This window comes from Borostomias antarcticus (genome assembly GCF_949987555.1).
Source record: "Borostomias antarcticus genome assembly, chromosome: 5".
Classification (NCBI taxonomy): Eukaryota; Metazoa; Chordata; class Actinopteri; order Stomiiformes; family Stomiidae; genus Borostomias; species Borostomias antarcticus.
Window position 1 is genome coordinate 24,745,473 of NC_140238.1, and position 70,905 is coordinate 24,816,377.

General features: G+C 46.2%; 4 protein-coding genes and 1 long non-coding RNA gene across 6 annotated transcripts; 3 read left to right on the top strand and 2 right to left on the bottom strand.

The window, feature by feature from the left end:
* Window positions 1-5,769: 5,769 nt before the first annotated feature.
* tlcd4b (TLC domain containing 4b) lies at window positions 5,770-26,124 on the top strand. The gene is made up of 7 exons (XM_084437703.1): window positions 5,770-6,038; window positions 11,483-11,632; window positions 14,381-14,470; window positions 20,153-20,211; window positions 22,802-22,896; window positions 23,542-23,615; window positions 24,346-26,124. The coding sequence occupies exons 2-7, from the start codon at window positions 11,490-11,492 to the stop codon at window positions 24,683-24,685; spliced, it is 801 nt and encodes a 266-aa protein (XP_084293829.1). The 5' UTR covers window positions 5,770-6,038; window positions 11,483-11,489; the 3' UTR covers window positions 24,686-26,124.
* On the bottom strand, window positions 25,899-27,903 carry LOC311308694. Its single transcript, XR_014630437.1, has 3 exons — window positions 26,118-27,903; window positions 26,019-26,051; window positions 25,899-25,985 (listed from the first exon to the last, which is right to left on the bottom strand). It is a non-coding gene; the product is annotated as an uncharacterized lncRNA (long non-coding RNA).
* Window positions 27,904-34,427: 6,524 nt separating this feature from the next.
* cnn1b (calponin 1, basic, smooth muscle, b) lies at window positions 34,428-46,256 on the top strand (the record flags this gene model as incomplete). Its single annotated transcript, XM_084438786.1, has 7 exons — window positions 34,428-34,487; window positions 38,128-38,249; window positions 39,378-39,444; window positions 44,120-44,257; window positions 44,602-44,718; window positions 45,363-45,509; window positions 46,008-46,256. The coding sequence occupies 7 exons, from the start codon at window positions 34,428-34,430 to the stop codon at window positions 46,254-46,256; spliced, it is 900 nt and encodes a 299-aa protein (XP_084294912.1).
* Window positions 46,257-49,207: 2,951 nt separating this feature from the next.
* elof1 (elongation factor 1) lies at window positions 49,208-52,315 on the bottom strand. The gene is made up of 4 exons (XM_084438317.1): window positions 52,276-52,315; window positions 51,132-51,264; window positions 50,322-50,392; window positions 49,208-49,761 (listed from the first exon to the last, which is right to left on the bottom strand). Exons 2-4 carry the CDS (start codon window positions 51,245-51,247, stop codon window positions 49,697-49,699), a joined length of 252 nt encoding a protein of 83 aa, XP_084294443.1. The 5' UTR covers window positions 51,248-51,264; window positions 52,276-52,315; the 3' UTR covers window positions 49,208-49,696.
* Window positions 52,316-55,638: 3,323 nt separating this feature from the next.
* tmem205 (transmembrane protein 205) lies at window positions 55,639-60,997 on the top strand. 2 transcript variants are annotated; one of them, XM_084437844.1, is made up of 4 exons: window positions 55,639-55,751; window positions 56,211-56,318; window positions 56,560-56,723; window positions 59,674-60,997. In XM_084437844.1, exons 2-4 carry the CDS (start codon window positions 56,219-56,221, stop codon window positions 59,974-59,976), a joined length of 567 nt encoding a protein of 188 aa, XP_084293970.1. In that variant the 5' UTR covers window positions 55,639-55,751; window positions 56,211-56,218; the 3' UTR covers window positions 59,977-60,997. The 2 variants fall into 2 exon arrangements, with proteins under 2 accessions (XP_084293970.1, XP_084293971.1); XM_084437845.1 differs by having other exon boundaries at window positions 55,688-55,751; window positions 56,187-56,318.
* The last annotated feature ends 9,908 nt before the right edge of the window (window positions 60,998-70,905 follow it).

The window sequence follows — 70,905 nt, forward strand, 5'->3', positions numbered from 1 at the left end:
TGCGTATTGTTTGCCTTGTCCATGGCCGTGTGCGAATATCCAAGGTATGCGATAGGTCATTTCGAGCAAATACCTCCCCTTTTACCATGAATGCGCTCATAGCTAGATTGGACCAGCTGGGTAGACTTAACGAGTTGATAGCCACCGTCGTAGTACCGTCTATCTGTGATTGCGGTTGTCCGGTTTACTCAAGCGAACTAGCGAAATGTTATCCTGGATATGTTGAACGAGCTTCGTAGTGCGGGGCCCAGGACTGGTAGGACGGATGTCTGATAAATTAAGATACTGTAGGTCTTGTTGCCTGGACACATCAGTTCCAATGCTTCCAATGCTAATCCAGCACAATAAGAGCGGGATAGCCAGTTAGCTCATGAGCTCACAACAACTAGCAGCAGCTTCCATAACATTAATGGCAGCGGTCCGTGGCTCAAGCAATTACACTGATGATTCCTGTAACGTTAGCTATTTTGCTGCAATTGGTTCAACTTCTGTTTCTGGACAAAGGTAAGGGATAAACCCAGACAACACAAGGCTAGCGGACCTACAGCGGGTCCTCGATGGACGAGCTGGCGGACCTCCAGCGGATTTGCCGTTAATAAATGGAGCGTGTCATAATCAGTAATCCTGGCTCTAGAAAACAACATAAACTTAGATTTGCTAGGATTAAGGACTAGTTTCAGATTGGTGAGAGCTTCTTGCAGCACATTAAAAGAAAGCTGCAGGTTCTCAATGGCTTCCTGCACAATATCCACAATACAATAGACAACTCTATCATCAGCATATAGATGAGCATGACAGCCAGTTAGTGCAGAGACAATATATAGATGGTGAAAACGATAGGACCCAACATTGAGCCTTGGGGCATAACTTTAACTAGAGACAAGAAATTAGATCGAGTGTTACCCAATTTCACACACTGACACCTTGACAACAGATAGTCCTGAAACCAATGACAAGCACATCTACTGTATCTAAACTAATACTAGATAGTCTATTTAAAAGCAGGTAGTGATCGACTGTATCAAATGCTTTTGAAATATCTACAAAGAGGGCAGCACAATGTTTCCTGTTGTCTAATGCCGAAATTGTGTCATTAGTAGTAACAAGAATTACAAGAGTAACAACAGCAGAAATGGTGCTGTGATTAGCTCTGAATCCAGATAGGTGAGTACTTAAAACTGAGTGACTTGAAAGAAAATATTTCAATTGGTTATTTACCAAGGTCTCCAGAACGTTAGCTAAGCATGGTAATCTGGAGATAGGACGATAGTTATCCATCTTATCCCTATCATCCCCTTTATGCAACGGGACCACCTGGGCAGATTTCCAAACCTGAGGAGCTATACCTGACGCAATGGAGAGTGCATGACAACGGCTCACTAATGACTGGGGCTGCCAGTTTTATAAAAAATGAATCTAGATTGTCCTCACCAGTAGAACACTTAGGGTCTATGGGTTGCAAGATTCCTAATGTTTCACTAGGTATAAAAGGCTGAAAGGAGAAATGAGACACAGTCCAAAGGGGGAATGCAACCAGAATCAGTATCCAAGGGAGCCAGTATACAGCCTATCAAATAAGTGCCCAGCCTCAGCGAAGTGCTTATTAAAGGCAAAACAAATATAATTTGGATCAGAGATTACTGTACATGATCTACATGAATAGACAAGGGCAGTGAACTATAGGGTTTGTTTTTAGATAGTTAAGTTCACAGCACTTCAGAACTGTGCAGTACTGTACTGAACTATCTTTAATCCTAGTCTGTTTATAAGGGGCATTTTTATCTACAAAGTGATTGAATGTTTTTACAAAAGAGTCAAGGGCGACTTGCATGTCATCAGACTCAACTGAGCAACTAAACTTACAGTCAATAATGTCATCCAAAAAGGCTTGAGCATTAAAGGATTTAAGATTTCTCCTCAAAACAATACGTGGCCATGTTTTCACCAATTGTGTAGTTCTAACGTAAGCCGTAAGACAATGGTCACTTATACCCAATTCAAAATACCACAAGCAGAAATTCTGTCACATCTGTTAGATAAGATTAAATCAATAAGAGTAGATTTAGCATAGTTTTTAGGATTCGGCCCCTAGTCTCAGTGACCAACTGAGAAAGGCCCAGATTACCACTCACTTCCTTCAGGTAACCAGAAGCAACACTCACTCCTCCAGTCCAGATTAAAATCACACATGACTATCATCTCTGAATTTGAATACAAGGAGAGTATATCAGAGATTCTGTCAATAGCGCTGACCTCTGACCTCAGCCTTGGGAGGCCTGTAGACACCAATCATTAACAATGAACTACTAAGCCCCAGTTCAACCTTCAATACAAGCAGTTCAAAACACTTTGGAATAGTAATGGCATTTATGACAGACACAGACAGGCAAGATTTTACATAAATAGCAACCCCACCACCCCTGCCAACTCTATCGATTCTATATAAATTATATTGCTGCAGAGCTACAGAGGAGTCACTATCACATTTTTTTTTAGCCAGGACTCAGACAATACCAGGACATCAGGGTTACCCTAAGAGACTATAATTTTCAGATGATCTAATTTATGTTGTTGAAGGAGACTTCTTATGTTTAGATGAATCAGCCAAAGCCCTTTCCTTAAAGGCAGTTGGATTGTTTAGACAGGCCGGGGCGACTTCTAAATCAGATGGGACAGAGCCTGGAATGACAGGGGCCAGGGTCAAGGGGCATAGGTGTCTCACAGTGCGATTCACCGGAGGACTAGGCCTAATAGATATGTCAGCTCAATTTAAGAGGCGGACAGGGATTCTAACCGTGATTCTAGTGGGTATGTGCTGAGGACTTGCTGTCACATGGAGAGTGCTATAGCCTAGATACACCTGCTATAACCTGTTATAGCCTAGATACACCTGCTGTAACCTGCTATAGCCTAGATAGACCTGCTATAATCTGTTATCGCCTAGTCATCCCCGTAATGAACAGTAATTACATGATCTATTCTTGCTAGCAAGCCCCTCTCGATAATAATAATAATAATAATAATAATATTACAAGTTTATTTGTATAGCACCTTTCATACAGATAAATGCAGCTCAAAGTGCTAAGAATAGACATAAAATGAACAAAAAGCAGGAACAATAAGACACCTGTTAAAGCTAAAGTGAAGAGATACGTTTTTAGCTTTCTTTTAAAAGTATTTAGCAAGCTGGCTTCTCTGATATCTGTACAGTAGGTATTGTGTTCCTTAGCTTTGGACCATAATTCACAAAGGCTGCATTCCCGATCTTCTTCCGACTGTTACTGGGAACTTATAGTGAACCAGCAGTGGATGATGCAATGTTCTTGAAGGCACGTAGTGGACAAGGGAGTTAGCAATGTAGCTTGGTCCTTGCCCGTTGAGGGCTTTGTGTATAAGGAGGAGGACCTTAAAATCGACTCTAAATGTTACTGGAAGCCAATGCAGACCAGCTGGACTGGACTAATGTGCTCTCTCCTCTTGGTTCTGGTTAACATTTGGGCTGCAGAGTTTTGAATGAGCTGAAGTCTTTCAGTGTTTTTGGGGGGAGGCCATTGAAGGTGCATTATACGAATTGATTTGGCTTTAAAAAAAAAAAAAACTGAATCAATTTTTCAGCATCTGATTTGAAGCTTAGAGTTTAGAACTGAATCTAGGATAACACCAAGACTTGTACTGTAACCTCAGGTTTAATCCAGGATGTCAGTTTCCCCAGATAGATTGATTAATTGCTAAATTAAAGGCCAAAACGTATCAATCAGTATATGGCTGCCAGGATCAAACATATTGTAAGGCCATTCTGTAAATTCATTTCAATAAGACCATTTTCTGGTGTCATCTTTTTAATTACGTAGCCTGGTCAAGTAGACTGACTGATATGATGTGGGTCAAAATTGAAAGAGTGACAGGTCATAGCAGCAAATGAAAGACATTAGTCCAGGTTAGATGGGCGGGGCAGATCTATGGGTGGGAACGCTTACTCGCAAAAGTCGTTTACTGATTGGTGTCACCAGAATCCGGCCCTGCCAATGAATTGCCAGGATTTAAACACCAGATTTTTGCATGAAGTGTCCCAGACCCATAGAGAGATCTGCTGCATGCAGTAGCGTAGTTAGCGTAGCTTACATAGTGTATCAACAAAAGAACTCTCATGGGTCTGGCATTCAGGCTAATAGCATGCTAGTCTAGTAGTATGTACTGTACCAGGCCAATAGATGCTAGTCTAGTAGTATGCACTATACCAGGCCAATAGCATGCTAGTCTAGTAGCATGCACTTTACCAGGCCAATAGATGCTAGTCTAGTAGTATGTACTGTACCAGACTTATAGCATGCTAGTCTACTACTATACCAGGCCTATAGCATGCTAGTTAAGTAGTACTGTGTGTACTATACCAGGCCTATAGCATGCTAGCCTAGTAGTATGTACTGTACCAGGCGAATAGATGCTAGTCTAGTAGTATGCCCTATACCAGGCCTATAGCATGTTAGTAGTATGTACTGCACCAGCATGCTAGTCTGGTAGTATGTACTGTACCGCCTCCTTCTCCTGCAAAATACCTGAATTCCCCTGAATGCGACTAGACCACTGTAATTGTTTATAATACAACATGATCAATAAAATTAGTGTTTTTGATTGTACTGTAGTTAACTGATTGCTTTTCCATTTGTAAAAAAAAAAAAAAAAAGAAAGAAAGAAAAAAAAGTGTTTATGTTATGTGCAGATTATGTTATATATTGATTAGGTTTTGTATTGATTATGTTATGTATTGATTAGGCAATGTATTATATTAATATTATGTTATGTACTGTATCTCCATTATTTGAGGGGCTTGTCTCCCTCTTAGTGTTACTGTTTACAGGGAGAAAGGGCTATTTAATCTGATCACATTAGAAGTAGATTTTTGGCTAATCTAAGAGGCTCTGATTGTTGGTGATAGGATTAGTCTCACTGGTGTCGTCTGTCTCTTCATACCGTCTCCATGTTCCCCTTTCTCTCACTTCCATACACACGTACACTCTCTCTCTCTCTCTCTCTCTCTCTCTCTCTCTCTCTCTCATTACATTGATGATTATCACTCTCTCACCCTCTCTCTCTCTCTCTCTCGATCTCTCTCTCTCATTACATTAATCAATACCTAATTCTAGAATTGGGAGTTCAGACGCTGAGTTTCCCATAGAGGCTGCTGTATGGCGTGTCTGTTATAGAACCAAATAAAGATCTGAATCTGACAGACGAGAGCACCTTGAGTCAGTGCTGAGAATGATGAATCAGTAATACTGACAATGAATGAAGGATATCTGTCACATGTTGTGTCATGGAGCAACCAACATCTCTTGACAGCTTTAAAATAAATATTTAAAGTCATGATGATGTCTGTGTAAGTATGCACATATTATTTCCTTCAGTATGTTGTCAAGCTTCTATATCTGGGTATTTCTCATTATTGATAGATATTTAGATCTGTGTATTTCTCATTATTGATAGATATCTATATCTGTCTGTATGTATTGCTAGATATCTATATCTGTGTATTTATTGATAGATATCTATATCTGTGTATTTATTTATAGATATCTATATCTGTGTATGTATTGATCGATATCTATATCTGTGTATATATTTATAGATATCTGTGTATTTCTCACATGGATGTATTTTCTCATCTCCGTGGCCTTTGTTCTGCGTGGGCGTGGCCAGCGGAGGGGTGTGTTCTGGCTGCGTGTGTGCGTGCTGGCGTCACAGGTCACTCCGAGCTGTCAATGCCAACATAAAAAGGGTCGCTGGCTAAAACTTTCATTCTAAATCAAATCTGGTAACGTATGTCGATGGGGAAATGAAGTTAAGATGAAGAATTAACGGGTGAATGTAGTGGTTATGCAGGTTGGGCATTGCTTTCCCTGTTTTTCCCGGACGCACACAGCCAGCTAGTGGCTACGGCTACTGCTAAGCTACACCGACCTGCTGAGTTAAGAAAGTGCAGAAGACGGCAGCTAAACAGAAGCTCATCTACACACACAGACCTATGCAACTGATATCAGGTAGCTGGTTCCTTCTTTTCTCCTACTTATCCTATCCATCTATCGTATCGTTTCCCGCGACATGACATGTTGTGGACACAGCAATGGGCTTTATTAATCTTGTGACCGCAATACGACCCTTTGGTTACACTGTAGCAGTCAAGTTACTAACGTTAGCATAGCTTTTCTTTTTAGCCAACGAGAAGAAAGTTCTCCCACAATTATGTAACGTCAGGCGTACATTAAGTGCTAGGTCGGCCTTTGGTTTAGCTAGCTGTACATGCTCCTTCGCCGTCTGGCTAAACTGGAATCGCACGTCAGTAATGTTGATATATTTCACACGCTGTTCTCGTGCTCAACATTAGTGCGCTTCTGTACGCGCCGCCCTGGAGAGACATGCATGATCACTAGTCTCTCCTAGAAGACATGATCACTAGCCTCTCCTCCTATAAGACATGATCACTAGTCTCTCCTAGAAGACATGATCACTAGTCTCTCCGCCTAGAAAACATGATCACTCGTCTCCCCCCTAGAAGTCTAGAAGATTACTAGTCTCTCCTAGAAGACTTGATCACTAGTCTCTCCTAGAAGACATGATCACTAGTCTCTCCTAGAAGACATGATCACTAGTCTCTCCTCCTAGAAGACTTGATGTATTTGAGGAGAGACTAGTGATCAAGTCTTCTAAGAGGAGAGACTATTGATAATATCTTCTTGGAGGAGTGACTAGTGATCATGTCTTCTAGGAGGAGAGGCTAGTGTCTCTCCTCCTAGAAGTCTCTCTCTATTGTCCATGTTGCAAGTTAGCTATCTAGATCAAGCTATCTGTAACACGTTTTAATAGATGTATGCCCTGGGCAATTGACCTGCTATTAGCTCATAAAATGTGCTGCACTGTTAAAGCTTTTTGCAGGCTAGCTTGATTGTACAGTGTCAGTTGAACAGAGTAAATGTCTGCTTTTCATGTTTGCAGCTTATTCCAGTGAGCAAGCCACCAGCTGGCAGTCAGTCTTCTCTAGTTTGACGTTGTATCCACAAGCAAACCACCAGACAGCATGATCAGACTGCAGCAGACGCGTGTTCCCTCCTCTGGAGCTGGTCACCTGCCCCGGTCTGGCTGGTGGGTTGGAGGGCACAGTCCGCCCAGGCTGTTTAGATTTCCGCTGGAACGGGGGATATTGAACCACTATTATTTATGTCGGTCAAGTGTTTGGGTCATACGTTTGCTGACAGCAGCATTAAGTGCAGAGGAACAAGGTCAGGCCGCGGATGATCGGCAGCCTGTTGGAGCCGTCAAGAACCACACAAGTCTCTCTTCCCCTCTCTCTCTGTCTCTCTATCTCTGTCTGTCTCTCTCTCTCTCTCTCTCTCTCTCTCTCTCCAGCCTGTCAAGTTTCCTCTCTGTCTGTCTGGAACTGTCAAGAATTGCACAGAAGCCTCTCTTCCTCTCCCTCTGTCTCTGGTAGGGTTAGGGTCTGTTTCTGTCTCTGGTTAGGGTCTCTCTCTGTCTCTGTCTCTGGTTAGGGTCTCTCTCTGTCTCTGGTAGGGTTAGGGTCTCTCTGTCTCTGTCACTGGTTAGGTTTCTCTCTCTGTCTCTGTCACTGGTTAGGGTCTCTCTCTCTGTCTCTGTCACTGGTTAGGGTCTCTCTCTGTCTCTGTCGCTGGTTAAGGTCTCTCTCTGTCTCTGGCTAGGGTCTCTCTCTCCCTCTGTCTCTGGTAGGGTTAGGGTCTGTCTCTGGTTAGGGTCTGTCTCTGGTAGGGTTAGAGTCTCTCTCTGTCTCTGTCTCTCTGGCTAGGGTTAGGGTCTAGTAGTAGCTGGTCTCTGTCTGTCTGTCTCTGGTAGACAGCTTCAGCACTACTAGGCACTAGGAAGGCACACCAGACCAGCTTGCCAGGTGAGTGAGGAATGTGGATGAATTATTCAGCAGCATGCAGCAGAGATCAGCCAGCTCAAGGAATGTGCACTACAACCAGAAACAATGTCAGCCTCTCTCTCTCTCTCTCTCGCTCTCTCTCTCTCTCTCTCTCTCTCTCTCTCTCTTTCTCTCTTTCTGCTGTCGTCTTGTATCGTGACTAGCTATCAGAATGACACGTGGAGTTCCTTATTGCTCATGATGTCCAGGCTGGTTCCAGGAAGAGATAAGGTATTAGTGGGACAGCTATGGTTTCTGTCAGCCCCCATGATACAGTGGTGACCAGCACTTGTCTAGTATTGGCTTGAGTCTTTATTGGAATGATTTTTTATAATAATAATAATTATTATTATTATTGTTGTTGTTGTTGTTATTGTTATTATTATTAGTAGTATTATTATTACCTCCACCCCAGCGACAGCGCAGGGTGCGGAGGTGTCGTGTGTATGTGTGAGTGCGTGTGTTTGTCTGTTAGCATGATTACGCAAAAAACTACAGGACCATTTTTCACGAAACTCGGTGGAAGGGTGTAGCATGGGTCCAAGAACCCATAACATTTTGGATCAGAAGCACGGGTCGGGTCCACAGGCTGCCCAAACACTGCCGGCCGTTGACCTCCATTCATTCTTTTGAACCAGGATTACGCAAAAACTACCAAACCAATTTTTAGGAAACTCTGTGAAGGGGTGTGTCATGAGCCACCTTAGAACCCATTCAATTTGGGAACAGATCCGAATCATGGGCCGGATCCACAAATTAAAACAAAACTTAGAACAAAGCCAGCTACCCATGTGAGGGTGCTAGAGAGAGGGTTTGGACTGGGGTGTGCGGGGGGAAAACCCAGAGTGCACCGCACTGCCCCACACCGGCTGTGACCCGAGGGGGACACCACAGAGCCGGCCAAATACAGGGACACATTCACCTCCTGTCATTTTTACCTCTGCCCCAGTGAATCAAGAGCCTAGGCTAAACACGGCCTGGACGGCCATTCACCGCCATTTATTTTTTTGGAGTAGGATTACACAAAAACTACCAGGCTGCTTTTCATGAAACTCGGTGGAGGGGTGTAGCATGGGCCAATTTAGAACCCATTCAATTTTCGTGTGCACAGAGCCACGAAATGCATTCAGGGGTGGAGGTTTGTACTCTCTGAGCACCATTTCTAGTTGTTATTGTTGTTGTTATTATTATTATTATTATTATTATTATGCATAGTCAACATTAGGACTATCTTCTGCCTGTGAAGTCCCTGTACACAGAGCAGACTTAAGGCTAGTGTGTGCAGGTGTGTGAGGTGTCTGTGTGAGGACACCTGGTCTTCCTGTCACGGCCGGCGTTTCCTCTGTCCCACACAGCCTCCGGGCTTCCTTCCGCACGGTTGTTTCATGGTATAAATAGATCCTACTTTACATGCCTGCAGTGTCAGGTGGGCCTGTGTGGCCCCTGACGGAACCAATTCAAGAAAACAAATAACATAAACAATGAAATACAAAAGAAACTAACTCATAAACCGTTTGAAAAGGGGATGGAAGAAGCTAAAAATAAATTTCCAACCCCCCAACCAGCACAAATACACTATCTGAACAAAGAAAATCAAACAGTCAAACTCTCTGAATCCCCCCCCCCCCCCCTCCTCCCCGATCATCTCATCAGCAAGCATCACGTTCATCCTCCTCCCCATTATACTGTAGATAGAAGCTCCTTTTCTGAACTTCCTTTTAAACTGATTTACATTTTTACTTTACATTTTAGTTTACCAAACTGTTACCAGAAACATAAATGCATGTGCCTTTAAGAGTGGTTCTGACACTTTGTCGTTGTAGTTTGTGTTTTCCTCTTAGATTATACTTGTTGCAACCCTCTCTCTCACAAAACATATTGTGTATGTTGCATGGAAGACAATTATTTATTGCTTTGTACATAATTTGTACTGTTATAAATTTAGCCAGGTCCCACAATTTCAATGCGTGTGAATATGAATAGTTTATTAGTGTGTTCATTATACTTCACACTGTTTACAATCCTGATGGCTCTTTTTTGAAGTTGAGGAGTAAGTTGGTTCTACAGCTATGACCCAGTACCCAGTCGTTTGGGACACAGTCATAGTCTCCAATTTGGATAAACTGATGCCTGCTTCCTAAATAACTTCTTAGCCAATTCAGTGCAGTTCCTCTAATATCTATCCATCTTAGTTAACAATATGTTGTGATCAATGGTGTCAAAACCTTTTTTTAGGTCAATGAAAATTCCCACTGCAAACTTTTTATTTATACAATTTGTAATTTCTTCAATTAGATCAATTGGTGCCAAAGAAGTTGATCTATTTCTTCTAAATCCATATTGACTGTCTGCCTACCATAACGTCTATCCAGCTACCTGTCCTCTTGGCTGAAACCAGCAAGCAAACCGTTTCTTGACGTATGCCCACAATCATAGGCTAGCCTAACTGTCAGAGACTTGTTTGTTCCAGGATAAGTGGTTTTGAATTGCGTTGCTTCATCTGAGAAACACTTTTTTCCGTGGAACGTACAGTATGCTTGCATCCTGGTACCAGATTAAACCTTAATAGGCCTAGTGATGCAGAGAGGCCCGCATGCTTGGGGTTTTGCAGTGCCTGTGTACTGCTGTTCTTTAAGAACCCGTGGGGGCTGAGATGTAGGCTCACACCAGGACTACTTGCTGACCTCTGACCTCGGTCAACCAGCAGCAGCTCTTACTATAGGAGAGCCTTCAATAAGAGCCGTCACAAGGGGGACACACCCCTCTAGGGAATCACATTCCTTGGAAAGAACGCTAGGCGAGTGGGAGGCTGAAGGCAGCACCAGCAGGGCCTCAGCCTGGTCACTACCTGGACATCCAGCTTACTGGTGGTGCTGCTGCTAGTAGAGTAAACACACACACACACACACACTGATACGAGTGTGTCTGGCTGGGAGACATGACCAGACCAGTCATCTGGCTCCTCAAGGCTTTCCAATGGATGCTGCAGGTCAATGACCCCTCTTGACGCACACACACACACAAACACACGTGGCATTTCTCTCTTGTTCCTCTTTGTGTTTATTTGCGTCTCTGTTTCCTGGTGGCATGTCGTTCATTCACACCACACTCTCAGCCCGGCAGCGTCTTGATTCATCAACCCAATCCTCTTTTCTAGCAATACTGAGCCACTGTTTTCTTTTGCAGGATTTTTTAAATCCGCCATTGCAACATATTCACCACAATGAAGCATTTTACTGTTTTCAACGGTTTACTACTGTATGCTGCCCTTCAACCCAAGCTCTCCTTTTCAATCAGACTCCATCACCCTCCTCCTCCTCTTCCTCCCGCCTCCTTCTCCCTCCTCCTCCTCCTTCACCTCCTCCTGTCGTCCTCTGCCACTCTATTTTCTCCTCTTTCTTCTGTCTGTCCTCCCCTTCTTCTGTTCCCTGCACCTGCCCTTCCTACCCCCCCCCCTTCCCAATGTGCTCACCTAACCTAACCATGACCTCACCCTGACCCCACCAGTTTGGGGCTTCTGTGTGTATGTTTCATCCTCCGTGTCTTTCCCAGGTGTGTGATGGAGAGAGAGTTGAGTGTGGTGGCGGGGAGCTTCGTGGGGTTCCAGCTGCTGTTCTCCGTGGCCAGCCCCCTGCTCTCCGCCGTCATCACCCCCGGCTACGCACGCCTGCCCCCCACCAAGCACACCGAGTGGAACTCCAGGTACAGTACCCACACTGACAAACAAAATAACAAACACTTCTCCAGGTACAGTGCCCACAGTCCATCCATCCATCTTCATCCGCTTATCCGGGGTCGGGTCGCAGAGGCAGCAGCTCCAGCAGGGGGCCCCAGACATCCCTTTCCCTAGCAGCATCAATCCGCTCTGCCTGGGGAATCTTTAGCCGCTTACAGGCCAGTGCGGAGATGTAGTCCCGCCACCTAGTCCTGGGTCTACCCCGCGGCCTCCTCCCAGCCGGACATGCCTGGAACACCTCCCTAGGGAGGCGCCCAGGAGGCATCCTCACTAGATGCCCGAACCACCTCAACTGGCTCCTTTTGACGCAAAGGAGCAGCGGCTCTACTCCGAGTCTCTCCCAGATGACTGAACCCGATCTCTCAGGGAGACCCCAGCCACCCTCCGGAGAAAACTAATTTTGGCCGCTTGTATCCGTGATCTCGTTCTTTCGGTCATGACCCATCCTTCATGACCATAGGTGAGGATGGGGACGAAGATAGACCGGTAGATCGAGAGCTTTGCCTTTTGGCTCAGCTCTCTTTTCATCACAACAGCGCGGTAAAGCGACTGCAGAACCGCACCAGCTGCTCCAATTCTCCGGCCAAACTCCCTCTCCATGGTACCCTCACTCGTGAACAAGACCCCCAGATACTTGAACTCCTTCACTTGGGGTAAGGACTCATTTCCTACTCGGAGCGGACAGGCCACCGGTTTCCTGCTGAGAACCATGGCCTCAGATTTAGAAGTGCTGGAGGTCGCAGGCAGATGATGCCATCAGGACCACATCATCTGCAAATAGCAGCAACGCGATCCCCAGCTCACCGAACTGCAAAACCACCTCCCCACGGCTACGCCTCGATATCCTGTCCATGAAAATCACAAACAGGATTGGTGACACAGCGCAGCCCTGGCGGAGGCCAACCCACACCAGAAAGGAAGACTACTTACTCCCGAGGACCCGGACACAGCTCTCGCTCTGGGTGTACAGGAATTGGATGGCCCTAAGTAGGGACCACCTCACCCCATACTCCCGCATAACCCTCCACAAGACCTCTCGAGGGACCCGGTCGTAAGCCTTCTCCAAGTCCACAAAACACATGTAGACAGATTGGGCAAACTCCCAAGCCCCTTCCAAGATCCTCGCGAGTGAAGAGCTGGTCGGTGGTTCCACGACCAGGACGAAATCCGCATTGTTCCTCTTCGATCTGAGGTTTGACTATCGGCCGGACCCTCCTTTCCAGCACCTTGGATTACACTTTCCCTGGGAGGCTGAGTAATGTGATGCCTCTATAATTGGCACACACCCTCTGGTCCCCTTTTTTGAATATTGAGACCACCACCCCAGTCTGCCACTCCTTTGGCACTGACCCAGACTTCCACGCAATGTTAAAGAGGCTTGTCAACCAAGACAGCCCCTCAACACCCAGTGCCTTCAGCATTTCTGGATGGATCTCATCAGTCCCTGGGGCTTTGCCACTGTGGAGTTGTTTGACTACCTCAGTGACCTCCTCCAAGGAAATTGACGACCCCCCATCATCTTCCAGCTCTGCCTCGATCGTAGAGGGTGGATTAGTCGTGTTCAGGAGTTCTTCAAAGTGCTCCTTCCAACGCTCAACAACCTCCTCAGTTGAGGTTTTGTTATTCTGTCATCAGGGTTTTTTTTACCTGTACCCCAGGTAGGGGTACGCTACCACTTGCCCAAGGTGGACCCCCAGACTAGTGGAGGGAAGGAGGCATCTTACTTCTCCATTCTAGTTTTGCAATGAAAACTAGCCACTGCCCGAAGTACAGTGCCCACAGTAACAAACAAAAATAAACCAACAAACACTACTCTAGGTACAGTACCCTCAGTAGTAAACAATACAACAAACCAACAAACACTACTCCAGGTACAGTACCCACACTGACAAACAAAGCAACAGTCAAACAAACAGATATACAGCACTACACCAGGTACAGTACCCCACAGACAAACAAACAGACAGACAGGCAGGCAGCACCCAGTGGCCTGTAACTTGGCCTGTAATATACTATAACATGACTATGAATAAACAAGTGCAAGAACAAAACAGGACAGTGCAAAATACAATAACGAAGTGGCAAATACAATACTATACCTAATACAATACTATGCAATACCTTATACAATACATAATACAATACTACAATACAATATACAGTACAATCTATAAAAAGTCCAAACTAGTCAGTGTCAGTGGGCCTCTCGTGCCTTGTCACTCATGTTCTCTATAGCTGTGATTTCAGAGTGGAGCTGTTCAGAGGGGTTAGTTTAAAGGCTGACTCATTGTTGTGTAATCTGTAATCTCCCAACCTATCAGGGAGCCCTGGCCTCTTATCTGTGCCCCCAAGTCATCTCTCTACTAGGAGTGGTCTTTACCTGGTGGGCTACAATAGCCCTTTGTCCTGGGGTAGCCTGAGTCAGAGGTGTGTGTGTGCACGTGTGCATGTGTGTGCGCGCGCACGCTCATCTCTTGGATGTACCCTGGTATAGCCAGTCAAAGGCCAACACTGATAATCGGCCAGGGGACTGAGGTTTGACTGAGAGTTTTGTAAGTGAGTTCTCCCGGTGTGTGGTTGGAATGAGAGATTGTTGTTGTTGTTGTAGTAGTTATTATTATTGTCTCAAGAGTGTAAAACACTATAATGTTAATGTGTTTCTGACCAAGGCAAGCCCAGCTTCATTGTGTTTTGCATTTGTGTGTGTATCCCAGGTTGGTGTCAACTGTCCATGCCCTCATAGTGGGGCTCTTCTGCCTCTACATCCTGTGCTTTGATGATGCCGTCAATGCAGACCCTGTCTGGTAAGAGAACTGACGTCTGTCTGTCTGTCTGTCTGTCTGTCTGTCTGTCTGTCTGTCTGTCTCTGCCTGACTGACTGACTGACTGACCCCGGGCTCACACGCTTGCGTTTGATGCGTGTCCGTCAACGTATGGCGGAAGGCGTGTCTGCCGCACGCAACAACAACGAATCACATTGTCCGAAACTGCGCTCGCAACAGCCGAGTAGATTCTCCGAACCTGCTAGCGCGCACTATTTTGAAAACCCACCCGGCTTTTCGTTTAGTGCTGTCATGGATGCTAATCTGGTCGAACGTGTGGCGATCGTCTATGCATTGTGGTTGAGGCAACGTGAACGTGGTGCCTGCAGGTATTGGGTACATCCTATCCTGCAAACAAACAGCGATTGTCCTCCATCTTGGTATCGAAAAATGTGAAAATCCCGCCTTGCGATGACGTCTTTCTCCGTCAAGACATCTGATTGGTCGGCAGCTCCGGCAACGCATCTGAAAGTTGAAAATGTTTCAACTTTCGATGCTAGCAACGCAGGCAACGCAACGCACCGGGACAACAACGGAACCAGAATGCCATTCGGCTGCAGCCATTGAAAGTGAATGGCATCCGTCAATGTTGACGCATCAAACGCAAGCGTGTGAGCCCGGGGTGACTGACTGACTGACTGACTGACTGACTGACTGACTGACTGACTGACTGGCTGGCTGGCTGGCTGGCTGACTGGCTGACTGACTGACTGACTGACTGACTGACTGACTGACTGACTGACTGACTGACTGACTGACTGACTGACTGACTGACTGACTGACTGACTGACTGACTGACTGACGAGCCTAGCTTGGGAGGGAGGAGGGGATTTATACACCAGGGGAATGATGCTGTCAGACTCCATCAGAGAGAGGGAGAGGGAGAGAGAGAGAAGTAGTGGACGTGTCTCATCTCTCAGTGAAGTCTCCAGAGACCTGTTGTTTCTGTGGATTTGCCCTTTCATTACTGTCTTTTATGTTCTCTCTCCCTCTCTCTCTTTCTGCATCTCTCTCTCTCTGCATCTCTCTCTCTCTCTTACTCTCGCTCGCTCTTACTGCCGACTCTGTGATTACCATCATTGAATCCTGAAAGAGAGAAATGGTAATTCCCCTCCCTCCCCATCTCCTTGCCTCCCTCTCTCTCTCTCCCTCCCTTCTCCCTCTCTCTATCCCTCTCTCTTCCTCTATCTCTCTTTCTCCTCCCTCCCTCCCTTCTACCTCTCTCTACCCCCCCCCCCCTTCTCGTTCTCTCCATCTGTCCCTCTGTCTCTCTTCCTCTCCAGCTCTGGTCAGACAGACCAGGGTCCTGCCAACAAGGCTCCCTTTCATACTAAACAACAGTGGCCCAGTCTCCCCCTCCCCTCCATGTGATACCCCCCCGAACAGCACCCTGCATCCCTGGCTGTCCCATCAAGCCCCCCCTCCACTCTTATTGTCTGCCTGTCACCCAGGCAGCTTCGCTGATGGAGGGAGAAAAGAGAGAAAGAGAAGGAGTGAAGGGGGGTGGAGGGGAACCCCACCCCTCCTCTGCTCAGTCTCTAGTGTCTTCACACACATCCTCTCTCCCTCTCCACACACACCCCTCGTCTCCCTCTTGTCGTTGGATAGGTTTATCCTGTGTAGTTCTGCAAACGACCCCTTTGTGAGTCAGTCAGTGTAGCGTTGCTGCTTACTACTCCTCTAACCCTGTCCTCCTCTTCTAACCCTCTCCTCCTCCTCTAGCCCTCTCCTCCTCCTCCTCCTCCTCTAGCCCTCTCCTCCAGCCCTCTCCTCCTCCTCATTCTCTCCTCCGTCTCTCCACAGTAGTCTGCTCGCTGCAGCATTGTAGCTTAGCTTAGCACCAGTACAGTAATCTCTTACAGTAGCTTCAGCATTGTAGCTTTAGCTTATTTTTGCACCAGTAATCTGCTAGTTGCAGCATTGTAGCTTAGCTTACAGTTAGCACCAGTAGCTAGCTGGTTCCTCTCTTGGCGTTGGTTCCTCTGGTGGTGTGAGAGTAAGTACTCCCATCAGTCTGACTGTGTCTGTGTGTGTGTGCGTGTGTAAGAGTAAGTCCTCCCGTCTGATTGCTCACGCTGTCCAGCCTGACAACTACGCCAGCGCTGTTGTCATCCTAATCCAATCACTCTAAAGCGTAACCCCCCCCCCACACACACACACACACCTTGTCTGTATTGTGTCCCCCGATTGGTTAATCTGAATTTAAGAAAGGTGCAATGTTTATACAGCATTTAACCAGGTTATTTCACGCATTTCCCGTATAGCGTGAGTGGTTGTTATGGTTACTTGATTTTTCAGCGCCCATTTATTCCCACTCATCAACTGTTTTTCCGTTCATTACAGGTCACGAAAATTCAGAAATTTGACATTTAACAGAGCGGGAACCCTGTTTCTGTCCACGAATATCAGAGCTTGAAGTCCTGGCTGCAGCGAGAGCTTCTCGGAACTCAGATTAGATTACCTCTTATCTAGTGTATAGGTGACCTCTGACCTAGTGTATTGGTCCAGAAGGTTCTGGGTCTGAGGGGTGGGGTGATGGACAGAAAGATAAAGGTGTTCTCTGGAAAGTGGAAAATGGATCACACTGCCTGGCGGGATTATCAGAAATCAACCTTTGGACTGTCTCCTTCCAACGCTGGCACTTTGAGTTTTCATTAACCTATTATCTTCCTTTGAATCACACGAGCTCATCTCCAAGGTCATGCTGTCCTGCACTTGTCCTGTAGATTTCCTGCAGTTGTCCTGCTAGTTGAACTGCAGTTGCACTGTAGTTGTCCTGTAGTTCTAGTAGTACTGTCAGGTGTTGTGCTGTAGTTGTACTGTAGTTGTCCTGGGCGGGGGGGGTTGAGTGTGTGTGGTGGGGGGGGTTAGGGTTATATGTGTGTGCGTGTGTGCGCGTGTGCGTGTGCGTGTGCGTGTGTGTGTGTGTGTGTGTGTGTGTGTGTGTGTGTGTGTGGGGGGGGGGGGGGGGTTGGTCCAGTGTTCTGTTACTCACAAGAGCCATGACCTATCCCCCGGCTCTACCACACAATACCCTGGAGTGGAACCAGTATCACATACAGTATCACTTTACCACACACACACACATTATTGTGAATGGCTGTGTTTAGCAGATGATGTTTACTTGTCTAGGCGGTCAGCATGCGTTCAGGCGCTAGTAGACCATGCCTTTAACAAACAGCCCTTGGTCACAGCTAGAGCACACCAAGCAACTCAGCCATCAAAGCTATGTACACACACACACACACACAATCAAACAGCCATGAAGAAAGTTACATACAGTATAAATTGTATGTGCTTACATATGTGTGCACCTCCTGTCATGGACATTCACAAACACACACACACCACACCATCATCATCGGCGGTCACTCGTCTTCGAGTATGACTGTCCTCCCTCCTGGTCCTTGTGGGTCTTTAGATGGGCGTAGAGGCCAATCCTGGATCTGATTATTCTTGTGCAATGTGGGCAGGGGAAAGTGGTGGTAATAGTGGGGCTGTTGGGCTGGGCTTGCTTGGTGGAAGCTTTTCTTCTGCAGCCCAGTGAAGGTCTTCATTGTACAGTGTAGTTCCCCCACGGACAAGGTTCCTCCAGGCCACCCTGTTTTTGGCTTTGTCTTTGTCTTCCAAGGTCTTAAGGTCTATGTGGGACTTCTTAAGGTTTGTTTTGATGTTGTCTTTGTACCTCCTCTTTTGGCCTCCTGGAGCACGCTTTCCTTTAACAAGCTGGGAGTAGAGGACTTGTTTTGGGAGGCGAGAGTCAGGCAAACGGATCACTTGGCCAGTCCATCTGAGCTGGTGTTGGGCGATGATGGCAGTGATGGTGGGGATGCAGGCCTCCTCCAGGACACTGGTGTTTGTTCGCCGATCGTCCCAGGTTATCCTGAGGATTCTCCGGAGGTGCCTCTGATGAAAAGCCTCAAGTGCTTTCAAGTGCCTGCTGTATGTGGTCCAAGCTTCTGACCCATACAGAGTGGAGTCAGAGTGGGGTCAGAGAGTGGGGAGCAGTACCGCTTCATAGACCAGGATTTTGGTGTTGGTCTGGAGGTCGCGGTTCTCAAAGACCCTTTTTTTGAGTCTTGCGTAAGCCCCACTGGCACAGCTGAGGCGATGGTGTGCCTCTTCATCAATGGTGGCTCTTGATGACAGGAGGCTGCCAAGATAAGAGAAGTGGTCCACATTTTTCAATCTGGTATCTTCGATGGAAATGTTTGGGGGAGTGCTACTGTTTGGTGGCGGCTGGTGGAGGGTCTTTCTTATATTGATGGCCAGACCAAGCTGTTTGTATGCTTTTGCAAAAACAGTCAAGGTGCACTGTAGATCCTCTTCTGAGAGGGCTACAAGGGCATTGTCGTCTGCATACTGTAGCTCTGTGATGGATACGGTGGTGGTTCGGCCTTTAGCCCTGAAACGGTTGATATTAAAGAGTTGCCCGTCGGTTCTGTACATAACTCATGACTCCCTGTGGCAGCCGTGTCCTTGTGAGATGGAGGATGGCAGCATTGAAGATGGAAAACAGTGATGGGGCAATGACACATCCCTGCTAAACTCCTGTGTCGACCCGAAAAGGTTCTGTTTCATCTCCAGAGCCAGTCAGTACAGTAGCAGACATGTTGTCATGCAGCAATCTCAGCACTCTGATGTACTTTTCAGGGCAGCCAATTTTTTCCAGGACAAGCCAGAGGGCCTGACGGTTGACTGAGTCAAAGGCTCACACACACACACACACACACACACACACACACACACAGACAGGACACATAGGACAAAGGGGAGCACTCTCCTTCTGTCAACATCCAGTAATGTTTGATGCCTTCCTACCACAGGGTTGAGTTAAGGTGAGGTCACACTCACACTTGCGCAAAATTAATATTTACCTCCCAATCATTTCCATTCTGTGCAAGGGAAGAGGCGAATAACACATTCGCTTCTGGGTTGAGTTAGGGTTGTGTTCTGATCCAGTCTGAGGAACAAAGGGTTGTGTTAGGGTTGTGTTCTGATCCAGTCTGAGGAACACAGGGTTGAGTTAGGATTGTGTTCTGATCCAGTCTGAGGAACAAAGGGTTGTGTTAGGGTTGTGTTCTGATCCAGTCTGAGGAACACAGGGTTGAGTTAGGGTTGTGTTCTGATCCAGTCTGAGGAACACAGGGTTGTGTTCTGATCCAGTCTGAGGAATAAAGTGTTGAATTAGGGTTGTGTTCTGATCTGATCCAGTCTGAGGAACCCATGGTTGAGTTAGGGTTGTGTTCTGATCCAGTATGAGGAACATAGGGTTGAGCTAAGGTTGTGTTCTAATCCAGTCTGAGGAACACAGGGTTGAGATAGGGCTTTGTTCTGGAAAAAACAGGAATCACCATGACTATTGTCCAGTTTGTAATAATGTTGCACAATACTGCAAATACAGTAACATATGTGTTAGCTTCTTAGATTTAATGCTTAAGAGTTCTGGGGAAACGATTAAGAAGCTTTTGTTTTCTTTGTATAGCCCTTAATGTCAAGTGCGTGTGTGTGCGCGCGCGTGTGTGTGTGTGTGCATGTTTGTGCATGTGCGGTGTGTATGTGTGTGTGGTGTGTGATGTGTGTGTGGTGTGTGTGTGTGTGGTGTGTGTGTGTGTGTGTACGTGTACATGTGTGTTAACAGTGTGTTTTGATTCTGTTCCACAGGGGAGACCCCAGTCTGGTGAAGCTAAATGTGGCTATTACCTGTGGTTACTTACTATATGGTAAGACCTCCATGTCTAACCCAAACCCTAGGACCTCCATGTCAAACCCTAACCCTAGGACCTCCATGTCAAACCCTAACCCTAAGACCTCCATGTCAAACCCTAACCCTAACCCCTCCATGTCAAACCCTAACCCTAACCCTAAGACCTCCATGTCTAACCCAAACCCTAACACTAAGACATCCATGTCTAACCCCAAACCCTAACACTAAGACCTCCATGTATAACCCACACCCTAACCCTAAGACCTCCATATCTAACTCTAACCATAACCGTGGCTGCGTTCCAAATCGCATATTTCTACTTTTTACTACCAGTACGTACTACAGCTGCCCTTAGAAAGTGTGTACTTTGCACGCAGTATGCATACAATTGGGACATACTACATTGCGCCTTGAAATTTGACCACATCCAACGCTGTCCATGAAGCGACATTCGTCCACAGCTGGGATTCATCAAAATGCCTGCAACTCAGGCATGTGTGCAACTCACATGTGACATATTTCCGCTGACCACAGGGTTGTGGGTCAGAATAGCCCAAAAAGTGTGCTGGCTTGCATACTGCAAAATACCACGGATGTAGTAGGACATCCTGGTATTTTTGCCATGACATACTATGTATTGGGACATACTACATCAATTGTTGGTATACTATATAGTATGGAAGTACACGATTTGGAACACAGCCCTAGTGTCTTCCTCTCATAGTCCTTTTCTTTTTGTTTTTTAGTTTTGTTTAACAATAGTGAACTGTCTTGTTTTCTGAATGAATTCTTTATTGACCCCTGAGGGTAAATCAATCAATCTGTGTAATGTAAGCCATGCCACATGATGATGATGATGATGCCCAGGTTCGGTTCCTGGGTTCAACTATTGATATCAACTTTTTTTGGCATTTTACGCCCAATATTGTCTTATGTAAAACAAAATCATATATGATTCATGAAAAACAAATCAGATAAACACTGTATTAGGAAAAGTTACATTCTACATCTTAGCCTGGATCCTGTGGTATTAGCCTACTGTACATATAAATCAGAAGCTACCTGCATATCTGGGCTGAGGTTTTGATCTTTGAGTGTCAGGTTTCACTAACTGTGTGTTCTTTTTAATTTGAGTGTTGAAGCAAACGAAAAAAGGATTATACAAAAACTACCAGAGCGATTGGAACATCCCACAAACTATTTTCTACTAAATGCACTCTGATATCATATGAAAAAAGACAGGGACAGTCAAACCGTGCTGCTTTCTTATCTATAAATTTTTATCAACTTACACATTAATGCACGGAAACCTGTGCTCTCTGACCACCCTTTATAGGGATCAGGGAAGAATTTTTTTACAGCTCACTTATCTGGCCCCCGGGTGATACTGTTTTTTTTTCTTCCCTCTGGAATATGTAGGGGTGGTCGTATGCCCACCTCCCTTGTTCTCTGTAAAGCGCATTGTGTTGCCTCTGGGTATGAAATGCGCTATACAAATAAAGCTTTGATTGATTGATTTATAGTCTTTACTTCTTCTGCCAGGCTTATGCATTGCCTGGTGGCTGAGCTTAACTCTTAGGCTTAGCTTAGGCGTTAGTCTCATGATTTTCGTCGCGGGTTCGAACCTCGATGAAGATGTTGAATTTTTTTCTTTAGAGAACGTTGGCTCTTTGTTACAATGATGAATCAAGTCAGCTTTAGATATCATCTTAGATACAGTATCAACTCGCGGTTTAAGCAACCAATATTATCTTATGCTTCTATGCATGTAAAACAAAATAATATCCGAGGATTACACAAAAACTACCAGAACGATTTTCACGAAACTCGATGGAGGGGTGTAGCATAAGCCAACTTAAAGCTATCCCAGAGACATGGACACTGGGCTAGTGCCCCTCTATCCCTCCCAGAGGCATGGACACTCGGCTAGTGCCCTTCTACCCCTCCCAGAGACATGGACACTGGGCTAGTGCCCTTCTACCCCTCCCAGAGACATGGACACTGGGCTAGTGCCCTACCCCTCCCAGATGCATGGACACTGGGCTAGTGCCCTTCTACCCCTCCCAGAGACATGGACACTGGGCTAGTGCCCGTCCTTTTTACCCCCCAGACGAATGAACACTGGACTTAAGTTAGTTATAAAGTTAGCTATACACAGAAATTGTCTTCTGTTATTGTCTATAATCGCTGATTTGAAAAAATTACACAAGTATGTTTAGTTGTGTTCATACATGACCACCTCCCATAAACACCACAATCAATTACACCACCAAAAAGCTTACTTCAATGTTGCAAGTGTGCTATATTTATACTGAGGAGGATTTTTTACTAGTTTACGCCAACAAAATGCATTAATGGACGGAGCCCTGTGCTCTCTGAGCACCCTTTCTAGTTATTACTACTACACTATTACTATTATACTATTACTATTATTACTACATATATCCCTGTCAGCAGTCTTATTACTACACATATCCCTGTCAGCAGTCTATCAACCTGTGTGTGTGTGTGTGTGTGTGTGTGTGTGTGTGTGTGTGTGTGTGTGTGTGTGTGTGTGTGTGTGTGTGTGTGTGTGTGTGTGTGTGTGTGTGTGTGTGTGTGTGTAGACCTGGTGCTGTTGGCCTCTAACTGGAGCACCATGGGGGACGGTTTTTTCGTCTGTCACCACCTGGCGGCGCTCTATGCATACGGATATGTCCTGGTAAGAAGCTGCTGTCCTAACCCAACACTAGCTAACCCAACACTAGCTTACCCAACACCAGCTACTCTAACACCAGCTACTCCAACACCAGCTAACCCACTAACACAACACCAGCTAACCCAACACCAGCTAACCCACTCTAACCCAACATCAGCTACCCCAACACCAGCTACCCCAACACCAAATAACGCACTCTAACCCAACACCAGCTAACCCACTCTAACACAACACCAGCTAGTCCAACACCAACTAACCCACTCTAACTCATCACCAGCTAACCCACTCTAATACAGCACCAGCTAACCCAACACTAGCTAACCCAGCATCAGCTAACCCTCACCCAACACCAGCTGGATTACCAGCTGCTAGATAGTTCCTCTCAGACTTTTACATATTGAAATAGAGGGTGTAACTATTTGGGCGATGTCTTCCAAATGACATTTGCTTCTATTTTGTGATGACTGATCTGATCTCTGATCTCTCTCGCTCACTCTGTCTCTCTTTCTACCTCTCTCCCTTTCTACATCTCTCTCGCTCTCGCCGTCTCTCTCTGTCTCTCTCTCTCTACCTCTCTCTCTCTGTTTCTCTCTCCGTCTCTCTCTCTCTACCTCTCTCCCTCTCTCTCTCTCTCGCTCTCTCTCTCAGACTCGGGGTGTGCTGCCCTACTTCGCCAACTTCCGTCTCATTTCAGAATTATCCACACCTTTTGTGAACCAAAGGTCAGCCGGCCCATACTTCTGATTCACTGAAATGAGTGTTTACTGTACCTTAGTCATTAATGACATTACTTTACATTAGTCATTTATTTAGGTTCTAGTTAGTTCTAGTTATTAGTAGCTTCTAGTTATTCTAGTTAGTCTGGGGTTGGTAGTTAGTCTGTGGTTGGTGGGTAGTTAGTTTGTGGTTGGTGGGTAGTTAGTTTGTGGTTGGTGGGTAGTTAGTCTGGGGTTGGTGGGTAGTTAGTCTAGGGTTGGTGGGTAGTTAGTCTAGGGTTGGTGGGTAGTTAGTCTGGGGTTGGTGGGTAGTTAGTCTGGGGTTGGTGGGTAGTTAGTCTAGGGTTGGTGAGTAGTTACTCTGGGGTTGGTGGGTAGTTACTCTGGGGTTGGTGAGTAGTTACTCTGGGGTTGGTGGGTAGTTACTCTGGGGTTGGTGGGTAGTTAGTCTGGGGTTGGTGGGTAGTTAGTCTGGGGTTGGTGGGTAGTTAGTCTGGGGTTGGTGGGTAGTTAGTCTGGGGTTGGTGGGTAGTTAGTCTGGGGTTGGTGGGTAGTTAGTCTGGGGTTGGTGGGTAGTTACTCTGGGGTTGGTGGGTAGTTAGTCTGGGGTTGGCGGGTAGTTAGTCTGGGGTTGGTGGGTAGTTAGTCTAGGGTTGGTGAGTAGCTAGTCTGGCATCTGAAGACTTGACAGGTGTTTCTCTGTGTCTCTGTCCTGATTAACTCCTCCCCTCCACAGGTGGTTCTTCGAGGTGCTGAAGTACCCTCGCTCAGACCTCCTGGTGGTCTCCAACGGCGTTGCCATGGCGGTGGTCTTCTTCCTGGTGCGCATCGTGGTCATGCCGCCCTATTGGTCAAGTGTGTTCGCCACGTTCGGCACGCCGGCGTTCGAGCGACTGGGCCTTGGCGCCCAGGTGGCCTGGATCACATCCTGCATCGCGCTGGACATCCTGAACACGGTGTGGATGTACAAGATCGCCCGCGGCTGCTACAAGGTGATGAAGGGCGCCGTACGCCGCGCCAAGCCTGGGCCCGCCTCCGCGGACAAGCAGAACCATGTAAACAACCACACGGACTGAGAGACACGAGGGAGGATGGCGCGGCAGGCGGAGGAGTGGAAGGGGGGGGGGTGTATGGACGCAGAACCCCCCCCCCTTACACACACACACACACACACACACAGCCCACCTCCACTCCCCTGAGCTCCACTGGCAGAGGGGTGGGTCAGACCTCCTAGGATGAGCAGACAAACTCACACACCAACTGGCCGACTGACCTCTGACCCTGGCCTGACCGCTGCCCTGGCGTCGCTGTTGCTGGTCAGCCATGATGGCACACATCCGCCCTACCTCCCCGCGGTCCACTCTACACCTCCACCTGCTCCTCTCAGAAGACTAACGCTCTCTCCTCCTCCTCCTCCTCCCCGCCTCCCTCCCTCTCCCTCCCTCCACCCCTCTTCAGCTGCCCTGACATTAACCGTCCATTCACAGGTGAGCTTGCTGCTAGGCCCAAAGGAGACATCAGAGCTTATCTGTACCTGTACATACACACACACACACACACACACAGCTGACTCACACTTAAGAGTGCCAGTTTGAAGACAAGTGGACAGGCAGGCAGAGAGACAGAGAGAGAGGGACAGGCAGAGAGAGAGAGAGACAGACAGACAGACAGACAGACAGACAGACAGACAGGCAGGAAAAGATGTCTTTGTCTCTCTCTTTCTCTCTCTCTCTCTCTCTTTCTGTCTATCTATATCTCTGTATCTCTTTGTAGGGTTAAGATTAGGGTCTTCCTGTCGTGTGTCTAACAAAGATTTGTTTACTTCCCTCTGTCCTGAGAATCGAGTTTAGAACAAACGCGGAAAAAAAAGTTGCGTGTGTGAGAGAGTGTGTGTGAGAGAGACAGTGTGTTTTTGCGTGCGTGTGTGTGTGTGAGTGTGTGTGTGTGAGTGTGTGTGTGTGTGTGTACCTTCGTCAACACCACCAGGTGCTCTTCCTCCAGTAGAATGTCAGCCAATAGGAATGCTAGCCTAGCAATACCATGTTCCTCTGGATAATCATGTACGATGATCAACTCAACTCGGAATCAACCGTCTGTTACAGTAGGAATGGACATGTGTGACTGTACACTGACAACATGCGCTGTCCCCTTGTCTACTGAGCTCATTATTGGAAATCCAGATAAATCCATTTGATTGACTCAGATCATTTTGGATGGAGAATGTTATGGATTTATGACGATGCCTTAGTGTGTCAGGAGGACTCTAGGATACGGACCAACCGGAGAAGTGTTCCCTACGCCTACAGCCACCCCTCTCCTCCTCAACAGTCCCTCTGAACCAGCCTCTCTCCTCCTCAACGGTCCCTCTGAACCAGCCTCTCTCCTCCTCAACAATCCCTCTGAACCAGCCTCTCTCCTCCTCAACAGTCCCTCTGAACCAGCCTCTCTCCTCCTCAACGGTCCCTCTGAACCAGCCTCTCTCCTCCTCAACGGTCCCTCTGAACCAGCCTCTCTCCCCAACAGTCCCCTTGGTCTTAGCTGGAAGCTGTCTGTATGGAGCGCATGTTCTATATTTGCCCCAACCCCCCTCCTCTCTCTTGTCTGCCTGAGCTCAAGATGGTTTGAGGCAGGAATCTGAACTCTCACGTTAAAGACTTTTTCACTGTGGAACTAAAGCACACTCTGGAGCAATAACCCTGCCTCTCCCGGCCTGTACACGCCAGGGTCAGCCCCATGCTAAACGGCTCCCTATCCCCGGGCTGGTCCTGGCCTGGTACTGAGGTTAGCCCGGGGTTAGGAACAGTGGAGTATGAGGAGGCGTCCCATCTCTGAGGGCAGGGTGCAGTCCTGTCGACTGTGGTGCCTTCACACACAAACGGACAACCTTCACACACAAGCAGACGACAGAATGCAGTCAGGTAGACTTCGGCATGACAACATTTCAATGTAAAGCTACAGATAGCTAGTGTTTCGGTGTTTTCTTTCTCTTGCTGTAATAATCTACTCTATGTATGTATACTGTTTGTATATATTTTTGTAGCCTGCACAATGAATAATCCGGCCAAGTATTATCCAAAGTTTGATCCCTGGTTGGGGCGTATTGTTGTTCCTGGCCACTGGGGGGCAGGCTTCTATAGGAAAGTGGCGACGGTGGCTTTGTGGCATTATAAAAAGTGGAGAGTAACGACAGATGTGCTGGTTGTGACCAGGAGGAGGGTGAGATGGGAAATGTAGTTTTTGTTGAGTTAGTCCTACAGCTGCCTAGCCTGAGAAGCTGGTGAGGCCCAGCTCCCAGCCCTGTGATACTCTAAGCTGTGAATAGAACACAACTGTACCAGTCTGTTAGTCAGGAAACAAGAGCAGTTGCACGTAGGCTAAACACACACACACACACACATACATATACAGTACATGTACTACTAAGTGATATTCTGTCTTGTTGCTCACCAGTACTGCTGGGACACCTGTTGTAATGTTGGAATCAGCTTCTATGAGTGTAGGAGGCCTGCCTATCAACTCCTAATGGGTCTACCTCTGGTACAACTGACATCCAGATCAAACATTGCACAGAAAAGAATATTTGGAGTCCTTTTGTCCAGTGTATGGACAAGCTTTTGACTGGAAGGTGTAGCGTCAGGAAAGTGAGGTGTATGAAACCCCTGTTTAATCTCAACAACTGTAGCGCCGTTTACTGCAGTGAAAATAATGGTTTAACCGAGACGTCCTGTATCAAATAGGAAGTTCTGTATCAAACAGGAAGTCCTGTATCAAACAGGCATGTTGCCTTGGAGCCACCGTGAGGCCTGTTTTAATGTGCGTGCAGTAGGAGGAGAACGGACGTGGACGTCTCCTGGTTGGAGAGCTGCTTCTCTCTGCTGCGTGGCGTCCGTGTAGGTTAGACTCTGTCCAGCCCTAGTGCCTGCTGGTGCGGGGGCTTGTCTGTGTGTGGACAGAGACACGCTGATGTACTACGAGGTAATGAGAATAACGAATGATGATGGAATGATCACGATGATGTAGAAGACAATAATGATGAAACTGAATGCAAACTGATTGGAGGAAAAAGATCGAAGGAGTTGCCAGTGGATTTTTTTTTTGTTTCTCTTGGTTAAATCCCACCCCCTCTTTTTTAATGCAATGCAATTTGTTCTTGTTACAATGGCTGTTATTACTTCCTGGAGATTTTAATGTGAAGACAACACTATACGCAGGCCTTAGCATCCCGGTCTCTGTCCTGTACCAGGTGACTCCTCGATTGTAACGTCTACAATGACCACTACTAATGATGTAATTGTAGCGCCGAAAGTTGAGACTTACTTGAAAGTTTTATGCTTCAATAAATTTGAAGACTTAAATAAGATTGTCTGCCGTTTGTCTGTGTGGCCTCTTGGGCTCAGAGGTACTGTGCATTGTAACGTCAACCTTAATGATTCCGATTGAATCCAGCTCTGCTGTGTGTGTGTGTGTGTGTGTGTGTGTGTGTGTGTGTGTGTGTGTGTGTGTGTGTGTGTGTGTGTGTGTGTGTGTGTGTGTGTGTGTGTGTGTGTGTGTGTGTGTGTGTGTGTGTGTGTGTGTGTGTGTGTGTGTGTGTGTGTGTGTGTGTGTGTGTGTGTGTGGTGTTTGAATCCAGCTCTGCAGTGTGTGTGTGGGGGGGGGGGGCTGGGTTAAAGACGGAGCTGGAGAGCGTTACCAAACATGGTCACATAACACAGACTCAATGAAAGCTCTGCCTGCTACTAGACACTCAGAACACTCACTCAGACCTGCAGTACACACAACTCACGTTTGATATAAAACTAATTGAACTTAAACACACTCTCAAAACACACACACCAACTCACCATACAGTACACACCAACTTACCTACACACTCATACAGTACACACTAACTCACCTTCACACTCATACAGTACACACTAACTCACCTACACACTCATACAGTTCACACTAACTCACCTACACACTCATACAGTACATACTAACTCACCTACTTACTCATACAGTATACTGTACACTAACTCACCTACACACTCATACAGTACACACTAACTAACCTACACACTCATACAGTACACACCAACTCACCTACACACTCATACAGTACACACTAACTCACCTACACACTCATACAGTACACACCAACTCACCTACACACACTCGTATAGTACACACTAACTCACCTACACTCATACGGTACACACCTACTCACCTACACATACTCATAATACACACCAACTCGCAACAAAATCAGATGAAAACATACTTTCTGACCAACTCACATAGGTATGCATACAAACAAACAGTACTACAGCGACATATGTCAAGGTATGTGATGTTTTCATAGTCTGGGCTGTCTGTGGACTAACACATTAACACTTCATTAAGTCTGTGAAATCATCTCCATATTGCCCTCAAGATCACTCAGGAAGACATTTGATCCTATATCGCCTCCCCAGAGACCCATGTTTCTAGCCAGCATCTTTGAGCCACATGTTTAGATAAAAAATAAATAAATGATTGCAGTGGTTAGGGTTAGCCCTGAGCGGAAGGTATTTAATCCTTCAGATGGTTTGACAGAAGGTATTTAATCCCTCAGATGGTTTAGCAGTAAAAGGTATTTACTGTAATCCCTAAAATGGTTTGACAGTAGAAGGTATTTAATCTCTCAGATGGTTTGACAGTAGAAGGTATTTAATCCCTTAGATGGTTTGACAGTACGGTATTTAATCTCTCAGCTGGTTTGACAGTAGAAGGTATTTAATACTTCAGATGGTTTGACAGTAGAATGTATTTTATCCCTCAGCTGGTTTGACAGTAGAAGGTATTTAATATCTTATCTGGTTTGACAGTGGAAGGTATTTAATCCCTCAGATGGTTTGATAATAGAAGGTATTTTAATCCATCAACTGGTTTGACAGTAGAAGGTATTTAAACCCTCAGATGATTTAACAATAGAAGACATTTAATCCCTAATCTGATTTGACAATAGAATGTATTTCATCCCTCAGTTGGTTTGACAGTACAAGGTATTTAATAACTCAAATGGTTTGACAGTAAAAGGTATTTTATTCCTCAGATGGTTTGACAGTAGAAGGTATTTAATCCACCAGCTGGTTTGACAATAGAATGCATTTCATCCCTCAGTTGGTTTGACAGAAGAAGGTATTAATCCTCCCTCAGATGGTTTGACAGTAGAAGGTATTTAATCCCTCATCTGGTTTGACATTAGAAGGTATTTAATCTTTCATGTGGTTTGACAGTAGAAGGTATTTAATCCCTCAACTGGTTTGACAATAGAAGGTGTATATAATCCCTCAAATGGTTTGACAGTACGGTATTTAATCCCTCAGATGTTTTGACGGTACGGTATTTAAGACGTCAGATGGTTTGACAGTAGAAGGTATTTAATCCTTCAACTGGTTTGACCACGATATTTAATCCCTCAACTGGTTTGACCACGGTATTTAATCCCTTAACTGGTTTGACCACGATATTTAATCCCTCAACTGGTTTGACCACGGTATTTAATCCCTTAACTAGTTTGACCACGATATTTAATCCCTCAACTGGTTTGACCACGGTATTTAATCCCTCAACTGATTTGACCACGGTATTTAATCCCTCAACTGGTTTGACCACGGTATTTAATCCCTCAACTGGTTTGACCACGGTATTTAATCCCTTAACTGGTTTGACCACGATATTTAATCCCTCAACTGGTTTGACCACGGTATTTAATCCCTCAACTGGTTTGACCACGGTATTTAATCCCTCAACTGGTTTGACCACGGTATTTAATCCCTCAGTTGGTTTGTCTGTACGGTATTTCAACCCTCCCTGCTTTTCCACCCTGCCTTTCAGCCAGTGGGTTATCAAGTAGCACCTTGCTGTCAACGACTTTGCACAAACACTGTAAAGATCAACAACTTTGCACAAACACTCTGTAAAGCATCCATGTGTTTCAACATGGATTAATTCACACATTCTTTTTATTGGTCTGGTCCAGGTTTGTTTAAAGGGAAAGACGGGCCAGCGGTGATGCCTTGAACCCGGCCTTCTGGATTCCTTTCAGTCTCGTAGGCTATGGAGGTCTTCTACCATAAATAGCCACACAGTGGATGAGGAGGGAGGGAGGTGCTTGGGAAATGACCCCATCAGATCCTGAAACAGCAGTCCTCCGTCTCTCATTGCTTCTCCATCTTTCGTAACTATTTTAGTAGCTACAGTACACACACGCACATGCAGCACACACATTCTCTCTGCGTTGTCAAATATTATGACGTGCAAGATTGATCTCCCTTGGACGTCTGAACGCTCTCTGAGTTTTCCACCGTTCTCTCTGTTGTTCGCCCAGAACTGTCCCTTCATCCCAGGAGTCCTCATGTGCTGATTCACCCAGAATGGATTTAGCTTCGTACTTTGAGTAATTGGATGCTGATAGCAACTTTAGTTAAGATGACATGATGCTGATATACTGTAGTATGTTTCCCTTTACACTGTCCCTTTATGTATGGAAAGGGTGGATTGATTTTCATGCAGAGAATGTTGCCTTGTATCGAAGTGAGTGACCTCAAGCAGCCACTATAAACACTAGCATGGCAGGTATCTGCCAGTAGCCTGTTCATTATGACTGTGAGGGACTCGTCCTCGTTCACGACACGCTACCTCCAGACGTCTCCGCCGGGGACGGCCTTTCCCTGCTCCCACCATGCCCAAATAAAGTGTCCAAATTCCTGCTGTGTGCCTCTTCTCTGCTTGAAATGTTTATAAGACCCCTGCTTAGTCCCGCTGTCTGCTAGGCCTCTCTCTCTCTCTCCCTCTCTCTCTCTCTCTCTCTCTCTCTTCCTCTCCCTCTCTCTCTTTTTGTCTCTGAGCTTCTGTATTCATTGACAGTCTGTTTATGGTGACATTACGTAATACTTTACACACAAACACACACACACATACTATATTTTCTGTGTGTCATTACAGAAGGCTTCATACCTAAAATGAACTTTCAAGTTGAGGTTTGAGGTTGAGTCCATAACTAAAAGGTATCACACACTAAGGTCCTCTTGTGAGGTTCTTAGGGCCAACAGGCCCAAACGTCAAAATAAAATATGGAGCCAGAGTGTGTGACACTTTTTCTTCTTTCTTTTGAGCTTGAGTCCAACCAATGGTTCAACTTCACATTAATAATACCTAATACATAATCTACATATCTGTATAATTGGTTATTCTGAAATTGGTTATTATTAAAAAAAAATATTATAATGCTAGGTTTTATATGTACAGGATATTGTACAATAAGCAGTAGGCTCTAGGGACATTGGGTTGCATTGAGTTAAATTTTTTCCAACATATTGATCAATTGGTGAAATTGCAGTAAATACACACTTCAAAACAGCAGCAGTCTCTGACTGACTGCCAATCCTGAAACATCCCCCTAGGATCCACCCTATAAGTAGGCATGTCAGGTACAGAGGCCAGATCTATAGCTTCTGTTGAAGTTTGTGTGTTCGCTACCAGCAGCACCATGCGGCAGGCCGTGCGTTCAGAGCCTCGTATATCATCTAAACAGCCTTGTTAGACAGAGAGAAACGGCTGGAGAACACATATCAATCTCCCAGACTCAGAGCTTGTACTTAAATACAGCTGGCAATGAGCTAGCAGCTAACAGAGGCCAGGCCTGAGCTCTGCAGGAAGGGCTTCATCTCTCTATCTCCAACCAGTGCATGGCTGATCTGGCCTTCTCCTTCAACTCACCAGCACCAGCAGAACAACAACGCTGGTTTCTCTGTCTGGGGTTCAGTGACAGTGTTGGTGGTTACACCGGTGTGTGCTGTCTGATGTTCAGAGACGGTGTTGGTGATTGCAGAGACCCCCAGCCAGCTGTTCTACCTCCTGAGCTACATGCACCCCCTGTATCAATATATATCCATACATGGACATCCAATATCCATGCATATATTGCAGTATATTGGAAAATATAACCAATAGTTTCCTATTATGACAATGAATATCGCAGTATATTTTTGCTTCATAAGGGCTGCTCTGCTCTGTTCTGCCCGGCTCTGCTCCGCTCCAGTCATGGTTCATCTGACTGATTTAAACCTCTGCTCTCCGCCAGTCATGGTTCATCTGACTGATTTAAATCCTTGTCATAGTTGCCGGCTTAGGGAGGGCTGGAACCTCAGTAATCCAGTTCGCTCTCTTTCAATCTCCTCCTCCTCCTCCCCATCCTCTCATCCCTATCCCACCCCCCTAACCCCATCTCTCTCCCTGCGTTGGGGGGTGGGCAGGGACATGGTCTCTCTGCTGGGGGAGCGGGGGGGGAGGGGGGGGGTGGAGAGACAGGAACATGGTCTCTGCTGTGGGGGGTGGGGGGAGAGACAGGAACAAGGTCTCTGCTGGGGGGGTGGGGGGGTGGAGAGACAGGAACATGGTCTCTGCTGGGGGGGGGGGGGGGGGTGGAGAGACTGGAACATGGTCTCTCTGCTGGGGGGGGGGGGGGGGGTGGAGAGACAGGGACAGGCGGCTGAGTGAATCATGCTCTCTGGGGAGCAGCAGTACCGCCTCTGACTTTCTGCATTCCAGTCCTTCATCTACCCCTGGAAGAGAGGAGAGGAGGAGTGGAGAGGAGAGGAGGGTGGGGGAGAGGAAAGGAAGGGGAGGACAGGGTTGGAGAGGAGAGAGAGGAGAAGGAGAAGAGGGAGGAGAGGGGAGGGAGGAGAAGAGAGGGAGGAGAGAGAGGAGAGGGAGGAGAGAGAGGGGAGGGAGGAGAAGAGAGGAGAGGAGAGGGAGGAGAGGGGAGGGAGGAGAAGAGAGGGAGGAGAGAGAGGAGAGGGAGGAGAAGAGAGGGAGGAGAGAGAGGAGAGGGAGGAGAAGAGAGGGGAGGAGAGGGGGAGGAGCAACACAGGGGTAAAAAAGGAAAACCAACTCATCGTTGCCAAGGTGACGTCAGGCTTCCAAGCAGCAGACTGTGGCTCTCCATCACAATCAACATTCTGGAACAGGCCTTGCTGTGTGTGTGTGTGTGTGTGTGTGTGTGTGTGTGTGTGTGTGTGTGTGTGTGTGTGTGTGAGTGCGTGCATGTGTGTGTGTGTGTGTGTGAGTATGTGTGTGTGTGCATGCGTGCATGTGTGTGTGTGTGTGTGTGGGGGGGGGGTTCAAGGATAAAGCCACTGTTTCACCTGCCAATTTCTGTAGGCCTGTTATTTACACTTCAATAAACAATCTACAATAAACTTATATTTGAAAATGTTTTGGTTTCTTCTCTGTCATTCACATCTATTCTGCTGTGAGGTCAAGATTATACCACAGGCTACATTTCAATCTTGGTAACTGAACGTTGTCTCGGCCTATATTCAGTATTTGTTCATTTTCAGTTTATCAGTCTAAAATTGAGTGTGTTTGATATGTTCCATTGATAATCATTAGGCAACAGTGATACTGGCAGTAATGAAAATGAAACGACCGAGAAGCATCCTTGCATTTGCCTCAAGGTGGAAAAAATGACAATGATCAAATCTAATGCCATAGCGGTGACATCACCCGGAGGAAGACTACGCGTCGGGATTGGACGGCTGCCCTGGCCAATCGCGCTGCACCCCAGGCACGCACAGATGGGAAGAGTTTAAAAAAGATTCAGAAAAGTGTCGGAACGGAACGTGGTCCAAAAGCCTGAGCTGATTCTACCACTAAAGGATCCGAACAGGCTGCAGATCTGTCCGGCCCAGAGGGACGCGGGACTTTGTTGTGTTTTTTTTCTGCAGGGAACAGAGGTGTCGCTTCTCCGTTTCTAAAGCCCTGATCTCCACTGTGAACAGCTGCAGCACCATGTCCAGCCATTTCAGGAGCGGCCCGTCCTTCGGACTATCCGCTGAGGTCAAAAGCAAGGTGCGTATCTTCTATACCCTGTCTGTCTGCTGTGATCTGCGTGTTTTCATCGCTGGGCTGAGGTGACCAGCAGCTCCTCTAGACCAGGATGCTGACGCTGCCGACAACAAGTGCACCTTGTCACGTAGTTCTTAGGCTCAACGAAGCTGCTCTTATCCACGGCAGACCCACGAAGACATTAGCATTTGATGTCATTCTGATTTTATTCGTGTTGTCTAACATCCATGATCATCAGTATGGACATAGGAATACTGTACGTCACATCTTTGTTGTGAGACGTTGGCGGTTTTATACGGCAGCCAAACAACCAGTCTAAGTCAGATTCTCGACCATTGGAGACCAGTTAAAGAAAGTTTTTTTTACCAGGGGTGTAGTGGTGACTAAAGTGGGTAAACTCTGACTAAAGAAATGGGTATACTGTAGCAGAAATGTTACCGTTTCTACAGTGGTGTTTAAAGAAGTGGGTATGCTGTGGGTCCATGGATAAAGACGTTTGTAGGCTATAGGCCTACTCCGTATACCTCTGTACACCCTCCACTTCACTACTGTTTTTTTTACTAACCATTCACCGTAGCCTCTACATGGCCAGGAGGTGTATGGTAGCGTGTACGTGGCCAGGAGATGTCTGCCCCTCTAAAGGCCACCACACAGCTCCACCACGCAGCTCCAGACCTGTGGTGAGCTTGTGTCTGAGTCCAGTCTGCTCAAAGCGACGCGTTCTCACATCGGACTCGGAGTGCATCACCACGTGGGGAGGATTCCAGGGAAGGTTCCAGAACTAGACGTTTAACCAGGGCTGTAATCATCTACAGTACCTGTTTGTTCTTGAAGGGCCTCAGTCAGTCCTCGCCTGGACCGTCCCTCTATCCTTCCAACACCTCTCACATGTAGGAAGACCAGTCTTTCTAGAACACACAGGTGCATCTCCAGTGTGTCAGCCAACATCAGCCAAGTAATGTTGGATAAAAGCGTCAGCTAAATGAATGTAATGTGATATACAGTAAGTCTATCAGCTACATCTTGCGTCTGTGGCTGTGGGCGTTTGGGATGGAAGAAAGCAGCTATCCCAGAGCGATGTCAGGCTCTCAGAATGACTCCTCTCAGGGTGATGATCCTAGATGATCGTTCAGTGTCTGCTCTTACAACAACCAGGGGTTTGAACCACACCTAGGGCAGCTTACGGCTGAAGATGGCCGGGCCCTACTTGCGCTCCTGTGCAGGCAGCTCAGTCAGGAGACCTCCGGTCCTGAACCTCTGCATCCCGGGGGTGAGTGTGAGGTCAGTGTGGGTGACGCCAGCCCAGGGCAGCGGGCTGGTGAGTACCACGGAGCAGAGGGGGAGGGGACAGGATCCAGAGGGTGACAGCCAGGTACACTGGCGCGTCCAGGCGCCTTTTAAGGAGTCCCTCCCTGCTCCACACTTCCCTGGTGCTCTGCTCAGTCAGGTGACTGGAGAAAGTGTCCCTGTGTAAACAGTTTACACTGCAGGCCAGGGCATGAACAAACACTCTGTAGAGAGAGGAGAGGGGAGGGGAGAGGAGGAGAGGAGAGGGAGGGGAGGAGAAAGGAGGGGAGGAGAGAGGAGAAGAGAGAAGAGCTGAGAGGAGAGTGGAGGGGCAGTCATGACGATTCGTAATCTGGATCTTTTCTACATGATGACACACAGTGGTATTTCTGATTTCCATAAGCCATCGCTCAGCCTGGTGCTCTTCTCTGTTCCTGGCTGTATTCACTTGACTGCCATCAAGAAACAGTGATGGTACCAGTGGACTAAGGTTATTCAGGTGAGGGTTAGATGTTCAGGCCAAGTTATTACAGTCAGGTTTAGATGTTAAAGCCATGTTAGTAAGGTTAGGGTTATGTTAATGTTATTAGGGTTAGAGTGAGATGTTAGTAGGCTCGTTCCTGGCTTCAGGCTGATGACATTCAGGATTGAAAACATGTCCAGCTCTGATTGCATTCCTGACCTCTAGAAAAGAATAACAACGTGAAATCATTCTCTGAGGAGAGGCTGTCCAGTATTGGCATCTCTTTATCAGGCAAGGTTGGTCTGGCCGCCTCGTCGGCTCACTGTAAAAGGATAGATTCCTGACAGCCCAGAGAGAGAGAGAGAGAGAGATAGAGAAAGAGAGAGAGAGAGAGAGAGTGGGAGGGGGAGAGAGGAGACAGCCAAGAGGGAAAGAGAGCGCTAGGACGTGAGGGGAGGGAGTGGGAGTAAGAGAGAGAGAGAGTGAAAGAAAGAGAGATAGAGGGAGGGGTGACTGGGAGAGCGGTTTCTCCCTAGTTTGGTGTGATGGATGGAAGCTAGGCTAGGCCTGCTGCTGTGTAATACCTGTTTGTGTTGGCGTGTGCCCCTGCTGATGAGGGGGGGGGGGGGGGGTAGGGGTGTACAACATCCAGAAGAGGAGAGGGGGGGGTCATAGCCTCACACTAGAATCCAAAACATTAAGGCGACATTTGTTTGCCATTGAGGAAATAGAAGGCAAGGAGAGAAGGGAAAGGGAGTGGGTGTTTATGCTAGCATGTCCCAAGGACATTTTCCTCTACTCCAACTCTTCATCTGCAGCTTTTAAGGTTCTCAGAGGAGAGAGGACAGGAATGTGGCTGCACTGGTTCCACATGAGAACAGTACAGATGGAGTAGAAGAGGATGGTAGATTTATAACCCTCTGTTATTTGTATAATAGTGATGTTTTACATTACATTACATTACATTACAGTCATTTAGCAGACACTTTTATCCAAAGCGACTAACAATAATTGCATTTAACGTAGGAAAAGCCAATGTACTACTACTTGCCAGAACTCACAAGTGCATCTTCTTTCTAAAACAAGTGACTAAGAGCATAATCTACTGCTGAAGGCAAAGTGCAAGAATAGCAATCTAAAGTTCAGAAATTTTGAAATATAGTCTCTATCTCTTTCTCACTCACACACACACACAAACCCCTTTCACCACCAGCTCAAAGACACTGTGTACTGCATCCCTCTGTTGAATATTGTTGATTTTCAGAGAAATGCCTTTTAATATGATCCTGTTAGCTATTTCCTAATTATGATGATTGACCTCTGAGTATGGCTGTCGGTTTGAGGTTTCGGTAAGAAGTGTCCCTCTTCCATAGACTTATGAGATAAAGACACACCATGGCTGGTACACTCTGGGCCAAACACCATTGTTGTGGTTAGAGATAAAGGCCTGGGCGCCGAGGTTAAGGGGACAAAACAAGGCCACAGAAGAGACCAGAGAGACAGTCTTATCGGAGAAGAGACGAGGGAGGGGGGACACTCAAACCACATAAGAACGTTGCAACGAGAGCAATGCTTTGATTTGGGTTCAGACAGCATACAGAGAGGTCAACTGTCCATTAGGCATGCCATCGTCTTTTGTATGTAAAACCTTCTGGAATAAATCGCTTTTGCTGAGGCTCAAATCCCGTGTTGGAGAGATTCATTTGGAACACCTGAGAAAGGAGGCACTGGACTGTGTGGTATATCTAGAGATTGGGGTCAGTCTTTTATTGGAAACGAGAAAACACAACGCAGAGCTAATCAAGGACAATAATAAAAGACAAAGAGATTCAACACCTCCCTACAGCAACTGAATGTGACCTTGTTCAGTAATCTGTGACCTTTGACCCACAGTTGGCGGGAAAGTACGACCCTCAGAAGGAGGAGGAGCTGAGGCTGTGGATGGAGGAGGTCACCGACCAGAGGATTGGAGACAACTTCATGGACAGCCTGAAAAACGGAGTCCTGCTCTGCGAGTGAGTGATACCTCCTATGTTAGTGAGTGATACCCTCCTCTGTTAGTGAGTGATATCCTCCTGTGTTAGTGAGTGATACCCTCCTCTGTTAGTGAGTGATATCCTCCTGTGTTAGTGAGTGATACCCTCCTCTGTTAGTGAGTGATATCCTCCTGTGTTAGTGAGTGATACCCTCCTCTGTTAGTGAGTGATACCTCCTCTGTTAGTGAGTGATACCCTCCTATGTTAGTGAGTGATACCTCCTCTGTTAGTGAGTGATACCTCCTCTGTTAGTGAGTGATACCTCCTCTGTTAGTGAGTGATACCTCCTCTGTTAGTGAGTGATACCCTCCTCTGTTAGTGAGTGATACCCTCCTCTGTTAGTGAGTGATACCCTCCTCTGTTAGTGAGTGATACCCTCCTCTGTTAGTGAGTGATACCCTCCTCTGTTAGTGAGTGATACCCTCCTCTGTTAGTGAGTGATAAACTCCTCTGTTAGTGAGTGGTACCTCCTCTGTTAGTGAGTGATACCTCCTCTGTTAGTGAGTGATACCCTCCTCTGTTAGTGAGGTGAGTGATACCCTCCTCTGTTAGTGAGTGATACCCTCCTCTGTTAGTGAGGTGAGTGATACCCTCCTCTGTTAGTGAGGTGAGTGATACCCTCCTCTGTTAGTGAGTGATAAACTCCTCTGTTAGTGAGTGATACCTCCTCTGTTAGTGAGTGATACACTCCTCTGTTAGTGAGTGATACCTCCTCTGTTAGTGAGTGATACCTCCTCTGTTAGTGAGTGATACCTCCTCTGTTAGTGAGTGATACCTCCTCTGTTAGTGAGTGATACCCTCCTCTGTTAGTGAGTGATACCTCCTCTGTTAGTGAGTGATACCCTCCTCTGTTAGTGAGTGATACCCTCCTCTGTTAGTGAGTGATACCTCCTCTGTTAGTGAGTGATACCCTCCTCTGTTAGTGAGTGATACCCTCCTCTGTTAGTGAGTGATACCTCCTCTGTTAGTGAGTGATACACTCCTCTGTAGTAGTGACACATTCATTAGCTTGTTTATTCACTTATTTATATCAATTTCTTCCTCTCTCCATTTCCCTTTCTCCCTCTCTCCCTTTCTCTATCTCCCTCTTCCTGTCGCTCTGTCTAGACTTATCAACAAACTGCATCCAGGGTCAGTGAGAAAGATCAGCAACTCCCCTCAGAACTGGCACCAGGTAAGCGTGCCCCCAGACAGAGAATAACAGACTGTTTGGGCGTCACTGTAGCCTCTTTCAGTCCTGTAGACCAGGGGTCCCCAACCTTTTTTGCACCAAGGACCGGTTTCATATAGCCACATTTTAAGTTTAAGTAGGCCTAACAACAGCATACTGATTTAAACACATTACATGCATATTATTTTCGTGTCAACACATATTAGCCTTTTTTTTTTTCTTTTTTTTTTCTTTCTTTTTTTTTCTTGTTAATTTTTTAATTTTTATTATTATTACAATTACAGACCTACTAATACGTTTAAGTAGGCCTAACAACACACTGATATAAACGTGGCTAGCTCAAGATCAACTCGGAAGTGCTCCTTTATTTGGAAATTAAAATTCTAATGTCTAAAAGAGAGCGATCTATTCGTCTGTCTATCTATCTATCTATCTATCTATCTATCTATCTATCTATCTATCTATCTATCTATCTATCTATCTATCTATCTATCTATCTATCTATCTATCTATCTATCTATCTATCTATCTATCTATCCATCCATCCATCCATCCATCCATCCATCCATCCATCCATCCATCCATCCATCCATCCATCCATCTATCTATCTATCTATCTATCTATCTATCTATCTATCTATCTATCCATCCATCCATCCATCCATCCATCCATCCATCCATCCATCCATCCATCCATCCATCCATCCGTGTCCTATGTGTCCTTGCTGACACACGCCGGCTGTAAACTCCACTGGCGGTTGACACATGCCACTGAAGGCCACTGGCATCTGACGCATTCCACTATATACGCCACAGACGCCACTGCCGGCTGGCACATGCCACTGTAAATGCCACTAAGGCCACTGGCGTCTGACGCATATCACTATAAACGCCACTGGTGGTTGGCACACGCCACTCTGATCGACGCATGCCACAAAAGACAAAAGCGCCAATGGCCACTAGATGGCGCCGATGGCGCATGAATGCCTCGCCAGTGGCGTATGTCGGGTCACCAGTGGAATGCGTCAACGCCACAAAATGTTCTCGCTGGTCCTCAAAAAATGACCGGCTTTCTTCTTCACTTGTATGCATTGGGCGGCCAATCACAGCGCTCACTTTCGATAAAAACGCAGAAGAAGACCGGACATTTTTGGGGGTTAGTTTTTCCAAAAAATATTTAAAATATTGGTTACACTTTATAATAATGATCAGTTATAAGGCATTTATAAAACATTTGTTAATAATGAACTAATCATTAACAGATCATTTATAAACATGTGTAAATGATTCATAAATGATTTGTAAATATACTAGTTAAACATTCACAAATGATCTGTAGATGATTTATAACACATTATCAACAGTACTTGTAAATGATGTGTTCAACATTCATTAATGTTAGTTAATATGTAGTAAAACATTTGTAAATGATTTTAAGAATGCCTTATATATTTGTTTTTCATGTTTATCTAATTATTTGTTAAACATTTACTAAAAGTCTACAAATCATTTGTAGACATTATTGCAGCCCCAAAGATTGTTATAAACTACTAGTTTGCAATGAACTAATCATTAACAAATCATTTATACATGTTTATAAATGAGTCATATAGCCTATCATTTATAAATACACTAGTTTAACATTCAAAAATGATCTGTAGATGATTTATAACACATCATCTACAGTACTTGTAAATTATTTGTTCAACATTAAATAACATTAGTTCATGTGTAGTAACTCATTTTTAATTGCTTTTAAGAATAACATTTTACACCAATTAGCCATCTTTGTTTTTCATGTTTAACAAATTATTTGTTAAATATTCATAAAACATCTACAAATCATTTGTAAAGCTTTTTGCATGCGCTAATCTAAAGTGTAAACTATTATTGTCTATAAAACATCTATAAATCATTTGTAGAGGTTTTTGCATGCGTCAATCTAAAGTTGAAACTATTTATCATTTACAAATGTCTTATGGACTTTTTCTTCACCTGTTATAAATGATGTGTAAATGTTGAAGACAGCTTTGTTCCTTTGTGACATCAAAAAACAACGACAATGTATAAATGTAAACTTGTAACATGTCATTTATACATGTAATGTAAACATGTATAAATGATTTGTTAATGGTTAGTTCATTATAAACTAGTAGTTTATAACGGTCTTTGGGGCTGCAATAATGTCTAAATGATTTGTAGACTTTTAGAAAATGTTTAACAAATCATTTGATAAACATGAAAAACAAATAAATAAGGCATTCTTAAAATCATTTACAAATGTTTTACTACATATTAACTAACATGAATTAATGTTGAACACAATTTACAAGTAATGTTGATAATGTGTTATAAATCATCTACAGGTCATTTGTGAATCTTTAACTAGGATATTTACAAATCATTTATGTATCATTTACACATGTTTAGAAATGATCTGTTAATGATTGGTTCATTATTACATGTTTTATAAATCATCTACAGATCATTTGTGAATGTTTAACTAGTATTTACAAATCATTTATGAATCATTTACACGTTTATAAATGATCTGTTAATGATTAGTTAATTATTAACAAATGTTTTATAAATGCCTTATAACTGATCATTATTATAAAGTGTTACCAAAATATTTATTAGCAACGCTGAGGTCTCAAAACCCACATCCATGTCCTCAAAACCCTTATGCAACTCTGAGTACCTTTGAAATATCTCTGCGAAATATATTTGATGAGCCCTTCATTGCTGACTAGGCAGATATAATTGACCCCTTTCTCCTAAGATGGGTTAAGGGACTGTAGTTAAGGAGTGTCAGCTCGTTCAACATTGTTGGCCGTCTACAGGACTGAAAGGGGCTAGCATCGCTGTAGAACATGGCCTGCAGCTTACAGCTAATAATAATAATAATAATAATAATAATAACACCCTGTGATTCTGATCCACTCCAAAATGTTATAGTTTCTAAGTTGGACCATGCTACACCCTTCTATTGAATTTTCATGAAAATCGGTTTTTGTGTAAACCTGCTCACAAACGAACAAACAAATGCTGGGGTGGAGGTAATAATAACAATAATCGTAATAATAATAATAATAATAATAATAATAATACTTTATTTGTATAGCACCTTTCATACAAAAGAAATGCGACTCAAAGTGCTTTACAACAGAGAAATTACATGCAGTGTTTCACATAAAATAGACAAAATGAACATAAAAGCAGGGAAAATAAGATGGAAGACTAAACACAATAAAAATATACAGATTCCTTAAAATAACATAAAATACAACATTTTAAAAAGATTGAATCATAGGATGGCAAATAAGCCATAACCCACTGAAGCCCACGCCTAATCCACAATTCCTCTGTCTCTGGTGTAATTTGTATATTCCTCTGTGAATAGTGTTCATACCTTCTGAAAGCCGACTTCTGTAAGAAGTTCCAGTAAGAAGTTGACACTGTCGTAGCTTTAGGACAGTGTAGTGTAGCTAGTCATGTGTTTTGCCATAGATGCTGTATAAACCCAGGCAGATACTGCAGGTTCAGACAGAGACAGGCTGTATAAACCAGGCAGATACTTCGGGTACAGATGTTACAGATGCTGTATAAACCAGGCAAATACTTCAGGTTCAGATGTTATAGATGCTGTATAAACCAGGCAAATACTTCAAGTTCAGATGTTACAGATGCTGTATAAACCTGGCATATACAGTACTTCAGATTCAGATGTTATAGATGCTGTATAAATCAGGCAGATACTTCAGGTTCAGATGTTATAGATGCTGTATAAACCAAGCAGATAATGCCGGTTCCAATGTTATAGATGCTGTATAAACCAGGCAGATAATGCAGTTTCAGATGTTATAGATGCTGTATAAACCAGGCAGATACTGCAGGTTCAGATGTTATAGATGCTGTATAAACCAGGCAGATAATGCAGTTTCAGATGTTATAGATGCTGTATAAACCAGGCAGATACTGTAGTTTCAGATGTTATAGATGCTGTATAAACCAGGCAGATACTGTAGGTTCAGATGTTATAGATGCTGTATAAACCAGGCAGATAATGCAGTTTCAGATGTTATAGATGCTGTATAAACCAGGCAGATACTGCAGGTTCAGACAGACAGGCCAGATACTGCAGGTTTAGGGTTAGGGTTAGGTTCAGCAGGTTCAGACAGAGACAGGCCAGACCAACTGACCACACGGCTTATTGACATTCCAGCCGACAGCTGTGGTCTGAAATGAGGCTAATCTCAGCATGCGTCTGCTGCTTTCTATGGACATGACGGAGAGAGAGAGCGAGAGAGCGAGAGGGAGAGAGAGAGAGAGAGAGAGAGAGGGAGAGAGAGAGGGAGAGAGAGAGGGAGAGAGAGCGAGAGAGAGAGAGAAAGAGAGGGAGAGAGAGCGAGAGGGAGAGAGAGAGAGAGAGAGAGAGAGAGAATGAGAACACATATATGGGGGCTTGGATAGGGAGGGGAGTGAGAAAGGAAGTTCACCTCCAATAGAGGAAACAGGCTTGGGGCACAGATCAAACACCACAATGACAATATCAAACATTATTTGTGATATTTTTTTTCTTGGATCTCTAGGCTGTTGAGTTTCCTTCGGTGGGACTTGGATGACTGCTCTGTGCTGGCTTCTAATTCTAGTTTTCCTCTCTCTCCCTGCGTCCCAGCTGGAGAACATTGGTAACTTTGTGCGTGCCCTCACAGACTATGGACTGAGGCCTCATGACATCTTCGAGGCCAACGATCTGTTTGAGAACGTCAACCACACGCAGGTTCAGAGCACCCTCCTCACCCTGGCTGGCATGGTGAGTCTCAGCTGCTCTAGCACATGAAATTCTGCAAATATGTATGAAATGCAAATGCCATAAAACTACAACCTAGTCATGTGTTACAATGCTCAGATTCTTTATTGGAAGTGTTCCTCAATTTCTGACGGTATTGTTTATACTGTATAATACTGGAGAAAAGCATAATCTTTTTGTGTGATACAAATATATTGTATGACAACTACTATTATAACATTAATAATAATAGTAATAATAATAATAATAATAATAATAGGGTAATAATATTTCAATCCTGATATTATGCTCATCATTCAGTCTTATTTATTAAACATAATGACCTTCATGTCTGTGTGTCTCCTCAGGCCAAGTCTAAAGGTTTCCACTCTAAGTATGACTTTGGGGTGAAGTATGCAGAGAAACATCACCGCCATTTTGCTCCTGAGAAGATAAAGGAAGGACGCAACGTCATTGGCCTGCAGGTCAGAGCGGCCAACCCTGAATCTCTAACCCTAACCCTCAATCTCTAACCCTAGTCCTAACCCTCAATCTCTAACCCTAGTCCTAACCCTCAATCTCTAACCCTAGTCCTAACCCTCAATCTCTAACCCTAATCCTAACCCTCAATCTCTAACCCTAGTCCTAACCCTCAATCTCTAACCCTAGTCCTAACCCTCAATCTCTAACCCTAGTCCTAACCCTCAATCTCTAACCCTAGTCCTAACCCTCAATCTCTAACCCTAGTCCTAACCCTCAATCTCTAACCCTAGTCCTAACCCTCAATCTCTAACCCTAATCCTAACCCTCAATCTCTAACCCTAGTCCTAACCCTCAATCTCTAACCCTAGTCCTAACCCTCAATCTTTAACCCTAGTCCTAAACCTCAATCTTTAACCCTAACCCCCCATCCTCGTCAATATAACCCTAACTCCCCCCCCACCCTCCCTCCTCATCAATCACAACCTAAACTTAAGTCAGAACATGCAGGTAATCTTCTGCCCACAGAGCTCCGTCTCAATCACCTTGTTCTCTGTAAAGCGCATTGTGTTGTCTCTGGGTATGAAATGCGCTATACAAATAAAGCTTTGATTGATTGATTGAATCACCTCTGGGTGTTTTTCTGTAGATGGGCACCAACAAGTATGCCAGCCAGAAGGGCATGACCTCCTACGGAACGCGGCGCCACCTGTACGACCCCAAGGCGGGCATGGAGAACCCGATGGACCAATCCACCATCAGCCTGCAGATGGGCACCAACAAGGGGGCCAACCAGGTGAGGGGGTCCAGACATCCTACTGTAAACATGTACAGCATACTACATACTGTATCTGAGAATCCTACTGTAAACACATACAGCATACGACAGGGCACAGTGTCAAATACTGTATCTGATAATCCTACTGTAAACATGTAAAGCATACTACAGGGCACAGTATAATCCTACTGTAAACATGTAAAGCATACTACATACTGTATCTGATAATCCTACTGTAAACATGTAAAGCATACTATAGGGCAGTGTCACATATGGTATCTGATATTGCTCACAAACATCAGTACCTTTCAGTGTCTATGTTAATCTCTCCGACTCCCATCTCCCTACCCTTCCTTCTCTCTTTCTCCCCTCCCTTCTCTCTCCCTCCCTTCTCTCTCTCTCGCTCCCTTCTCTCTCTCCCCTTCTTTCTCTCTCTCTCTCCCTTCTTTCTCCCTCCTCTCTCTCTCTCCCTCCCTTCTCTCTCTCTCTCCCTCCCTTCTCTCTCCCCCTCCCCAGTCGGGCATGACGGCCCCAGGCACCAGGAGGCACATCTTTGATAAGAAGCTGGACCTAGAGAACTGCGACACCACCACCGTCTCCCTGCAGATGGGCACCAACAAGATGGCGTCCCAGCAGGGCATGACCTCCTACGGCCTGCCACGACAGGTCTACGACAACAAGTACTGCTCCAGCCCCAACGACGAGTATGTTAACAACGGAGAAGGAGCCGAGGAGTTTGACGGCTACCACCAGTACTCTGATTAAACCGGACCAGAGGACCCAAATATCCACCCCCCTCCTCCTCAACCAGCAAGACCACCCAAACTGTTATTGACTGTTGACATCACCATTATTGTCGTCAGCCCTGTTCCTTCTGGTGCATGGTGTGTTGACCTTCTGTATTTGCATAGTAGCCAAACCAACTCCCATCCCCTTGGTCATTTAGGTGAAAGAATACTATGAAATGCTAAAAACAAACAAATTCTAGAGTACTTTCATATTTATAGATTATTTAATTTAATTGGAGATTCACAGCTGTTGCTCCCCCGTCATCCAGCGTGAACATTGAGAAAGCCGAACAATCTCTTGAATGGATGTGACAGAGAAAAAAAAGAAGTGACTGACTTGCTGCTGTTGACCTTTGACCTTTGAAAAAAAACAAAAAAGTCCTTGTCCACACGGGAATAATCAAGGCTCCGGAACTCCCTCCCTCCAGAACAGCCGCTGGTTCTGTCTGGAGGTCCTGGAGGAAGGGTGAGGGACAGACTAGTAGCTGCAGTACGAGTGGACAGTGCCTGAATCCGCTGGCATCTCCTCTATAGCCCACAGCCGCCTGCTGACCTGACACTTTGGTTTTGAAGACTTTATTATATAGATCGACTATGTGTTACATTTTTTTTATATTGTCCTTGATTTGATCAGAAGTTCCTGAACGTACAAATGTAAGAGCACTTGAGCCTGTTGCAGTGTAACAAGTGTGCTCCTAAAGTACGCAGCTAGTGGCTGTCACGACAAAACCAAGAGGGCTGTGATCTACCGTTCTCCTAACCTTCTTTTTGGCTGTATACAATGAGTTACATTAGTTTCCAGTGCTCTGCAAACAGTGTCTTTGTCTGTTCATTTAGTTGGCATGTGCTTAGCTCCTCCTCAATGGCACCCAGCTTCACTATTTTATGATTATGAATTTATCAAAAAGTTTGATGGGTCCGATATGAATGTTGAGTTTATCTGTTTGATCCCCACCTCTGACAGGACTTGTGAGCCAGTAGAATTATGACATTGGTACCACATGGTATCTCTGTCAGGATCTGCCAGTAGTATTACGTTGTTTTAATACTATTGGCTCACAAGTAAAAACGTTTTTTTTTTTTATTGTATTGTCTACATAACATATTATCTATAGCACCTTTAACTGAAGACATAGTGACTTAATGGAAGATGAGGTGTAATTGTCTGATTTAAATGATTTATGTATCATGGCCTGATTTGGTTTACCCACCGCCTGTCTTGAATGTAAACATGTAATCAGAAGATACTGGGCACTGTAAGCTGTTCTGGTATTCTTAATCAACTTATCAGAGAGAAACTTATTAACATTCTGTTTTCACTTCTTTTTTCAAATGCTTTAAACCGAACACAGAGTAAAACAATGTGTTGAGATGTTGAGGCTCACTTCCTGTCTGGCGAATGTTTCTTATCATTGCATCAAGTATTGTGACATTGAGTAAACCCTCTTAAATGCCAAGTGCCTTATTTCCCAAAAAAGGTCTGTCCAAGAGCAGCAGCAAATCCGTGACTTCCCTGATCAGATAATAATTGAACCTAACCAGTACATTCTCCAGCATCCTCAACGACTGTGCCAGCAGACAGGCTTCCAGAATCAACATCTACTACACCACAACCATAGTCTTCCTTTTACAGCAGTTATCAGCAACCAAGCTTTGACTGGTGTTAACGGTGAATATTGGGCAGCATTGGGACATGTTTTAATGAAGACTGGTGTGATTCAGCTCCAGACCTTCTACATGCAAGGTCTCTGACAGAGCATGGCTTCACCACACTCTACTCTGGCTTCACCAGACCCTAATCTGGCTTCACCAGACTCTACTCTGACAGAGCCTGGCTTCACCAGACCCTACTCTGGCTTCACCAGACCCTAATCTGGCTTCACCAGACTCTTCTCTGGCAGTAACCTCATCTGTAGCCACTACCCAGCTATCTTAGTATTAGTAGTGATGTGGCTGTCCCTTGCATAAGTGTGCCACCTAGTGTTTCATTATTCTTTGAAATATAGGAGAAAGAAAAACTGCAGTGTCACCTATTGGAGAATAAACACTTCTACTAGCCAGCTATATCTTTGCTGACCCATCAAATGTTCCTTATGACAATCCTGTTCTTAAAACTAAATGTGTTTAGCATTTACATTGCATACAATGCCAACAGAATGTTTTGTGATGTAGAGGGTGTGTCAACCACATAGTTGGATCTCGGTTTGACCAGCTGTGGTTCTTCTGACCATGCATATTCAGCCCTCTGAAATATCTCTTTTGTATGTATGGGCCTTTCACAGATATGACTTTAGTGCAGTACAATAAACCACCTGAAAAACGAACAGATCTTGTTTCATTGGGAGCCGTCACTATCCCACAGCACACTGAGAGCATGTCAGCAGACGGGGCCTGTGCTGTGGAGCTATACTACACCAGTCAGCAAACAGAATCGGTCTTTCACAAATTCAATAGAATTAGACACAAACAGTAAAGGTGTGTGAATTACACTGGTTTTTTATCTCTTATACAAAACCTTGATTGTGATCAAACTCATAACTTAAAATGTATCAGACTAACTCATATAAAGGAAATCTACATTAAATGCAAACAGTCAGACATCGTTAGCCTGGTGTCGCCATCCTGATCACGTGAGCTAACATTCTGCTCTCTGACTTCCAGGCTAGGACATCATGGCAGCTTGAGACAGAAAAAACAACTACAAAACACAATGTTCTCTACATACAACATAATCAGGTGGAGAAAACATAAGAGGTTCTCAAACAGAAAGAGAATTGGAATGTGTTGCAATGCCCTGTCCATCTCTGTAACAGAGGAAAACTACCAAACACAATGTTATCAGGTGTGTGCAAAATGTAGGGTTTCTCAAACAGGAGAATCGGAATAAGTTGTAATGCCCTGCTCACCCCTGTGACAGAGGGACAACAGGAAGTGTAAACTTACTTCATATCAAACACACACACAACACTTTACCAAACATGTACACTGTGGGCAAGTTTCACAGTCACAGATTAAACCTAGTGTAGGAATAAATGACAAAAAAATACATTTTCTTGTCTCGGCTGTGTGTCTGGGAAACTGGCCTTGAAGATCTCACAGATGTGGTAGTCTGCATCTGTCATCACAAAACGAAACAGCAAAACCCTGGCACAGCCAGAACCCAAGCATTTCACTCCTTATACTCTGCTTATTCTAAGAAGTAAATGTTGAATCTTGAGATGGAGTTTGTGTCCAGAAAAGGCACTAAGTGCCAAATCAACAAATAGAAATCCATGTTTTTATGGGACAAAATGTTCCAGATTTCACTGAGGTTTGCTGAGTGTTCTATTTCAATTGGTAAGGACCTGGGAAACCAATCACAGGGCTCAACGGCTAGTGAAGTGAGGTTGGACAGGAAGTGAGTTGGGAGTAACACTGTTACTGATTGGCTGCTTCACAAGCATCAATCCAATCGCTGTAAACGTCCACTGGTTCCGATAGGTCTGGACGAACATGTTAAGGTCATAATATTCAAGATCAGACAGCTTTTTAGGGTGCAGAGTGAGCTGTAAAGAGAGAACATTCAGGTTAATTCTGCTGAATGCATCTACGACACACCACGTACAGTAGGCTAGCTCACACATCTACTGTAGACAAGTAGGCTAGCTACATACATCTAGACAAGTAGGTGAGCTACATACATCTAGACAAGTAGGCTAGCTACATACATCTAGACAAGTAGGCTAGCTACATACATCTAGACAAGTACGCTAGCTACATACATCTTGACAAGTAGGCTAGCTACATCTTGACAAGTAGGCTAGCTACATCTAGACAAGTAGGCTAGCTACATCTGTAGGCTAGATCATACATCTAGACATGTTGGCTACCTACATCTAGACACATAGAATAGATCATTACATCTAGGGGCTCTGCTCATGTAGGCTGACCATGTGCTCGCCGAGACAGAACAGACTGACTCATTTCAGGAGTTCTAGTAAGTGACAATTAAGTTGATTGTATTCTATCAAATTACAAAGTACATTCTTGTTGAAAAAGATACAAGTTATGGGAGTCTGAAATTCTTCCAGGCAGACAGTGCAGGATATTATCCCGGTGTTTCGAGTACGCTCCCTGCAAAACAAAGAGCACAACAATCAATACTGTCAAACAATCAATTAATCACCATGCCATTATTAGGCTGATATTACCATGCATCTATATAGCTCATTACATTACAGTCATTTAGCAGCGCTTCTATCTAAAGCCACTTACAATAACTCCATTTAACGTAGGTAGTCAGTGTACTAGGAACTAAGGAACAGCTTCCTCCAGGCCATGATCAAGCCCTACACCTCCCCTCCCCTGACCACTACACTCTGCTACCTCAAGGTGACTGGTTGCCCCATCACTCCGAGGCCCCTGCGGTTGATCGACATGGTCACGGCTCTTCTCTGTCCTGGCCCCACAGTGGTGGAATGAACTGTCCACTGATGTCAGGACAGCAGAGTCGCTGCCCATCTTTCGCCGCAGGCTCAAAACTCACCTCTCCAAGAAGTGTTAGCACGGTCCTCCCTCTTCAGCATCTATTGTATTTTTAGTTTGCTATTCTTCACTTTGCCTTCTGCACTAGATTATGCTCTTAGTCACTTGTTTAGAAAGGAGATGCACTTTACTGTACGTTAAATGCAATTATTGTCGCTTTGGATAAAAGTGTCAGCTAAATGACTGTAATGTAAAAAATGTACTACTACTTGACAGAACTCAAGTGCATCTCCTTTCTAAGCAGGTGACAAAGAGCATAATCTGGTAGATTACTACTGATCCAGTCATTTGTTTTTATCAGACAGTAGGTGCAGCCAGCTAAACCCACATCTTTACGTCGCAGGACTTCTCGTGATTGCAGAAGGGGCAGGTGAACTGTGTGTCCAGGTTTCCTGTCAGCTTCTTCTTAGGGGGAGGCTTTCTCTTGGACTTGCGGCGTCCCATCTTCAATCCAATGCAATCTGTGAAAGAAAATCAGAATCAGTTTATTGCCATGCAGTTTTACATGCTAGGAATTTGCTTTCCGACGAGGTGCATAACATTTAGACAACTTTAGACAGGGTGCAGGAACGAGACAGGACAGTGCAAAGGGCAAGTACAAAAAGCTAGCGCAAAAAAAAGGATAAGCTAAAGAGAAGAACAATGTACAAAAAGTAGTGTAGTCAGGGTAAATACAGTGAGTATTCAGAGTGTAATGTGTAGGTGAGTGTGTGTGTATGTGTATATGTGTGTGAGGCGTGATGCGTGAGTGTGGTGCATCTTATACTCATTCAGTCCCATAAGTACATACATTCAAGTGGTTATGTCATCAAAAAACGTTCTTATGTTTGGCTGTTCGCACCATTGAGGTAAACAATTTTTGACCTGTCCAGTCTCTCATAGGCCAGTCCACACATGGCTACAAAACACATACAGGCTTGCCAGACATTGCCATTCATCACTGTCTGTATCATCATGATTTGACATCAGCAAGGCCGTGTAGCTTTCCAAATAACAGGTCAAAGTTATATACCATGAACTCAAGTAATTAAAGATCCCTAATACCGTTATAGCTACAAGAAGATGTGATGTTGCCTATCTGGGATGGTCTGTGCGCATCCTCACCTCCTCCTCCTCTAACGGTAGCTATAGCTAGCAATACGGGTAACAAACACAAACCACAAAGTTGCTCGTAACGAATCTAGAATGAGATAGCAAAAAATACAACTTAAAAACGAGGCATATTCTTGTAAGGTTAAATGTATGATTAGCGGTTCTCTTACGTTGCAAACTGCTGCACAACAACACAATAGAGCGCGCGATAAGCTCTCTTCAATCTCACGAGGAACATCTAAATGTCTCCTAGAGATGAAGACCCATCATCTATATGCATTTACAATGTAATAAGCAGCTAGAATAACACGTTTACAATCTAACAAGCAGAGCTAGAACACATTTACAATCTAACAAACTAGAATAACACATTTTATTACCAGACAACTGATGCGCTTCACAATTTGGAGGCTTGTTGTTCCCCGGAAATTCCTCTGAACTCTTTCATCTGATTGGGCAAGCGTGGGGCATGCGAGGTTTATCATTGGTCAATTGTCGGTCTCTCAGATGACGCTCTTATTGATTATATAGCGGTGCTCTAACAGGCCAATGAGGCAATTCACACAAAACTCGAGCGGTGTGTTGAACAGCAAAGTAAAACTCGACCACTAATTTATGCTTGTCATTCCTCTTTTATTTCCCCTATCAGAGAGAAGATGGTTTGTGTTGAGCCCAGTCTATTTCCTTCTGCAAAACAAAAGCAGTTAGGCTTGACAGTTTAAACTTTAACCATTCAAATGTACATTCCCCATGGCAGATAACATTCACCTTATGAGTGTCTCATATGAGTGAGTTAGTATTGGTAACGATGATGGGATCCATTTACCTGGCATATGTGTTGACGTCCTCTTTGACCATGTGTGCTGTCGTTCCTGAGCTCTGTGGACCGCTGAGGGCTTCGTCAGAGTCTGCTGTGACTGGCATGGCTTTGGGCTTCACGCTCAAATGGCCTGATGAGTATAAAAGATCCCAAAACAAAATGTATGCTTCGATTTGGACAGAGGTGAGAGAAAATAACACTGATACTGAGAGTTATCCTACCTGTTTTCTTGGGAGCCTTGCCTTTTGATATGCCGATAGCCTGAAGCTTACTCTGTAACTCCAAGACATCCGACCTACAGTACAGTATAAAGACAATAAGCGACTGCCCTCAGTATATAGTGGAGTCATTGTGACAGTAACGGATAATTCCCTCCAGCGCTTTGCTACCTGAGCTTGTGGGCTTCCTGGATCCTCTGGTGCCGTTTCAGAAGCTCCTCCTGGCCCTGACAGGTGTCCACCATCCTCTCCAAGGACTGAGCATGAACACAGTGAGGGAACAACAGTCAGGGGCCAGTCAGTCACACAACCGTAGATGGTAAAAGGAACCACCTTGAGTCCACATGCAACATATAAGGCATTTGTACCACAATAATAAAACAGAACATCCAATGGTGAGACAGATTCAGAGGAGATGTATGTGAATTCTCCAGCACCTCGTGTCTTTCAGTCAATCTGCGCAGGGTCTCATCACTATGGCACTCTAAAAAGGGAGGATAATTAAGTTGCTTCCCAAACATTATCTGTTACTATATTGCAACATGTCAAACTATCAAGAAAGTTCTGGTATTTACTGTAACTTACTGATCAGGCCATATATGAAGATAACCTCATCCCTGAGCTCTGAGATATGCTCCCACAACTCTGTCCGACTAAAGTGGTAGACAAGAGAAATAAGGCACCTGTTGGTTGGGTTACGGGTATCTCAAGAGATATTTGTTGGCAGATATAGCAGATACTGTAGGTGGTGGGACATGATTAACCCATTTTCCTCCTGTGGTAATGTTACCTGTATAGTGTTATTTGAGGTAGTGTTACCCAAGGTAATGTTACCTGAGGTTACCTATGGTAGTGTTACCTATGGTAGTGTTACCTGAGGTAATGTTACCTGAGGTTACCTGTGGTAGTGTTACCTGAGGTAATGTTACCTATGGTAGTGTTACCTGTGGTAGAGCTCCTGGGCAAGGTTTGCAATGGTGGCCTGCCTCTGCAGGTCAGTGGTGTGTGTGCTGGAGCTGTGGGCTGTCTGGCAGGAGGAAGTCGGGAAGGCGCGCAGGTGGTGGAGCTGGACCTCAGACCACTCCTGTGTGTGCTGGGCAGCCATGCATTGGGCCAGATGGTGCAGCTCAGCTGGGGGACCGCAGGACATATTACCAGTGATGAGTAGCCTAGTAATTATGGAGTAGCCTACTCTCGGTGCAGTTGTTATAACTATAACCACTGAGTACTAACAGAGAGGATAGGTTTTAGCATATGACGTCAGTGATCATGACAAATTGTTTTATTCCCGGAGACAGGGCTGGCAAGTTTGAAAAAGGTTTGGAGATTTTTTTCTAGCTTTTTCTTTAGCATTCTTTGAGCGGGAAGGACGATTGGGAGGCGAGATTAGCGTTCGTTCAAGTAATTTCAAAATAAAGGTCCCATGAACATTGAACTGCTAGTATTTAGGGGTTAGCCATTTTTCGAGAAGGATTTCTCCGCGTGAGAATTGTAAAGTGTGGCGTGTGAGCGTGAGAATAGGCTGAAATGCGTGTGCCTCACGCAGACTTGGCAGCCCTGTCCGGAGGGTAATATACAGAGCCTAGTATAGCCTTGTCTTCTCTTATATATTCTACTAAATAGGCTTCATATAAATAAATTAGTTATTAAGACAAATTCAGATAGAGTAGGTGGTCATGCATCTCTGACCTTGAAGTATGGCGATGGTGTTGCGATTTTGGGTCATTTCTGCCTTCTGCAAGGCCAGAGTTTGGCCAAGAGAACCAATTATCTAGAGGGAAGGTGGTCAAAAAGACACTGAGGATGGCTGCCCCGTGCACAGAGCGGATGCTTTGGAGATGGATGAGTGAGTGAATTAAGGAATTAATGAATGAATGAGTGGGTTTATGAGTGAGTGAATGAGTAAGAATGGCATCCATTTAAAGAATAGAAGAATTCACCTTGGCTTGAGTCTCCACCTCCGACCTCAGTCTGTCCACCAACTCTCTGAGAGACTCCTGAGATTCAACTACTGTGATCACACAAGAAAACACCCGAGCAGAGCTCACAGGCAGTTAGATATGTGTTAATTATGTCTGCCTAGTCTTGGCTCTAACTGATTTGCTCACAGGTCTAGGGGATACTAGCCTACACACCTTCAGAGGGGGACGTTGGGTCAACCTAGACATCAAACAACACGTAACAACACATTAATATCACAAGAATATGAATAATCAGCTGTTTGACAGTAATAACCACTACACGTTGCCTACCATTTCCTCCTGATCGTCCATGTCAAGTTACTTTGATGACTTGAAAAACAAAGTATGGAGGAGGGAGACGACGGTTTTGGATAAAAATTAGCACGACGTATGTCACAATGCAGGGGCGTGGTAATGGTATGATCTGTGCTAATGATGTGATGATGGGAATACGGAATACATCCATGGTGGCGCAGCCTTCATACACGCAACAGCCTCTAGGGTCACACATTTCGGCGGCTCACCATTTCCCCGGCAAGAGAAGAACTCACCATTTCCCTGGCAGGAGAAGAACCCCCCCCCCACCCCCGCCAGAGCTTCAAATGAGGCTTCGTCCGCACGCCCCCCGCCGCTGATTCGTGTATACATGCTGAATCTGACGCCATGTTGATTGTCTATCATGTTATTTGTAGATCTGGTGAAGGCGTGGTTAATGACTGTGGGCGTGTCATATAGGAAGTGGATGTCAGATCAAACGATCGATCCATCAGAAAGAAGTTGAAAGAACCTGGAAGACACTGCCAGCTTGCTAAAGAAAGATCCAGCCAGCCAGCTATCTGAAGAACAAGAAGTCACGGGTAAGTGCAATATTGGCAGACATAGCCTACTTCGTTCACGACTTCAACAAAAAGATATTCACGCGTTTATAAGCGAGAAACTTGTGAGAAACTCACCTACCTACAGTAGCCTACTCTAGCTGGCTGACTAGCAGCTAACGTCCACAGTCCAACATTAGTGTGATTGTGTGAGAATGTGCCTCAGCAATTTAATGACTGCGTCAGACCTCTCAGTGATGTTCATAGTTATGAATGAGTAGGCTATTATCATATGTTTGACTGACAGCGACATGTATTCTGGTCTGGAGGCAGGGTGTGTTGTATGCTGTGGTGCTCTCTGTCTTATCTGTGAAGCCACTGCCCTGGAAAGCTTATCAAGGCTGGGCACGTGCCCCGTCTGAGATGATGCAGTTCTGGTGGTGGGCCGGAACCATGGGCCAAACTAACTCATATCAGAGTCTCAACGTCCTCGTCTTTCAGAGAGCGAAATGGCGACTGAAACCGAGCCGTCAGACCTGCTGAAGGTGGCCCACTTGCTGGTGCTGTCTTTCTCTTGGGGCATGCAGGTTTGGGTGTCCTTCATAGCAGGTGAGAGACAAAGAAACGATTGTGTTTGTCTCTTGTCTGAATCCTGAAGACGGCTGTCATATCACACAGTGTGTCATTATTCCAGGCTGATTTGAGTTTGTCACAGAACCCGTTTGTTACAGAACCTCTCTCGCTGTCCACCCTCCCTCCTCCCTCTCTCTCTCTCTCTCTCTCTCTCTCTCTCTCTCTCTCTCTCTCTCTCTCTCTCTCTTTCTCTCGCTCTCTCGTTCTCTCCCCCCAGGTTTTGTGCTGGTGAAGCAGGTAACCCAGCACACCTTCGGGCTGGTGCAGAGCAAACTCTTCCCTGTCTACTTCTACTGTCTGATGGGCAGCAGTTTCCTCAGCTTGACGTTTTACGCAGTGTTCCACCCCAGAGAGCTGCTGGAGGCGCACGAGAGTCTGCAGGTCACTACATTCAACTACAGTCAAACCATACTCACATTAAACTACAGTCAAACCATACTCACATTAAACTACAGTCAAATCATACATTAAACTACAGTCAAATCATACTCACATTAAACTACAGTCAAACCATACTCACATTAAACTACAGTCAAACCATACTCACATTAAACTACAGTCAAATCATACATTAAACTACAGTCAAATCATACTCACATTAAACTACAGTCAAACCATACTCACATTAAACTACATTCAAACTATACTCACATTATACTACAGTCAAATCATAGGCTACTCACATTAAACTACATTCAAACCATACTCACATTAAACTACAGTCAAATCATACTCACATTAAAGTCGCACAGAAACAGACGTTTTAGATCATCTAACTTCCGTAGTTTGACGTATTTCCAACGCAAACAAGCTATGAGGGTGGGACATATGTTTAGAGGAATTTGATTGGAACATTGACAAGTGGACGGGTTTTAAGAACTTTAGACAGATTCGATAGAAGGATAGCGTGGATTGACGGGTGGATGTCGTGAGATTATTGGCCTAAAATCTAGGGCTGCCCCCCAATAGTCGACTTAACGTTAGTCGACGAGAAAAGTCCTAATCATGCAAGTTTTCATTAGTCGCTTAGTCGTAGAAAGAAAAAAAACCCTCAAAATCTGCTTGGGATGAGTTGCGCAATCCGTTCACAAAAAACCCTGCATAGGTTTATTGCACAGTCCCCTCAAAATCCCATAGCCTATACTTGCAAATTGCTGTCAAATTTGTTCAGTCTCCTTGCTGTGTTGCCGAATGCCGACACATTAATCTACCGCTTTGCTGAGGCGGCTGCTGCCGCTCGCTCCGTGTGTAAGGTTATATGTATAATAATAATACTGCCCTACAAAGGCAAAAGACCTTAACTCGCCAGAGTGCAGAAATGAGAAAAATGACTTTAAAGTTTTTTTTGATGTCCAGCCAAATCTATTGTAGGTAGCATATTGAAAATTTGGTAATTATTATTTTTTCTATGAAGTAATTTATCTATATAAAAATATTTAGTTCAAACTTGACCTTTGGCCCTTATTTGGAAGTTACTGTACTCTGCCTTTGCATTGCCTGCAAATAATACGGAGTCATGCCAAGGCAAAAGGCAGTAACTTCCATTTGATCAATCAATTGGTTGATGATCACTATACAAAATCAGTATATGATAATAATGATACCATCTGCATACAATCTACTGATCATGGCACAATTAGGCTTGATGTAATATAAACATACATATAATATAATGTAAATGAGTATGAATTCATGTGTATTTGAAGGCATTACAAACTCGCACATCATTAGGACCTATTTATTATATTATGACAGGGGTGCCCACACTGTCGTGGAGATCTACTCACTGGATGAATTATAATTATTATATATATATAATTATTTAACCTATAGGTGGTTAAATACCTTGTGTAAACCATTCCAGAGAATGGCTGTGACCACAGCATTATGAAGATCGAAACAAAAAGAGAGATATCAATTCATAGCGAACGTGATTGGATGTTGTTGTTTTTTACATCACAAACGTTAACATGTGGAGGATAACTTTTTGCAAACAATGTTAGACAATGTTGAATGCAAGGATTACAACCAACGCAAGGATAGTGGACTCAGACTCGCGTTTTGTATTGAATTGGATTAATGCCAGTAGGATAACCTGTCAGCCTGTCAAGAAAGAATAATGGATTTAAAGGACAATGCTCGTTTTTGACAACCTGGACCTTATTTACGACATATTATAAGACGTTTGACTCACCGAGATCACTTTGGTGTAGTTCGGAGGCATGTAGAAGAAATTTAAAATCCAGCGCGAGCCAGTATATCCATGTAATGGCGGTGGTCGGGGCACTTAGAATGCAGTTTCTAAAAATCTATTTTCTGCCGCGAAACGGTTGTTTTCATCAATCTGTCTTGATGAATCGCTAGTTGTGCTTACATAGAGCATAGGCCTGTTGGGTTGTTTTTCACATGCCTCTGTAATATGATCTTTAGAAACGTCTTTAGACACGAAATAGCTTCCTCACTTGCTCCAGCACGCATGCGCACAGCGTGCTGGAGCAACAATTGCGCGCTGTGCGAATGCGTGCTGGAGCAAGTGAGGAAGCTATTTCGTTTCGAAAGACGTTTCTAAAGATCATGGCATGTGAAAACCACAACAGGCCTATGCTCTATGTAAGCACAACTAGCGATTCATCAAGACAGATTGATGAAAACAACCGTTTCGCGGCAGAAAATAGATTTTTAGAAACTGCATTCTAAGTGCCCCGACCACCGCCATTACATGGATATACTGGCTCGCGCTGGATTTTAAATTTCTTCTACATGCCTCCGAACTACACCAAAGTGATCTCGGTGAGTCAAACGTCTTATAATATGTCGTAAATAAGGTCCAGGTTGTCAAAAACGAGCATTGTCCTTTAAACTACAGTCAAATCATACTCACATTAAACTTCAGTCAAATCATACTCACATTAAACAAATCATACTCACATTAAACTACAGTCAAATCATACTCACATTAAACTTCAGTCAAATCATACTCACATTAAACAAATCATACTCACATTAAACTACAGTGAAATCATACTCACATTAAACTTCAGTGAAATCATACTCACATTAAACGTCAGTCAAATCATACTCACATTAAACTACAGTCAAATCATACTCACATTATACTTCAGTCAAATCATACTCACATTAAACTACAGTCAAATCATACTCACATTAAACTAAAGTCAGGTGTGCAACCAGATTATTCAGAACCAGTTGACAGAAATTAATGTTGTAATTCCACAATAATAACCCATTTGTTTGTGTCTGGACTACCATGTTGTATGACAAGACACAATATTTTATTGCTCTGACATGTCCTCTGCTCCTGGTCTGCCAGATGGGCATGTACGTTGTGGCGTTGGTCATGGCGGGGGTGAACGCCCGGTGGTTGGGCCCCTTGGGGACGGAGGTGATGTTGAAGCTGCAGGAGGTGGAGAGGGAGCACGGCCTCGGGGCGCAGGTGGGTCTGGCCAGCCAGAAGGACGACTACGCCAAGCTGAAGGAACAGGACCCCAAATACAAGGCCTCCAAGAAGACCTTTGGCATGTACCACGGCATGTCCATGCTCTGCAACCTCATAGGCTTCGTTTGCACCACCACTAACCTGGTGTTCACAGCCCTGAACCTCAAAACCATCTAGGCTGGGCAGACACTCTGCCTGTTTAGACGGTCCAGATCAGAGTGCCCTTTCCCTGTCCCTGTTTGTTCATATAAAACGCAAAACCTATCCCATATTTGGTTTGCTACTCTGAGACTCTTGTTGAATACAGGCCACGAGCATTAGATTAGGTCTGTCACCATATCAAATTTACACAATACGATTATCATGGCAGAAATGTCACAATAACAATATTAGCACAATATGTAGCTTTTTTTTTTTTATGTGACCACTTAAAGGTACCCAATGTAGTTTTTTACCACTAGTATGCGCTCTAGAGCAAATTTGAGAAGGTGGTCCCCGAAAATCGCGTACTACGTCATTGCGTCAATAGGCGGAGCACATAATAGTGAAGTTTCACACATCTTTGTTGTTTTCAAAACATTAGCTAAATATCATTTTGCAAAGAAATTATAAGGTAGGAAAGACATTCAAGCGATTCAACATGTTTATTAGACTACAAGGAACCATATAATCGAGGAATTTCGAAAATAAACAAAGAACGGATTATTTTGATTCACGTTTCGTTGGGTACCTTTAAAATGCATCTTTAACTTTATTTTTCTTTGTTTTCTCTGAAAACCACTGAATGAATAATTTTATTTACATTACTCCATTTCATTTTAAAATGCTGTTGAAGTTAAAAGATATCATGGCTGGATTACTTAGATGATGTTAGTATTTTCTTCTCTCTTTTTTTGAATGCCATAGAAGAGAATACATGTAGATGTGGTGGACTTAAATAGACTGACAGGTCGTCCACTCAGTCTGTCCACTACAATTAGCTGGTATTGCACTACGTTTTATAAATGTGCCTTATGATCAGTGATCTGAGGATGATGATTGGCTGGTGTGGAGGCGACCTCAGCACCACTTGCCCTGTGTGCGTTGAGTTGAATGTCATGCCTAGTATCATCCACTAGAGAGCGATATTGGATGCATAATGGTAGTACTCAGTGAAATAGGCTCAGGACCATCACTCTGAATCACAGGACCATCACTATGAATCACAGCTGTTTTCTGTGTGATGTGATATCTTGTGAATAAAATGCAAAAAAGTATTCTCTTCGTTATTTCATTTACTTTGGTTGGTTAAGGTATTTTTGCACACAGGTTTTGTTTGCTGACATTCAGTAGGCTAGTGTAGTGTGAGGATTTTACCATAGAGAGCGAATCAGTTCAACATGGGTTAGGCTATATGGACAAAGAGTATGGAATGCCAGGAGGGGACACTCCATTCATTCTGCTATGGAACCAAAACCCAGGGGCTGAGCCGGGCTGCCGCTATTTTGGACTGTCAAGTTGATTGCGCAGCCTGTGCTGCACTGTTAGCTGTCAGTGTCATGCACTCACTTTTTCATTTTGACACTTGTGTTTACTAAACAATAAATCATCAGGAATTACCACTATTACGATCTCACTCTTTTTTTTCTTTTTTTTAAATTGAAAATACAATTAAATCTGCACAAATACAAGTTACTCATTCTATATAGACTGATACAGCTACGTCCACACAGGTTTCCAAAAGGTCAAACTTGACAATATTTTCCCTTTTTTTCACTGAATTTAATTTCATGTTAACCACTACAAGCTATAACTTGGCTAGACTAGCCATCTTCAGTAATCCCAAGGAGCTGTGTCTGGGAGCTAGGATGGGAGCAGCATAGGGCCCTCACGCCTGTTATCATGAAGGGGCAGGAAGTGGAACAGGCCACTCACTTAAATACCTGGTAACAATTATTCTCAGCTCTCTCTCCTCAACAAAGCTACACTAATGTTTGTTTTACTGATGACTTATTTTGAGAATGTTCTGTTTCTGTTTTGGTTTCGCTGAGAGATAAGGCGGTTTTCCCCCCACAGGATGTGATGGATTCTGATGCGAAATAATAACTTGACCATGTAGATGAGTGCCTCTTGGCACGTCTTCCTGTCCACACACCACTCTGTTGCACTCACTCAGAACCTTCATACTACCGGTAAATAACCCCCCTCCCCCAAGCCATCTGTGTGTATAACTGAGGTGATGCTTTTGCAACAGTTATTTTACAGGGCTGTGATTAGATCAACCTCTGCCAGGCTGGGCACTTTTTCCTAGGTTGAGATCAGTGTACTGTTTGTAAACAATGTATACCGTGGATCATAAGAGACATATGTGCTCAAGACACAATGACTACTTTTCTACAACCTTACTACCTATATACCCAGCTATATGTAACCTAGTGCACTGCCATCATGGTCAATTCTGTTTACAGGCACTGATATCAGTGGCGTCATCACATTCCACAGGTCCAGCACACACTGTGGAAGAGCACCCTCAGTGGGATCAACATGAGACGGAGCACAGCATCACTGCTCTGAAAGAACAAAATACATACAAATCAAGTCAAAATTTAACGTATCGTTACATCTATTACGAATTAATCTATTACAAGTGAATTGAACGATAGCACCAACAGTGCTGTAGAGGATCCTCAGGGTGCTCATCTTAAGTCATAGTTGTCCAGACATGCCACTCCTCTCACCTGATATCCTGGATAGCTGGTCCTGGATCAGCTGAGCCCTCCCTAATCACCCAGATTCACACTCTCAGGTTTACTAGGGCGGGGACAGAACAGTCCATTGGCTCTTCATGATGGGTAATAAAACATATAGGGTAATTCATTGTAATGAATATACAGTGTATGTGTAATAAGAAATCTGAATAACTTCTCCATCAAAGTACCCTAAAAGTACAGCGGTACCAAAGACAACTTACCATCCTTACCCTCTACACTACATCTCTGGGCTCTGTCATTCGCTCGCATGGCTTCTCCTATCACTGCTATGCCGATGACACCCAACTGGTTCTGTCATTTCCCCCTTCTGATACAAAAGTGGAGACACGTATAGCTGGGTGCTTGGCTGACATTTCGGAGTGGATGACGACACATCACCTCAAGCTCAATCTGGACAAGACTGAGCTGCTGTTCCTCCCGGAGAAGGGCTGTCCGCACCGGGACCTGGCCATCACCATTGAAGACACAGTGGTGACCCCGACTCGGACTGTGAGGAATCTGGGTGTGACCCTGGATGACCAACTGTCATTTTCCTCATATGTCACATCCGTCACACGTTCCTGCAGATTCATGCTCTACAACATCAGGAGGATTCGCCCTTTCCTCACTAATGAAACGGCGCAGGTACTCATCCAGGCCCTGGTCATCTCCCGCCTGGACTACTGCAACTCCCTCCTCGCGGGGGCACCAGCGTCAGCCATTAAACCTCTGGAACTTGTCCAGAAAGCTGCTGCTCGCCTGGTGTTCAACCACCCCAAATTCTCCCACACAACTTCCCTCCTCCGTTCCCTACACTGGCTCCCTGTAGCGGCTCGCATCCAGTTTAAAACTCTGGCTGTGATGGTTCGGTTTGGGACCCAGGCGCAACAGGAAAGGAGGAGGCAAGGAACGGTAAAGCCCGGAGGGGCGATTTAATAAGATAACACAAAGGGGGAGCCACAAAAAGGATGCCACAAAAATATAATAGGATAGAAATAATAGGAGCCACCAAACTGCCACTAAATAATAAAAAATGTTCTTGGCTCAAGGGAGCCGGAGGGATCCGGAGGTGGAGCAGGGTGAGGGCTCTGCTAGCTGGTACAACTCAGCAGAGGGGGTCCGGGATACTGGAGAGACGAGGAGGATAGGCAGGGTAAGTGATAGTAATCACGAGCAGGGAACGAGGAAAGCACTACAAAATACAGGTAAGCAAAATCGTAGGCTATACTTTACCACGTAAGGTTATGGTAAGCTCTTGCGATGAGTGGAGTGTAGACCAGGTTCTTGTAGGGGTTGAAGGTGATTGCAGAACGAGGGACAGGTGTGGTGATGATGAATGGGAAACCGGTGAGTAGAGCCGCGTCATCGTCGGAGACAAGCGCGCCGTTCTTGTCGTTGCGCACGGGCCGATGTGCTGGGCATGTCGGGATCCGACTCTTCGTCCCCGGAGTGGGAGGAGACTGCCGAGTCCGCGGAGCTGGCCGGAGACGGGGAACGCCCGGTAGTGGGGGGAAACTCCGGAGAGCCAGAGCGTCGCATGCCTGGGCCGATGCGACGTGTGGTAGAGCGCGTAGGACGCCCCGAGCGCGCAGCGAGCCCAGAGGGGAGAGAGGGAGGCGGTTGTGGAGGCGAGGGCATCCGAGCCGTAACAGGACCCCCCCCCCTCCCGAGGGGAGCCACCTTGCGACCGACCGGGGGCATCAGGATGGGCCCGGTAGAAGTCCCGGAGGAGAGACGGGTCCATAATGAGCTGCCTGGAGATCCAGCTGCACTCCTCGGGGCCGTACCCCTCCCAATCCGCCAGGTATTGGAACCCCCGACCCCGGCGGCGCACCTTCAGCAGCCGCCGAACCGTCCACTGGGGATGCCCGTCGACCATCTGGGGAGGCGGAGGAGCTGGGGCAGAAGGCATGAGGGGACTCGAGGAGACAGGTTTGACCTTGGATACGTGGAACACAGGGTGTACCCGCATGGAAGCAGGGAGCTTAAGGCGTACCGCAGCTGGGTTCAGGACACGGTCGATCTCGAAGGGCCCAACGAAGCGCGGAGCCTGCTTCCTGGAGGGGACCTGGAGCGGAAGGTCAGCGGTCGAGAGGTAGACTCGTTGACCGGGCCGGTACGCCGGAGCAGGAGTGCGGCGGCGGTTGGCCCCGCGGCAGGAGCGCTCGTTGGAGCGGAGCAGGGCCCTGCGGACCTCCCTCCAGACACGGCGACAGCGGCGGAGGTGGGCCTGGACGGAGGGGACGGAGGCCTCCGACTCCTGGAGAGAGAACAGCGGGGGCTGGTACCCGAGGGATGACTCGAACGGAGACCTGCCAGTGGCAGCGCTGGTCAGGGCATTGAGGGAGTATTCGACCCAGGGCAGGTCCTTGCTCCAGGAGGTGGGGTGGAGAGCCGACACACAGCGGAGAGCGGACTCCAGGCTCTGGTTGGCCCGTTCGGCCTGGCCGTTGGTCTGCGGGTGGTAGCCAGAGGAGAGGCTGATGGTGGCGCCTATCTCCCTGCAGAAGGCCCTCCAGACCTGGGAGGTGAATTGAGGCCCACGGTCCGAGACAATGTCCCTGGGGAGGCCGTGGAGCCGGTAGACGTGCTGGACGAGGAGCTCGGCAGTCTCCGCAGAGGACGGGAGCTTGGGGAGCGGGGAAGACCGGTGATGAAGTCCAGGGCGATGTGGGACCAGGGACAGCTGGGGACCGGGAGAGGACGCAGGAGGCCAGCCGGGGGCTGGTGGGACGCCTTGCTGCGGGAGCAGACGGGACAGGCGACAACAAACTCCCGGACGTCGGACCTCATGGAGGGCCACCAGAACCGTCGGCTCAGGAAGGAGAGGGTGCGGTGAACCCCGGGATGGCACGCAAACCGGCTGGCATGGCCCCACTGGAGCACCCGGGACCGGACCGAGTCGGGCACGAAGAGCCGGCGAGGAGGGACGTTGGCCGGACTGGGATGGGCGCGTTGGGCCTGCCTCACCACTGCCTCGATGTTCATGGTAACCACCCCTATGACACGTGAGGCCGGCAGGATGGTCTCAGGCTCCGCGGGGGGCGCCTCGGGCGCGTGAAGGTGGGACAGCGCGTCGGCCTTGGCGTTGCGGGAGCCAGGCCGGAAGGTGAGGGTAAAATCGAACCTCCCGAGGAACTGTGACCACCGCGCCTGGCGGGAGTTGAGGCGCTTGGCCGCCCGGATGAAGGTCAGGTTCTTGTGGTCCGACCAGACGAGGGTGGTGTGTTCCGCGCCCTCAAGCCAGTGGCGCCACTCCTCCAAGGCCCCCACCACCGCCAAAAACTCCCTGTTCCCGATGTCGTAATTGACCTCAGCTGGGGTGAACCGGCGGGAGAGGAAGGCACAGGGGTGCAACTTCTGGTCCTCCACTGACCGCTGGGACAGAACAGCACCGATGCCTGTGTCCGATGCGTCCACCTCGACCACGAACTGCCTGGAGGGGTCAGGATGGAGAAGGACCGGAGCGGTGGTGAAGCGCTCCTTGAGCGCGGAGAAGGCGGCGCTGGCAGCCGGTGTCCAGATGAACGGACGCAGGGATGAGGTGAGGTGGGTGAGGGGAGCTGCTACCCGGCTGTAGTCCCGTATGAAACGGCGGTAAAAGTTAGCGAAGCCAAGGAAGCTCTGGAGTTGCCTCCGGGAAGTGGGTTGAGGCCATTCGACCACGGTCTTGATTTTGCGGGGGTCGGGTCGCGTCAGGCCTCCCTCCACAATGAGCCCCAGGAACTCCACTGACGAGGAGTGAAAGGTGCACTTCTCCGCCTTAATGTACAGGCGGTTCTCCCGGAGACGCTGGATGACCATGCGGACGTGTTGGACGTGCTCCTCAGCGCTCCTGGAGAATACAAGGATGTCGTCCAGGTAGAGGACCACAAACACGTCCAGCATGTCCCTGAGCACGTCGTTCATAAGGGCCTGGAAGACGGCGGGGGCGTTGGTGAGGCCGAAGGGCATGACGAGGTACTCGTAGTGGCCACGGGAGGTCTTGAAGGCGGTCTTCCATTCGTCCCCCTCACGGATATGCAGCAGGTGATAAGCGTTCCTGAGGTCCAACTTGGTGAAGATGGTGGCACTGATGAGGGGTTCAAAGTTGGAGCTCATGAGGGGGAGTGGGTATTTGTTCTTCACCGTGATGTTGTTGAGCAGCCTGTAGTCGATGCACGGCCTCAGATCTCCTCCCTTCTTCTTTACGAAGAAGAACCCCGCTGCCACCTGGGATCGAGATGGTCGGATGAGACCCTCGGCCAAGCACTCGGAGATGTAGGTGTCCATGGCAGCTTTCTCCGGGAGGGAGAGGTTGTAGAGACGACTGGCTGGGAGAGGGGCGCCAGGGTGGAGCTCGATGGCGCAGTCGTAGGGTCGATGAGGGGGGAGTGTGCGGGCGCGCTCCTTACTGAAGGCCTCTCTGAGGTCGTGGTACATTGAAGGGACCGTGGAGAGGTCAGGAGGAGCGGGACGGGGCCGGTCAACCCCAGTGGAGGTCTGAGCAGCTCGGAGGCAGCGGGCGTGGCAGGTGGTGCTCCAGCTGAGGATGCGCCCCGAGCTCCAGCAGACATGAGGGGTGTGGAGTTCCAGCCAGGGCCTCCCTAGGATGAACGGAGCGTCGGGAGAGTGGATGACGAAGGGGCGGACGTTCTCCACGTGGTTTCCCGAGACCGTGAGGGTGAGGGGCAGGGTCCGGTGCGTAACGGGGCCCATGGGATGGCCATCCAGAGTGAAAGCCGAGAGGGGCCTCTCCAGAGGGGAGAGAGGGAGCGCCGCTTTGTAGGCGAACTGGACGTCCACGAAGCTCTCGTCGGCACCGGAGTCGATGAGGGCAGGGACGGAGAGCGTGTGCCCCTGCCAGGCGAGGGTGACAGTGAACCTGGCGGCACGGGTCCGGGATTGGGGATGGATGAGCCGGCTAACTCGGTACCCCCTGGCGAGTGAGCCTACTCTTTTTGCCACCCTGGGAGGTGCAGAGGGACAGGAGTCGACGGCGTGCGCTGGGCTAGCGCAGTATATGCACAGTCCGTGCTGTCTCCGGTGCTCACGCTCTGCAGGGGTCAGTCGGATAGGTTCCAGTTGCATGGGTTCCTCTCCAGCGGTGTTTGGGGGGGCGAGGGAGGCCGGGGCAGGCCGAGAGAGACCGGTAGAGGGGGGCGGAGACGGTCTGGGTGTGCTGTGGTGTTGGTGCGCCCGCTCGCGCCTGCGTTCCCGGTGGCGCTCGTCTATGGCTATGGAGAGGGAGACGAGTTGGTTCAGGGTCGCTGGTCTGTCTCTTCCAGCCAGGCTGTCCTTCATGGCGTCCCCCAGGCCCCGTCGGAAGGCGCTGTACAGGGCAGACTCGTTCCAGGGGCAACGGGCAGCGAGGATGCGGAACTCCGTGGCGTAGTCCGCTACTGAACTGGAACCCTGGGTGAGAGTGGAGAGAGCAGCGTCCGCGTCCTGTCCGTGGACGTCATGGTCAAACACGGTCCTGAATTCTGCCACGAAGGCTTTGTAGTCCTGCATGTAGGCAGCTGCGCCCTCGCGACCCGCCATGACCCAACGGCGAGCCCGTCCCGTGGTTAGGTTGGCGATGTAGGCTATGCGAGCAGACGCAGTGGAGTACATGCTTGGCTGGAGATCAAACACATACTCACACTGCATGAGGAACTCCCGGCAGAGGGTGAATGTCCCGTCGTAGAGGGCCGGGGAGGCGAGATGGGGCTCCCGGTTAGGTGGAGCGGCAGGAGCGGGGACCGCGGGTGGTGCAGGGGCTTGCTGGGGAGGGGCGGGGTCCAGGAACGGAGCCAGGCGGGCACTGAATGCAGTGACCTGGTCGGACAGGGTGCTGACCAGAGTAGCGAGTCCCGTCCGTTGCTCGCCCTGGGCTTGCTGTTGGGCGGATACCTGCTGTAGTTGCTCAGCTTGGGTCTGTTGGAGGGCGGAGACCTGCCGGAGGTACTCGGCCTGGGACTGCTGGAGGGTGGAGACTCCCTGGAGCTCCTGGTGCACGGTTGTGACCCCGTCGGAAGCCCGCGAGAGCATACGGGAGTGTTCTGCCAGGAGTTTACCCTGGGCTTGGAGTGGTCCGGAAGGTGCAGGTCTCTCCTCCATGTTGGCTGGGTCAAAACTGGCCAGATCTTACTGTGATGGTTCGCTTTGGGACCCAGGCGCAACAGGAAAGGAGGAGGCAAGGAACGGTAAAGCCCGGAGGGGCGATTTAATAAGATAACACAAAGGGGGAGCCACAAAAAGGATGCCACAAAAATATAATAGGATAGAAATAATAGGAGCCACCAAACTGCCACTAAATAATAAAAAATGTTCTTGGCTCAAGGGAGCCGGAGGGATCCGGAGGTGGAGCAGGGTGAGGGCTCTGCTAGCTGGTACAACTCAGCAGAGGGGGTCCGGGATACTGGAGAGACGAGGAGGATAGGCAGGGTAAGTGATAGTAATCACGAGCAGGGAACGAGGAAAGCACTACAAAATACAGGTAAGCAAAATCGTAGGCTATACTTTACCACGTAAGGTTATGGTAAGATCTGGCGATGAGTGGAGTGTAGACCAGGTTCTTGTAGGGGTTGAAGGTGATTGCAGAACGAGGGACAGGTGTGGTGATGATGAATGGGAAACCGGTGAGTAGAGCCGCGTCATCGTCGGAGACGAGCGCGCCGTTCTTGTCGTTGCGTACGGGCCGATGTGCTGGGCATGTCGGGATCCGACTCTTCGTCACCGGAGTGGGAGGAGACTGCCGAGTCCGCGGAGCTGGCCGGAGACGGGGAACGCCCGGTAGTGAGGGGAAACTCCGGAGAGCCAGAGCGTCGCATGCCTGGGCCGATGCGACGTGCGGTAGAGCGCGTAGGACGCCCCGAGCGCGCAGCGGGCCCAGAGGGGAGAGAGGGAGGCGGTTGTGGAGGCGAGGGCATGCGAGCCGTAACACTGGCGCTAACCTACAGGGCGATGAAAGGAACAGCCCCCTCCTACCTCCAGGCCATGGTCAAACCCTACACCCCCTCCCTACCGCTACGCTCTGCTACCTCAGGGCGACTGGTTGCCCCGTCACTCCGAGGCTCCTGCGGTCGATCGACGCGGTCACGGCTCTTCTCTGTCCTGGCCCCGCAGTGGTGGAATGAGCTGCCCACTGATGTCAGGACAGCAGAGTCGCTGCCCATCTTTCGTCGCAGGCTCAAAACTCATCTCTTCAAGAAGTAGCCTACTACAACAATCCTCCCACCTAAGCACTTATTGTATTATATTATATTGCACTGTACTTTAGATTGTGATTCTTGCACTTTGCCTTCAGCACTAGATTATGCTCTTAGTCACTTGTTTTAGAAAGAAGATGCACTTGTGAATTCTGGCAAGTAGTAGTACATTGGCTCTTCCTACGTTAAATGCAATTATTGTTAGTCGCTTTGGATAAAAGCGTCTGCTAAATGACTGTAATGTTATGTAATGTAAATGTACCATGAATACCCAGGTTGTCAGTTTGTTAGTGTGTAAATAACTGTATTTCTGACACTGCCATGTCGATAACTAGTCTTTTATCGACATGGCTACCTACGGTAGCTAGTTACAGTATTGTCATGGCTTAACCACTGTAAACTAGCAGGAATGGCTCTGAGACTTGCTTCAGGTTGAAATGGTTTTTATCTGTCCTGTACACAGAAAGGCATCACACCACAGTTAGCCTATAGAGATGGACAAGACAGTTCCAGACAAGCAGTTTTGCCTGAAATCGTCTTGTCCATCTGTATATGGCTGTGATGTGATGCCTTTCTGTGTACAGGTCAGATAAAAAACATGTCAACCCGAAGCAAGTCTCAGAGCCATTCCTGCTAGTTTACTGTTAACCAACTGTAAACTGTATTACAGTGGTTACACTTGATAACTAGCTACAGTAGCTAGCACTAACAGGTCCATTCAACTTCAATTTCTACACTTTTCTAAACAAGTTAAACCAAAAATTACCTGTCAGGATCTTTTGTGAACAGTTAACGTTAGCTAGCTAACTTAGCGAGCACTGATAGGTCCAGTAAACTTCAATTTCTATACTTTTGTGAACATGTTAAACAAACAATTACCTGTCAGAATCTTTGGGGAACTGGTGAAAGGCAAGCTCTGGACATATCCTCTGATAGTTGGTAAAATGGTAAATGGACTGCACTTATATAGCACTTTTATCCAAAGCGCTTTACAATGGCCTCTCATTCACCCATACATTCACACACCAATGGCGGCAGCTGCCATGCAAGGTGCTAGCCTGCTCATTGGGAGCAATTTGGGGTTCAGTATCTTGCCCAAGGACACTTCGACATGTGGACAGGAGGAGGCGGGATTCGAACCGCTGACCCTACGATCATTGGATAACCGGCTCTACCACTAAGACACAATCAGTGGCTACCATCCC

What these genes read in the sequence shown, in the direction of transcription:
- elof1 (XM_084438317.1), bottom strand. Translation starts at nt 51,247, where the DNA reads ATGGGACGCCGCAAGTCCAAGAGAAAGCCTCCCCCTAAGAAGAAGCTG. An exon ending in AAGTCCTGCGACGTAAAGAT is followed by an intron (nt 50,393 to 51,131) that starts GTGGGTTTAGCT and finishes TTTGTTTTGCAG; the next exon opens with GGAGCGTACTCGAAACACCG. An exon ending in ATTTCAGACTCCCATAACTT is followed by an intron (nt 49,762 to 50,321) that starts GTATCTTTTTCA and finishes ATGTTCGTCCAG; the next exon opens with ACCTATCGGAACCAGTGGAC.
- tmem205 (XM_084437844.1), top strand. Translation starts at nt 56,219, where the DNA reads ATGGCGACTGAAACCGAGCCGTCAGACCTGCTGAAGGTGGCCCACTTG. An exon ending in TTGGGTGTCCTTCATAGCAG is followed by an intron (nt 56,319 to 56,559) that starts GTGAGAGACAAA and finishes CTCTCCCCCCAG; the next exon opens with GTTTTGTGCTGGTGAAGCAG. An exon ending in AGGCGCACGAGAGTCTGCAG is followed by an intron (nt 56,724 to 59,673) that starts GTCACTACATTC and finishes CTGGTCTGCCAG; the next exon opens with ATGGGCATGTACGTTGTGGC.
- tlcd4b (XM_084437703.1), top strand. Translation starts at nt 11,490, where the DNA reads ATGGAGAGAGAGTTGAGTGTGGTGGCGGGGAGCTTCGTGGGGTTCCAG. An exon ending in ATGCATACGGATATGTCCTG is followed by an intron (nt 22,897 to 23,541) that starts GTAAGAAGCTGC and finishes TCTCTCTCTCAG; the next exon opens with ACTCGGGGTGTGCTGCCCTA. An exon ending in ACACCTTTTGTGAACCAAAG is followed by an intron (nt 23,616 to 24,345) that starts GTCAGCCGGCCC and finishes TCCCCTCCACAG; the next exon opens with GTGGTTCTTCGAGGTGCTGA.